The sequence below is a fragment of the Rhineura floridana genome, chromosome 1, assembly GCF_030035675.1.
Source record: "Rhineura floridana isolate rRhiFlo1 chromosome 1, rRhiFlo1.hap2, whole genome shotgun sequence".
NCBI lineage: Eukaryota > Metazoa > Chordata > Lepidosauria > Squamata > Rhineuridae > Rhineura > Rhineura floridana.
In genome coordinates, this window is record NC_084480.1 from 123,845,609 (window position 1) to 123,917,697 (window position 72,089).

Consider the following 72,089-nt stretch of genomic DNA (forward strand, 5'->3'; position numbering starts at 1 on the left):
TTTTTAAAAATGCACTACCAACTATGATGGGTAAGCGAACTTTTTCCTTGCCACGTTTAGTGTTTAATATTTTTTTTATTACTTCTTACTTGCAGGGAGAGAAACAGATTGTAATGAAGAGGCTGAAGATCTGCATGCAGATGATGAGTTGTGCACACAGCATGAGGGTAAGTAATCATTACTCCTATTTCTGCCCATAAACATTGAACAGCTGTTTCCCTAATTCTAACCAGAAATTAGTTTACCAGGTTTTTGGTGGGCTATGGATAGTAAGCGACCTTGCGTTTGTGCCATAATGTTACAGGCATGGATGCAGTGCTTTGCTGCAATGCTGACTCATGTGGTCGAGGCTTTTAGTGTTTTGAATGGTGCATTCTCTTCTCTGCATTCATAGGGCCACCCTTGTGCCCATAACAGAATAGTCCCCCCCCCTGACAATTTTTGGAAATAGTTAGCACTCGGGATTTCTGTCTATTCTGTATGGTTTATTTTTAAAAAACGTTATGAATAGTTGCAATGTTTATTCAATCTTCTCTCTCCATGTCTTAAGCAGGTTTGGAACATGATGGAACTGTACTTGACCATGAGGCTGAGGAAGATTGGTAAGTAGGGTTTTAGGGGAGTGGTGTTAACTGTAAATAATACTTGTCCATTCTTGCCCATGGAAATGTTATTATTCATGCAAGTTATGACTATTTATGCACAGTTTCAATTATGGTATGGATGAATGTGTAGCATCCTTTTGCAGTGTATCGTTAACATGTAATCTTGTAAGAACAAAATCAACAGAACCAGCAGTGCACAACCCAATAGCTACCCTGTCACCAGCAATTTGCGTGGCAGAACTCCGATGAAAGAAACCCAAAGGAGCACGTGCAGAGTCACTCCTCATGTCAATATTGGAACAGGTAAAAGAGTACTCTTGCAGGAAAGAGCATGCTGCAGCAACAGAAAATGAAGAATTCGTGTCACTATTGAGAGAAAATAATGAAATGTTCCATGAGGCCCTTGCCACTATCAACCAGTGTGCTGAACACAACACAAAGGAGAGAAACCAGTGCCTGCAGACAATGGATGGGATAGTCTCTGCTGTTAATGGCATTATGTCAAATCTTAGAACATTAACTCGGTTTTCAGGAACAAAACAATAATTCTGCAAGCATTGCATCTGAAATTGGGTTTTGGGGGAAGAAAATGAAAAGATATAACAGAAAGCCCCTACAGGAGTCTTGCAATAGCAATCTATTTCATAGAAACACTAATAAGCCTGCTTTCGGGCTAGGAAAGGAAATCAAGGGCCATCACAAAACAACTGATAGTGTTGATGTGTGCCCTTCTTCTCAGGTCCTCATCAGTGCAAGTAGTGACTCTGATGATGAGACAGTAATAAATGCAGAGAGGACCTCAGCACTTTCAGAAATTAGGCCCCCACCAAGTTCTATTGCTCAAATTGTAGAAGTACAGAAGTGTGTTCATCTAAATTATCAGTCCCCATATTGCAGCTGCTTACCTCAGCCCCAAACATTAGTCAGCCACCACGATGTGTTCGCAAGCCATATAGCCCATAGTTTTGTTTTGCAGTAAATAACATATTACCAGCAATATGTGGTTCCATTTCTTGCTGTGTGTTTCTTGGTGTACAGACACCCCTTTTATGACAAAAGGCATGGCTGCATGTGCTGAAAATGTGCAATGTGTTGTTTATGCATGTTTCTTTTAGTTTTAAATACTGTTAAAGGTTTAATTCATTTTTAAACCAACTTTTTGGGTTGATAGTGGAATTGTCACATGTTACTTTATTGAATGCCATTTTTCTATGTCTTTCAACCTTTTATAAGAAGTGCTGTGAAAGTTTCAGTTAATTGAAACAAAAATAAAGAAGAAAACATGTGTAATTGGTTTGGAGTAAGTAATAAAAATATTATTTGTTTGCAGTTATTTTGGGTTTTTTCCTTCATCAGACATGTGATTCAGTAGTTACAGCAGTATAAAGAAACTTAAAACCAAGACACCCCGATAGAAATTTTTCACATATTAAATAACTTCTAAACAGTGCAATTCACAATACAAATACTTTTTTCATAAAAAATAAATACACAAAAATACCTTCCCTTAAAACCAGGAGGGTAAGGGCAGGACACCATAAGTACTTTTAGAAGTTTCTGTATTGCAGCAAAACTTAACTGTGGCTGTAAAGAAAAAAGGGCAAAGGACACCTTTGCTTTAAGTTGGACAAGTAGAAATTAGATATCTATTGGTGTTGGAGGGAACATAGCAAAGTGGGAGAATGTTCCACCAACAAAAAGGAAAGTAATAACAACCTTTTCTTAAAATATTAAGGGTATTAGCAGCAGACTGTGCCCAACAAAAAAACTCAATGTATAATTATAAAACTTTGATATGCCTTGAAAAAAAACAACACCTGGCGAAGGCAAAATGTTCTGCAAAATAAAGAACTTTTTGTCAGAGCTATATATATGGGTTGGTGGGGGAAGCAAAATGAATTTGCATAGGACAAAACACAAACACAACAACAATCTTTGATACAAGAAAGGTTTGGCCAGCAGACCGTGCAAACCTGTATAATCTCCTTTATAAAGGCACAAGAAAAAATTGGCTTCCGTTAACATTAAAGTAGAATGACACCTCTTCTAAAAGATAAATATATATATTCTTGTATTTGGGGAAAACCGAAATGAAAAAACCTTTAACAAAACCTCAAATAAAACAATAATAACCATTCCTTGCAACAACTTAAATTTGGCCTACATTATAAAAGCAGCCTCTATTTATGCCTCTATTTATGGATGTGTGTGGGGGGTAAGGATGCTATCGATTCCCCCCCTCCAAAAAAAAGAAATGTTCTTAGCGGTCCACCAGTATTGCTAGCAATTTTCTGTGCAGAGAAAAAAGTGGCCTCCATCACTTTAAGGCTGTTGTTGATTGATTGAAGAGAAATGTCTTCAATTTTTTTCACGGCCTCCTCAACTGCTTTCAGATGCAACTCCAATCCCTGCGCTGTAAAAATAAATAAATGTATATATAAATTATATCCTCTCACCTACTATGAACAACCTGGTTTTATCTATACACACATCATATAGTTCAATTACTTATTCAGTTTTGGGAGTGCAGGAACAGCTGCCAATACAACACATGTGTGGAATAGTAATGAAGCTCACCATGAGTTGAACATGTGATTTCAAGCGCTTGCATTCTGCTTAGTACATTCTCTAGACTGGTTGTCTGTGTGACCCGGTGAGGTTCTCAGTTTGAGTACAGATGTTGATGTAATAGTGAATGTTCTTAGGTTTATGCATCAGATTCTGAGATGTGCATTCTCCTATAATGTAACAGATACACAGAGGTGCATTTTAAGGACCACCAATGTAGAAACTTTTGAATCCTATTCTTCCATTGTTTTAAGGTCCAACCATTAGAAAAATAAAAACACTTTTTTATTTGATGCAAGAAGGAAGCTGCTTATCCAGATTTTCTGTTTAGCCAGCATTTTCCCCTATGTCCTCACGCTGGTGGGGGAAAAAAAACATTTAGCATATCAGAATCACTATGGCTATTTCGTCCATCCTGGGTATCCACAACAAAAACTGCAGATTCATCAGAGTCATGAGTGGAATGCTGGGTTTTCTCCACCTCCTCTTCTGATGAGATTGATTCCAGAGGTGGATGTGCTGTGGATGGAGAATGCAATTGTACATACACAGTACAGCTGACAAAACCTAGAAATGAAACACAATGCATCGGTCCTGTTTTTCCATTACTATTTAGAAAGGAGCAAGTAATCAGAGGAGAGATGATGCTCTCTTCATTGTAATCACCAGGACATAGATGCAACCATGAAAAACCTGATTACATTAAATTTAACGGTGCCATGGCAGCATGTCACTATACATACCGAAAAGCACAGTTGACAACAATGAACTGTAAAAAAAAACCCAGAATTAAGTTTGGTGGTCTTATTAATGCTACTAAAACCACGTTAGTGAACCTGCAGATTTCACAGATCCCTGAAAAATGATGTCCCAAATAAAGGTGCAAGTGTTTCATTGATAATGAGTACTTACCTGCTGACTGGCGATTCTCCCATGAAGGGCACCTCCCCTTCTTCTACAAATTGTAAATTTGCTTGAAATAAGGTGGGCTTTCCCGTGTTGGAACTTTTTCTTGGAATATCTCCATTGCTGTGGAAAAAAACTGATTTTAATCTTTTGAATCAAGATTGCACCTGGGTGAGTATGCAAAAGTACCCTGCCTCACAAAGCCGCCGTGTCACTCTCTGAAAAATTGGTGCTGTTAATAGCAGGGTGCTTCCCATTAATCGTTCACCTGCCTCTTTAATAAAAGAAAGAAGTTGCAGTTGCTCCGAACACCAATATTTCCCCTTTCTCATACGAATGTAAGGCATTCCTTCATAGCCTTTTTCTCACACATTTATTCAAAACAAGCCCAAACACACCTTCCTTTTTTTTCTAAAATGGCTGAAGGGCTCAGCGTTCGATTTCAAAAGTGAGATTTGCATTCTAGACCATCTCCGGTGCTCATAACCATAGAGAACAGTGGTTTACCTTCCTACAGATGACCCCATACTACTTCCAGTTCTGGCTTCAACGTAATGGCGAAAGCAGTTGAAACATCAGATTTGTGTATATGAACACATTTTAATATCCAGATAAACAGATAAGCATTCATTCGAGTTAGCGAAATAGCGAACATACAAGCAAACAACAATACAGCAATGATTGGCATAGAAGTGCTTTAAATGTGTCGTCTGGTTGAGCTAGCAATGCAAAGCTACTACACAAGAAAAGATTTGGGTTCAAGCTATGTAATTCAGAAAACCCCTAAATGTACACATTGGTCAAAACAAAAAGAACATTTCATAATATGCGAAATATTTGCAAGCCATTCATTTACAAGTTATTGTCAACAATAAACTGGGTTATAGCAGCTCTAACCTCATTCCCTCTGCAAGCATTCCCATTGTCAGATAGTTCATGCAGAATATGTCCTCTGCTCTCGCAAATGTTGTGTAGGACAACTTAGGAAGTTACAACACTTACAAAATTCTCCCCAGCAACGGGAAGGCAAACAGTTAGATGTCTCCACCAAGATTTTAAATGACAAAAACTTCTTTCCACCACATTTCTGCAGCGGTTAAACACTTAATTAAAACTCATCTTGCAATTGTGCAGATGTCCACCATAGGGTTTAATCAGCCACCGGTGCATTCGGTAGGCAGCATCAGTAAAGATGAGTGGAGGCACCTGCACTCCCCTGATTGTTATTGTGGGGTTCCCGGGAATGAAGACTCCTGCATCCACTGCTTGAAAGATTGCTGAATTCTGAAAAATGAAGGCATCATGATTTCTACCACTCCACCCAGCTTCCGTGTTTCTGAAACATCCAGTATGGTCACAAGTCTCTTGCAATAAAATTGAATAAAATCCCTTGTGGTTTATATATTCCTCCCCCTGTCCCGTGGGATCCATTATGGGAATGTGACATCCATCTACAACCCCCACTGCTTGAGGGAATCCCATCCTCATACAGCCGTCCTTAACCTGAAAGATAAAAAGTGCACACTATTGCACTTCCGGGAAGGGTGACTTCGCTTGTGCCTGCTTTTTGAGATGAGCTCTTGTCTCAGAAGAAGCTTTTTCAGTTTTAAAATCAGTCAGAACGTTCTTTTTTATTATTATTAATTTTTATTCAAATTTTCAAAAACAAAAAAACAACACAAAACAAAAACAATTATACAAAAAAAATAAAATGTTGACTTCCGATTTGTCGCAGATCAACCATAGGTCTACAATATATAACAATCCTGTCTCTAAAATTATATTACAAAATCACTTTCCTCCAGTAGTTATCTTAATTAATCATCAAATCTCATAAACATTACTTTATTCTTTCCACAAAAAGTCCAAAAGAGATTTCAATTCCTTGAGAGATATATCTTTCAATTTTTCTCCAAATAAACATGTCGCTTAATCCATCTTGATTCGAATCTGTTAGGTCCAGTAATTTCAATAGCCATTCCTCCATTATCTATATTAATTCCATCTTCCATCTTCAATAATCCTGTTAAATCCAGTAATTTCAGTAGCCATTCTTCCATTATCAGTATCCCATAATAATCTTGTTGTCATAGCCATAATCCAAATAAACATATCGATTAATCCATCTCGTCGAATCTATTAGGTCCAATAATTTCCATAACCATTCTTCCATTATCAATATTAATTCCATCTTCCATCCTCAATAGTCCTGTTAAATCCAGTGGTTTCAGTATCCACTCATCCATTATCAGTATCTCATGATGATCTTGCTGTCATAGCCATAGTCATATAACAAGAGTCTGATGGGAATTTCCCCCTTCACAAATATGTCCTTGCCATCAATTCTAAATATGTTGCTGAAATATTGTTGTAAAGTCACTTCTCTGCTCTTCTTTTTTACAAAATGCACTGGCTCATCTCTTAAGAGTTTTTCCATTGTCACATATTTGTAATTAATTCCATAGATTTTTTCTATGTCAAGCTCCATCACATCATTCCAGTCCAGAAAATTATCCAAGACGTTGATAACTTTATCACTAATATCTTCATTAGTTTCTTCAGAGACAACGTTGAATTCCAAACAGTAAACTTTATTTCTAACATCCGTAAACTCCAGATCTTTTTCCAATTCCTCATTTGTTCCAGTCTCCATGGCTTGTATCTTCCCTTTAATTTTTCTTTTCTCATCTCTAATCCCATCAAAATCCTCTTTCACAGAATCCCCTATTTTTTTAAACTCCTGCATCATTTTGCTAAGTTCAATTTTCATCTCCTGTCTGCCCTGTCTCAGGGTTTGTTTCATTATCTCAATCTCACTCATTATTTTCTGAAACATAATTTCTTCCATGGTCTCAGTCACTTTCCTGGTTGTCATTCTTAAAACCACAAAAACAAAAATTATTTCAGCCACAATTGGGTTAATGTTTCAGGTTTGCAGACATCAATACAGCCTGTCTTATCTCTTATATATTCAGGAAAACAAAACAAGTTTAGTTCCCAGCTTCAAACAGTTAGTGGCATCGTAAGCAGATTCGTCAAAATGAAATAGACCAAAAAAAAAATAGTTCCAGACATGATACTCCAAAGTTCATAAATCAAATTTGTTTATTTTTTTCCCCTCCTCGAAATAAAAATCCCTCTTCCGTTAATATCTTTAGAATGCACTTCCAGGCCCGCTTTTTGCAATAAAAACAAAGATAAGCTTTTTTCGATTTCTTTCCTCCTTAGTTTCGTGAGTGAAAGAGAAATTTTTTAACTCACCCAGTTCTTTATAGCTGATTCATTGACAAATCTCTTTTTGGTGCAACAATTTAAACCAAGTAAAAAAAAAAATAGAAAGAAGGATGCTTGCCTGTTAGTTCGTTTTTCTTTGAAGAAAAGATAAACGTGTCGCTTAATCAGCAAGAGCTTTGATGGAAGTCCGTCCGGCATTCGGTGGCTGAACTTTCTCTCATAAATTAATGAAATCCAGTCCTCCCAACAAAAACAGGCTTTGTGGTTAATCTCACGTTTCTCCCTGGCTGGGAGAAAATCTTAACCAGTCAAAAAAAAAATATTCTGACTGATTAAAGCTGAAAAAACTTCATCTAAGACAAGAGCTTGTCTCAGAGGCAGCACAGGCGAATCACCCTTCCCGGAAGTCCAGTCAGAACGTTCTTTTTGACTGGTAAAGATTTTCTCCCGGGCAGGGAGAAACGTAGAGATTAACCACAAAAGCCTGTTTTTGTTGGGAGGACTGGATTTCATTAATTTATGAGAGAAGGTTCAGCCAGCAATACCGGACGGACTTCCAACAAGCTCTAACTGATTAAGCGACACGTTTATCTTTTCTTCAAAGAAAAACGGACTTTAACAGGCAAGCATCCTTCTTTCTATTTTTTTTTCACTTGGTTTAAATCGTTGCAGAAAAGTGAGATTTGTCAATGAATCAGCTATAAAGAATTTCTGGGTGAGTTATAACTCTTCTCTTTTATTCACGAAATTAAGGAGGAAAGAAATTGAAAAAGCTTATCCTTGTTGCAAAAAGCTGGCCTGGAAGTGCATTCTAAAGATACAAACGGAAGAGGGATTTCTATTTCGAGGAGGGGAAAAAAATAAATAAATTTGATTTATGAACTTTGGAGTATTATATGTCCGGGACTATTTTCTTTTTGGTCTATTTCATTTTGACGAATCTACTTGTTCACGACGCCACTAACTGTTTTGAAGCTGGGAACTAAATTTGTTTTGTATTCCTGAACAAATAAGAGATAAGACAGGCTGTACTGTCTACACTGTGATGTCATCAAGCCTGGAATATTAAGCCAATTGTGGCTGAAATAATTTTTGTTTTTGTGGTTTTAAGAATGGCAATCAGGAAAGTGGCTGAGACCATGGAAGAAATTATGTTTCAGAAAATAACGGATGAGATTGAGATAACGAAACAAACCCTGAGACAGGGTAGACAGGAGATGAAAATTGAATTTGGCAAAATGATGCAGGAGCTTAAAGAAATAGGGGATCTTGTGAGAGAGGAGACTGATGAGATTAGAGATGAGAAAATAAAAATTAAAGGGAAGATACAAGCCCTGGAGATTGGAACAAATGTGGAATTGGAAAAAGATCTGGAGTTTATGGATATTAGAAACAAAGTTTACTGTTTGGAATTCAACGTTGTCTCTGAAGAAATTAATGAAGATATTAGAGATAAAGTTATCAATGTCTTGGATAATTTTCTGGACTGGAATGATGTGATGGAGCTTGACATAGAAAAAATCTATGGAATTAACTACAGATATGTGACAATGGAAAAATTCTCAAGAGATGAGCCAGTGCATTTTGTAATAAAGAAGAACAGAGATATGACTTTACAACAATATTTCAGCAACATATTCAGAATTGATGGCAAGGACATATTTGTGAAGGGGGAAATTCCCATCAGACTCTTATTATATGACTATGGCTATGACAGCAAGATTAATATGGGATACTGATAATGGAAGAATGGATACTGAAATTACTGGACTGAACAGGACTATTGAAGATGGAAGATGGAATTAATATTGATAATGGAAGAATGGCTATTGAAATTATTGGATCTAACAGGTTTGATGAGATGGATTAATCTATATGTTTATTTGGACTATGGCTATGACAACAAGATTATTATGGGATACTGATAATGGAAGAATGGCTACTGAAATTACTGGACTTAACAGGATTATTGATAATGGAAGAATGGCTACTGAAATTACTGGACTTAACAGGATTATTGAAGATGGAAGATGGAATTAACATTGATAATGGAAGAATGGCTATTGAAATTATTGGACCTAACAGATTTGAACGAGATGGATTAATCGACATGTTTATTTGGAGAAAAATTGAAAGATATATCTCTCAAGGAATTGAAACCTCTCTTTGACTTTTTGTGGAAAGAATAAAGTAATGTTTATGAGATTTGATGATTAATTAAGATAACTACTGGAGGAAAGTGATTTTATAATATAATTTAAGAGACAGGATTGTTATATATTGTAGACCTATAACTGATCTGCGACAAATTGGAAGTCAACATTTTATTTTATTGTTTAATTATTTTTGTTTTGTTTTGTTTTTTGTCTTTGAAAATTTGAATAAAAATTAATGATAAAAAAGTGCACACTATTGCAATTGTGTTTTAACGTTTTTGTGCAAACACGCAAAATATGAATTTTATGTTGGTCAGTGAAGCAGGCTGTGAGACTCACAGACAAGGTTTTTAGCAAAGAGAGTGAAACCTAAAGCAGAAGGGTTAAGCTGTGAGAACAGAGCGCCAGGTTTGCCAAGGTCAGTAGCTGGCTGGGAAGCCTGATAAGGAGGGATGCTTGGAAAAGCTCAGTGTGGGGGAAAAGCTGTCTGTGAAGAGAACTGTGTCTAATGTCTTTGCCTAGTAAAGACTCTTACAAGAAACTTGCCTGGCCTGGCTTATTCCTGTTCTATGCGACTCTTGGATTCCATCCTTGTATGATCTATACACGCACACGCCAACAGGGGTTATGGGCCCAGCTTATCATACAAGGTAGCGGGTTCGAGAGCAGTTGACGTGACGTTGTTGCAGAGAGAAACAAAGTGCAAGTAAGAGGCAAGTAAGAGTGGGCAACATGGCTGTAAACCTGTTATCTGGGATGCCGATGGAGAGACTGAATGCTGTAAACTACTCCAGCTGGAAATGGAGAATGAGAGCAGTTCTGATTAAAGAAGATTTGAATGATGTTGTAGAAAAAACCCCTCCGGCAGCTCCTTCAGCAGCGTGGTTGAAGAAAGACGAGAAAGCGAAGGCTTTTATTACTCTGGGGCTGTCTGATTCTCAACTGTTGCTGGTGAGTAATGAGCCGACAGCTAATCAGATGTGGGAGAAGCTAAGAGCCGCTCATGTGCAGCAAACTGCTGGGAGCAGGCTGTGTTTAGCACGGAAACTTTATCAGATGCGTTTTACAGATGAAGTGACTATGACAGAGCATCTGGCTGAATTCCGTAGATTAAATGCTGAGCTGCAAGATAGAGGAGTGCATCATAGTGACATTCAGATGGTCTATATACTGTTATCTTCATTTGATCAAAAATGGGATGTCCTGGTCTCTAGTCTGGAAACTTTACCCGACGGACATCTGAATTTGGACTTTGTAGAACAGAAACTTCAACAAGAGTGGAATAGAAGACAAGAGAATAAGAAAACAGAGTTAAAAGAGACTGTGGCTGTACAACAACAACAAAATCAAAGAAGCAGGCAAGAGAATAAAATATGTTATTTTTGTGGGTCCCGTGGACATATACAGAGACATTGTTTAAAGAAGAGAAATAACAGGGACTTTGGAAGTCAGAGAACAAGCGTGAACTTTGTTACTAAGGAGGACAATAAACTCATTAACTCTAAGTGGCTTCTCGACAGTGGAGTGTCTAATTGCCTAATCACAGACTCTAGTTTATTTTACACTTCAAAGCCGGCGCAGGAGAAGATTTATCTGGCTGACGGATCGACTCAGGACGTGATTGCAAAAGGCACGCTCAGGTTGAGTAATTTGGGAACTATATTAACAGATGTGTTATTGGTTTCTGGTTTAAAATATAACATTCTATCAGTAAGAAAATTGGCTCAAATAGGTTGTAAAGTTACATTTGAACGGGATAGATGTTTTGTGAGAAAGGATGGTGAAATATGCATGCAAGGGAAATTACAGAACCAAATGTTTATGGTTGAGTGCAATCTTGATAAACCCACGTGTGCTTGGATAGGAGTTAATAAAGATAAACATGATAATTGTTTACATGAATGGCACAGAAAATTAGCACACGCACATTTCGAAAAGGTACAAAACACCCCAAAGCATAGTCAAGATTTGAAATTAACACATTGTGAGCATGTGGATGAGTGTGAAGTATGCTATAAAACAAAAATGACTGTGACTCCGGTAAATAAGAGCTGTGAAAGCACGACCACTGAACCCTATCAGCTCATACATGTGGATTTGGCTGGACCTTTCCAGTGCTCAAAAGGTGGAGCAAGGTTTTATTTAGTGATTGTGGATGACTTCTCCAGATTTACACATGTGTTCTTATTGAAAAAGAAAAGTGAAGCAGAAGAGAAATTAAAGGCATTTATACAGAGGACAGAGACACAATATGGGGTTGTTATCAAAAATATCAAATCAGATCAAGGTGGGGAATTTACCAGTAATTCATTTAAAACATATTTGGAAAAGAAGGGAATAATACAGAGTCTCCCTGCTCCCTTCAGCCCATCCTCCAACGGAACTGCAGAGAGGAGGAACCGGTCATTGCAGGATTCAATGAGAGCCATGCTAGCAGATGCAGATATGAATAACACTTATTGGGGTGAATGTATTCTGTACACTGTTTATATTCAGAACCGTCTTATGCACAGAACAATAGGCATGTCTCCCTACGAGAAACTGACTGGAAGAAAGCCCAGGGTGAAACACATAGAACGTTTTGGGGCAAAATGCTGGGTACATATTGCAAAACAGAAAAGGCATGGTAAATTAGGCACAAGAGCTCAGGCAGGACGCATTTTGGGATTTCAGAATTCATATTATAGAGTTTGGTTGCCTGAGAAACAACAAGTAGTGTTAAGCAGAAGCATAAAGGTGATAGATAAACCTTGGAGAGACAGTCAAACAGTTATACTTGATAGTGCAAGCAAGCAGGAAGCAGCAGATGTTCCTTTTGGGCAGCAAATTCCATTAAGAACTGCATTGACTGATCTAACACACGGTGGCAAACGTACTGTAAAAAGGCTGAGAAGTGAAGACATGGCAATGCAAGATACAGAAATGCCAAGTACCAGTGCAGGAACAGGTGCAGGTCCAAGTAAAATAGAGAGTGAGGAAGAAATGGAAATAGATAATGTTAGGAGATCAGAAAGAAAAACGAAAGGTCAACCACCTCAGAGATTCACATTTAATGTTACACAACAGAATAATGAAACAGATAAATATCCAGTAGAATGGGAAAAAGAAGGACCAATAGATAAAGAAACAATGGATCTCATGTGGAAGTTTTGTGTTGAGGAATGAAATATAAATGTATTATCAAATAAAAGTGAACAAAAATGACTCTGTAAAACCTGTGTGAATAAAGAAATAAAGAAACAAGAACTGAACTGAAAATGTAAATAGAAACTGTAAGAAAACAAACCATGTACTGATATGTATTGTAATGAAAAGTTAATATTGTAGAAATGTAATAATGAACAATGAAGTTTTGTAATCTGTGAGTCTCAGGTGGGGGCTGTTGGTCAGTGAAGCAGGCTGTGAGACTCACAGACAAGGTTTTTAGCAAAGAGAGTGAAACCTGAAGCAGAAGGGTTAAGCTGTGAGAACAGAGCGCCAGGTTTGCCAAGGTCAGTAGCTGGCTGAGAAGCCTGATAAGGAGGGATGCTTGGAAAAGCTCAGTGTGGGGGAAAAGCTGTCTGTGAAGAGAACTGTGTCTAATGTCTTTGCCTAGTAAAGACTCTTACAAGAAACTTGCCTGGCCTGGCTTATTCCTGTTCTATGCGACTCTTGGATTCCATCCTTGTATGATCTATACACGCACACGCCAACATTTTAAAGGGAAAAAAACCTCCTGATGCTTTCCAAGATTAACTGTTCTTGAGAGAAGGACATGTGTTATGGCCAGGCAGACCTCCACAACAATGTCTCCAACGGTAGACTTCCCCACTCCAAAGTTCACTGCTATCCTTGTGATAGCACTCCAGTGTTGCCAGCCACCCTACTGTTATGGCGAGCCTCTCCACCACTGGAATGGCATTACGCATAATGGTTTCCTGTCATTCTAGATGAGGACAAAGTAGATCCGCTATTTCATATAACGTTGCTCTGGTCATACGAAAGTTGGCGAGCCAGAGATCATCATCCCAATATTGCAGAACTTCAGTCTCCCACCAGGATCTTGTATGATCCCGAACCCAACCACCACAAGGGATATTTCTTTTGAAGAAACAACGTGCCATGCCAGCAAACACCTGCAGAGGTCTACAACTATATCTTTTGCGGTTCTGCAGTTGCTGACACCTCAGAAAAACCCTTTGATTTTGGTATTGTTTCAATGACACAACTAAGCGCTACCGATTCTCTTCCCCTTCTTGTACTGCCCGCATAAAGTTCAGGGAAACATCCTTCAGCTGCACAAGGCAGGCTGTTAACAGCTGTAAATGAAGTTGAACAAGAGACATAAAGTCTGTGAACTCCATTACAGCCATTGAAAACAACAGTCCACCACAACTGCAAAACCAACAGTCAATTCAAAATTTCACGCTCTTCCACCCAGTCTCCAAAAGCACCTGCAGATTGACATGCAGATTTAGTCTGCTTTAGCACAACATGGGAGGGCTAGGACATGTCATATTTTGTGGACCAATTGGCTCACATGTGCGGACTGACAGGCAGAGCATGGTGAAAAACCAAAATGAATCCAAATTCACATGTGGGTGTGAAAACTGCAGATTTGTTAATATTGAAAACCACGAACAAACAGCTAAGGTGGGGACTCTCTGATGACCAAGCAAATAGCGAAAATGTGGATTATCAAGGTAGGTGTGTACAGGCCCTCAAAGGCCTCCATACAAGGTGTCGGACCTCCTTCACTCACGTGTGCAAATATATATTGGAACCTTGCTTAATGCAACACTAAAGTTGGTCCCAACAGCTTTGAGGAGGGTGGGAGAACTTCCTAGAATGTCTGACAAGTTTAGAGTGCTTGTGTGAGTGAGAAGTGGCTGGATACTTGGAAACAAGGGTGAATTTTGTCTGCTTTATGGTGTTGCTGCCCCTATTGGGATGGGTGGGTTCTATGCAAAGAAGCACTTGGGTCACACATCCTGTTCCACAGCTGCCACCTCAGCCCAGTGGCAAGATCTATATAGCAAAAGCATCTGAGTGTGATGCTTGCCTCTCTATTTGCTAGAAGAAAAGACTGGCTACTTCCTGCTGGCAGTGCTGATGGGGAAAGAGAGAGAAAAAGCAAGAAGGATCCCCCCTCCATAAGAGAACAGAGAAGGGCCACTTTAAAGTTGGTTAGATAAAAGGGAGAGGAGATATGCCTATATTGAGTGGGGATTGGACTCGATGGCCTTATAGGCCCCTTCCAAAACTACTATTCCATGATATTGTTGCCTTAGAGGATGAGGGGAAATTGCTGATGTGACTGCTATACTTACCCACGACACTCTTTTGAGGAACAGTGGCTTATGGTGCTGCTGAGAGAGGAGAAGACGAGGGTTTGAGAAAAAAGGTTGTGGTTGGAGCTTTTCTCCCTCCAGTTTTCTGGATGGGCTGAAAGACAGTGCCAATATGTTTCTGTAAGGTCTTCATATATGCCGGTGTAGCACTGTTGAAGGTGGTGGATGAAGTGTCCAGTGCTCATCTAACACTAGCACTAACACACACACAAACACACACATGCTACACACAGGCAACATCCGCCTAATTGGGTTTTGTGCTCATATAGCAACAGGGTTATATAGCTCGGCAATAGAGCTACACGAGCAAAAGAAACATGGTTCCTTCTGAGCCCTCAGATTTAGGTCAGGAGTGGAAAACACTGGATGAGGACTCAGAAGGGGAGGAGGGGGGAAGAGACTATGCAACAGAGCTCACTTGATGAATTCCCCCCCCTGCCCCTGGACACATCAGGACCTGATGGGGTGGGAAACCCAGAGGCTGCCCCTTCCCAGCCTGTTGAGGATGAGGGGTGCTCAGGGGCACAGTGTGTCATGCCAGAGTGGGAGAATGCAGAGGAGGAGGCCTGGCCAGTGATGTCTACCAGGGAGAGGTGGCACCACAAGAGAGAAAGGAGGAGACTCAAAGTAGGACACTACTTTGCATGCAAAAGGGCCTAGATTCAAATCCTGGAGTCTCCAGGTAGGGCTGGGAAAGACTTCTGTCAGAAATGCTGGAGAGCCGCTGCCAGTCAGTGTAGGCAATGAGACAGATGAATCAAAGATCTGATTCACTTTGAGCAAGCTTCCTATGACTTCAGGATGAGCCTGGTGTGTTCAATAGACAGGATTGCTCTTTAATAGACAGGGAAGGGGAGAGACACTTTTGCACATGCCACAGACTTTCTGTACCAACACCTTTCAGATGAGGCGGTGGGTCATGCAGTGGTTAAGAGAATGAGCTGTGAGACAGGAAACCTGCCCCTTGGATTTCAGCTACTGTCTCTCACCCCTCAGCTCTCCCATTGGTAAAAGGGGGCAATGGCAATAATGGCTGGCCTTACAATGCTCTTGTGAGGATTTCTGAGAGGACAAATGTGAAACAGTTTTAGCTCTTAAGAAAGTGTTTTTTTTGTGCTCGACATTACACTCAAGATGAAGCCACAGCCAATCCTGCTTTCCTGGCAAGCATACCTATACACTACATGCACTTGCAAGCATCGCATCCACATGTTTATACACGTACATAATATGTTTTATAGATACACCTAAACATGTATTATGTGAAGCAGTTATGATATGCCCCAAGATGAGAATAATCCACACCATTTCTTCTTGCTAAACAACAAAGCAGCCAGCAGTAACTTGACTGGGTGGGATGAACAGCATTTACCTCTGGCTAACACCTGGATGGGATCTATATCCTCATTTTACCCATTACAAAGCCCTCCTGCCAATAAAGTTTTACTAATTTAAAACGGATGGGATGAGAGGTTGAGCCAGCACTCCTGCTGGGACTGAAATTACTTTTCTAGAAATCTAGCTGTTTCAGACCAAAGACAGCCTATGGCATTTACTGTATGTTCTCGGTGACAGTTATACATTTGGGAAACCAGCAGCAATGTACTGTTTGTGAAATCCGATAGCCTAGTTCTTACAGAGATGGTCAACTTTATCTGGATTGTACCACTTCAAAATGCAGGTGGAGGTTCACAAAACAGAAAGTTCTTCCAACAAAGTAACAACACCAAAGTCTGTCTGTCTGTCTGTCTGTCTGTCTGTCTGTCTTCCTTCCTTCCTTCCTTCCTTCCTTCCTTTGTTTGTTTGTTTGTTTGTTTCCTGTCCTTCCTTCCAGAAGGGTTGGCTAACAGCTTTATTATGGCATAAGCTTTCATGGTCTAAAGACCACTTGATCCAGTGCATGAGGGAAATGATGTCTCAGTGGAACAGCACATGTTTTGTATGAAAGTTCAATCCTTTGTATTGCTGTTTTTAAAGACAAAACAAAACAAACCACCACAGCCATGAAGCTCACTGGGTGACCTTGGGCCAGTCACTGCAATGGTAAACCACTTCTGAATACCGCTTACCATGAAAACCTTATTCATAGGGTCACCATAAGTCGGGATCGACTTGAAGGCAGCCCATTTCCATTTCCATGGGCAAAACAAATTATGTGTCAGTGAAAAGTTCTCACCAAACCGTCTGACATGCTGATTTTCTATTTGCAGGAAATGTTTTTGTTTTGTTTGGAGGAGCATTCAGTTGTGTGAGCCCCGGCTACAGTATGTTGGGTACAGCCAGACACCTCAGTGAAAATGTTAAAGCAAAATTTTGAAAGCTGTGCTCGCAATAGACTACTACAAACAAGTCCCCTTGTAATGCTTTTGGGCCAGGTGATGCACCTGTTTCCGGCTCTCCTCTGTATTCTACAAAGTCCCAAACCACTCTGATTCTACAAGTAGACTAATAGCTGCCAGAGATCAGCACCCTTTATTGTGGAGGATATTCAACGGCATATACTCAGTTAATGCAGTGTATGCTGGCCCAGCCTGCTGGGCCTTGCTGTTGCTATAGAACACTACCAACACTCCCCCACAGTTAACACACACAAGGAAAAATAAGTAGGGCAAGCTGTCTTTTTTTTTTAAAAAAAATGGAAATTTATTTTGAAATAAAGTTAAAAATACAGGCAATAAAAAATAGAAGATGTTATATCAATGCAATAAGATCACTAATTAAGAAGAAAAGGAATCTAAGAAGAAGTTCACTAACTGTTGAGAGAGTTCGAATGTCTATCTTATGCAACTGAATTATAGTCAGAAATATACATATCGTAGGCGAGTGCCAGCCGTAAGATTTGTACCTGTAGCTTTGGGAAACAGCCCTGTTTCAGAGCCACTCAGACAAATTAGATCTGTTAAAAATGAAGGTTTGCCCCCTCTCCATTCACTAAACTTGGGGGGGGATCTGAAAATTGCTATAACTCCCCCCCCCCGTTTCACAGAAGTGGATGACATTTTCAGGTATATTGGCCCTTCTAGAGTAGAGTAAACCTGCCACGATTTACACAGATACATTTAGGGATTTCTATGAAGGACACCTTTAAAATTGTATATTTTTTAAAAAAATCAAATTCTTCCAAAATTGGATGCAATTTGCAGGCATGGTCACTCCTTCTGAGGGGATGAAGCCAGCTGAATTCATGTAATAACTACAATGGTTCTGCCAAAAGGGAAGAATTTACCATTTAGGAGTGGATATAGTAGGAATCATGGGGAGCGGGCAGCAGGTATAAAGGAAAGGAAAGATCCTTAGGAAAGTCTGGGTGGGGAAAATATTGCAAACATTCAAACAAGGACCTCAGGGTGAAGGGTGGGTAAGAAATCTAATAAGAGCAGCACCAACAACAACAAGAACAACCCTGCCAGCACAGGGTCCATTGGTGGGTTCCCTGTCCCAGAATGTGTAAGATCTCTTCTCCCTGGGAAAGGGAATTTATCCCTTGAGTTGCATAGGGAAAGGGTAAGTATGGAAAAAAAGATCATGGAAAATGTCATCCTCCAGCAAATATACTGTTACCACAAGGGTTGTTAGTGGTAATGGGCTTCTTCCCACCATAAATATTTTGGGTGTACAATGGCTTGCATAGACCCAACCATAGACCCATGTGAAAAACAAACACATATTTTAAGCTTCACACCCAAATTACTGTGATGAAAAGCTGGACCTGTCAATCAAAACAGAAGATATTTTTTCCCCTTCCCACTTGAGCTCAGGGTATTTCCATAGTCTGCTTTGTGTTTTTGGGGCATCAAAACGACAGAGGAACTTGGAAGCATAGAAAGTTCCTGAAATGCCTCAAGCTATCTTGTAAAAGACATGCATCGACAACACACAGAGCTGATGCAATATGTATTTGTATACACACAGAGACACAGAGACACAGACACACACACACACCCCGCTGTATTTTATTGGAATGTGATCAGAAGTTTGAAGGGTTTCCACATAGGAGGTAAATGGAAACCATGGCACCATAATATATTTTTGAAACACTGGAATTCCTCAGTTACTGAGCAAGCTTGCGCACAATCATGGTCTCCCACATTTTAACAATCCACTGCCGCTTAGAAGGTTGCCTTGGAGACTTCCAGTTAGTGCTATACACAACTTTGTGTGATATACAATTGGATAAAAAAGTCTTTTATGCAGGAATTGAGGGTCATTAGACTGACTTTTCAGGTAAGCTTGTTGCTACTATTGATCTTAGCCTTCTTCAGGGACAAGCACAAATACAGAAGGCAAGAGAGCCTCCTTGATGAAGCTGAGAGCACTATGAACATTCCCTGGCTACCACATGATTGGCATTAGTCTGAAGGGGACTACCTTACTCTCACATAGGGTTTGAGCAAGGGAACAGGAACCTTGATAGACAAGGGTTCCTTTCCCATGTTGGAAAATCTACATTCAGGTAAAGCAACCTCTGCAGGCAAACTGCTTCTGATCATGATTTGGCCTGGAGGTTTGCCTTGCACATGTGGTATCATTGGAGTATTGGGGGCTCAACCTATGATTCCTACTTGCCCCTTCATGTGTTTAAATTGAATGCCTCAAGAGGACTCTGGTACTGAGGAATGTGAAAGTTCCTCAGAACTAGGAATGGGTAAAGAGTTCCATTCAGTTCACATTTCAAGCCAAATCCTATCAAATTCGCACTTTCTGGAACAGTATGAGAACCAAAGCACAGCCATCCTTTGGAATTTGCACTTATTTGAATTTTGCAATGCAGTTCGCCAACCAAACTGTTTACAAAAATGTATATGTTAGGGGAAAGATATGAGTGAAAATAACATACAACAATGCATTATATGATGGGAAATTGCTTTAAAATTGGTACATTAGTCAAAACTGCCTACAGTTTATTAGGAGACATTCACACTAAAATGCTGGAGAGTTGTCATGAGGATTTTGCTACAGAAATGTAGATAACTGTGTTTAAGATTGGAAAAATAAGAAACCGAGAGAATTGAAATGTACACATCTTTCCATCCCTGCTCAGAATACAGTTTTAAAAGCACTGGGTTATGCAACATTACATGTTAGATTCATGAAGATTCAGAATGTTGGAGAATTCTGACAGAAATGGAAATGGGACCAGAAATTGATGAAATTTGCTTATGTGTCCCATATCCAGAACAGAAATCAATCCGCAAATGCGATTGGTATTCACTGTTGTTCTTTTCAGTCTGCAGATGATATGTAATTTATGACCATTTTTTTCCACCATTTGCATAGCATTTCCTTTGCACTGAAATGAATGGACTTTGCATTGAAATTAATGGTGTGGAATGATATAATGGTAATGCAATTAATTATGTAAAGTTCTGCCAAAGAAAATGGTGTGATGAATAACATAATTTATGTCAGAAGCCAAACTGCAGCAGAACAGAAACAGTACGGCACACGATGAACACAGGTCAGAGTGGAATTTGATGCCTTCTTCTCTCCCTTATGAAGTTGTATGGGGGAAATTTCAGCTGTGCTCATTGGATGGGGTATAAATTCAGAAGTACAGAATTCATGGGGAGGAGATCAAATGGAAATTGTTCACCTGATTGTAGCAAAGCCACACCAGCAGGAGACCTTTATGTAATTCATATTGTAGTCCTTCTGTCCAAGGTGAACTTCCTGGGTTGCATAACACTGTAGCCTGTCCCAAGTCCTCGTGATATGATGATATATAAACTTTATTTTAAAGAGAGTAAGGACATACTTTTTTAGACAGAAAGCCAATGTGTAGGGCCTCTTGGTTTCAGCCAAACATCCTGTGCACCAAATATGTGCCTGCTTCCAAAAATAGTACCCATGCATCTACTCCCCTTCTGCAACATCCAACAGAACTTACCAGCGTGTCGACATTACACATCCATCTATGCATCAGCCAGCCAGCAGCAGCCAGTGACCTGGAATGCAGCCAGGGAAATGCAACATATTGTGATAACAGGTAACATAGGAAGCTGCCTTATACAGAGTCAGACCCAACTAGCTCAGTCCAAGGTTTCAGATGGGAGACATTTCCAGCTCTACCTGGAGATGCCGGTGATTAAACCAAGAACCTTCTGCGTGGAAAGCGGATGCTCTACTACTGAGCTACAAACCTTTCCTCTGACAGGGTCATGAGCATGTTTGATTAGATGTTCCAGAGGTAGAGCTGGATATATATCTGACACTTGGTTTGGCTTAATTTATCTAGGATGCATACAGCACATCACACCTTTTGATTGCACAGCCCCAGCTAACAAATAAGATAAAACACTTATTGAGCAAAATTAGGATAAGCATTCAATTATTGCAGTAAAAGCTAAATTAGAAGCAAAAAGTTCTAAAAACATCAGAAGTTCAGCTGAGCTTAAACTTTCTCAGTTAATTAGCTCCAAAATCTCTCTGATAAAGCAATGTCATTACAAGGTGTTTAACAGGGCGGTCCTATGTATATTTCCTCAGAGGTTCACAGAGTTCAATGGGGCTTATACATACACAGGACTGATCTAATTTGTAGCTTCGATTTGTAAATCCAGATCCATCCAAGCCAGTCTGGAATACCTGCAACCTCTCCTCCTACCCCCTACCCCCACGGTGTGTGAAATTTGCAGCCTCTAGCTGCTTTCTTTCTTAACCCTAAATTGCCCTGTGTTTGTAAGTGAAGCTCTGGGAATGGGCTCTCTGTCCTGTATGAAGAAGGGGCCAAAGCAGCTTGCCTTGTCCTGTTACAGATAACTGCCGAAGCACACCTTGGCTAGATATGGAGCACAGCCCTAATACACACTTACTTGTGAGTAAGTCTTACTTCTGACTAGACAAGCATAGGCTTGCACTACAAATCTCAGCAAAGCAGGAGGCATCCAAACCTCTTTAGGGAAGATCACCACAATCTTGGGAGCTGAATATTAAATATCATATCTAGTTTGGCTGTTAGCTGCTTTGTAAAAAACAAAAAAAAGTTTGCAAGTGTCCCACTTCTTTTAGCATGCATTAGTGAAAGAGCTGCCATCCTCCTGTGGCTGCCTCCTGTTACCTGAACACTAATTATTGCACATAGTTCTGTCCTGGCTGATTTTGTTCAAGACACTGATTCAGAGAGCGACATTCACACTATAAAGTGGGGAGTGGTTTTGCCTTCACCCTCTCCCTGGAAGTAAGACAAAGTTGGTTTGTCCCAAAGGGAGGGGCGAGTAGTGGGGACACATGATGTTTCTTCACCCAATGGGGGAGGGACACAGTAAGGCTTAAATGCCTGCTCCGCCTTGTCCAAACCTCCTTCTTGCATTTGTTTGCACTCTCCCTTCTTCCTTCCCTCCCTCCCTCCATGCAGTATGGGATATGCTGGTCACCTTTTTGGGGCCAAGTGGGAATTTTTAATGGGCCCCCCTTTGTTGGGGCCATTCAGGTTTTGCCTGCTTCATTCTGTTGGGTTTAATTCATTTGGCTTTTAGGGAGAGGTGTGGCTGATGGCCTGTTATGGCATTGAGTTTGGGCAGGAGAAGAAATTGGGGGTTGCAGTTAGGTATACTGAGGCATTATTGGGTAAGGGGCACCCTTCAGGGATCCAACAGGTCTGGGGTGAATTGGGGGGTGCCCACTTTGTGGACCATCATGCGCATCAGGATGAACGTGAGTACAGCGGGGCCAGGGTGCACATGGAGGATCCACACCCAAGGCTCACCAAGCAAGCAGGAAACGTTATTCGACATCCTTGGCTGGTGGGTCACAGCTAAGAGCTGGAGGACATTCCCAGGGGTCTGGGGGGAGATTTCCCTACCAGAAGTAGTTGAATTCCTTACCTGCCCGTATGTTCTAATTTGGTTAATTGAAGATGTTTGATTCTTATTCATATTGTTAAATTTTAATAAATATACAATTCAATCCAATGCCTTGTCTCTGTGTCTTCTTCTTGGGGCAAAAGACATCTTGTTACTTTTGTGCATTGTTAGTCACTCTTGAATGTTGCCTGTTACAAGTGTGTAGATTTTTGGAGCATACATGGGCAATTCTGTGAAATAGACTATGGAGGAAAAAAATCCTTTTTCCTTTCCATGCACAGAAAGACCATACTGGTGAAACACGCTGTGTTTTTTTTTTAAAGGAAAGTTCAGTATGAATATTACATCGAGTCTTTTTGCCTGTTGTTGAAATAATCGAAGAGAATTTGATGAAAAAACTAAAACAATGACACATGGCTTCCCGGAGAAAGAAACTAGACATGCACATTCTTTGAGAAGAAGCCGATTCCACCCAAAGTTTCAAGAGGCTAATTGCATGACTTCCCAACTAGATCTACCTTCTAATCCAATGTTCTCCAATGCCATTTGTGGAGCTTTTGGAGAGTTCTTTTGTTTCTTAGCAGAAGGCAAATGAGTTTAAGTAATCATATTGCTAATGACTTCTTCTTGACAAGAAGAAAATAGTTATTTGTTGCCACAGTGCTTTTGTCGGTAAAAAAAATGAGGTGTCAGTAATCTTATCTTGATAAAAGTGTTGTGGGTGTCAGAACAAAATGGCTGCCATGGGCATCAAAAAAGAGGTGATGGTACTCTGTACTGGTGAGTACCATTGCAAACAAGAAAGCACTAGTTGTTCCTATGCAAACCGGGATGGCCCCAATCATTTTGCTACCTGTGGTGCGGAACAAGGTAGTTAATTCCATGAACAGAAACTGTTTGGACTAACAGCTGAACCTTACTTCAACACAGGCAATGGAAAGGCACCTCCAGTGAACCTGAATCAAGCTTAGAGGCTCCAACTAGCTTAGTGAGTGCATGCAGTGGCGTCACTAGGGTTGGTGTCACCCTGTGAGGGAGGGAGGGAGGGGCATGGTTGCCAGGTGACAAGGAGCGCTCTTTCTCCCTCCCTCCCTTCCCCCCCACTCTTTTAATCTCTCTCACACAGACCTACCCGGGCAGGCCAGTGCGGGTATCCCTTCATCTTGGCGAAGACGAGGTCTCCGGCCTTGAAGCCATGCGGCATCTCGGCAGGCGGCAAGTGGCGAGCAGGCCCCAGCCAGGCCTCAGGCTTCACCAGGCAACCGGGAGGGGGTGTGGATGCCGGCCTCACAGGGGGAGGGAAGGGAGGCCGAAGGTAAAATGGGAGGGCGCAGCCGATCGGCCCCGCAGACTGCCTGTCCTCTGGGGGCGGGCCCTCGTGGCTTACTGGCTGGGGGCGGAGGGTCGCTTATCTCTCTCTCTCTCCCCCTCTCTGGTGCACCCTTCATCATTGCTGCTGCTGCTTCCCTGGGTCCCTGCAACTGCCCCGCTTCCCGGTGCCTAGGTGTGGGGCGGCTGTGGGTGTCAACCCCTTGGAATGGTGTCACCCGGTGCGGTCCGCACCTCCCGCACCTCCCTAGTGACGCTACTGAGTGCGTGACAGGCTGTGTGTCACACAGAGCTCTGATCTTCAATAGGAAAATGGTCAGGGGACTGTGAAGGAATGGCTGGTGAAGCCCACCCACTCCCAGTGTTTGCCAGTTGAGATGATTGCCTCACTTAGCCTAATGGTAGGGCTGGCCCTATCAGGAAATGATTCTCTGAATCCCTGATAATCCCATTTTGGTCCTCCTGGTGGCAATAGTTCCTTTTTGCCACCTTTAAATGGAGGGGCAGAAATGGGGAGGGGGGCTGAGATCTATTCTATACATATATAATTCTAAAAAGCATTACGTATTTACATTGATGATGCTATAATAATGTTGTTATTGTTAATCCATAATAGCCTCAGAATCCTTATTGATAGTCTTTTAGAAAATGTACGTATCCTTAAGTATGAGCAGATGCTGCAGAGATAATCAATGCTGATGTGTCAGGCAGAAAGGTGGTCCGTTCCCAGAAATGCTGACTTCAGTTATTAGATGCTGAATTTATTAGAGTGTGTATGCCCCCCACTACACTTCATTTTTCATTTGTTAACTTTGATTTGCCATATTTCATTCCCTTCTGAATGTGCCCTGTATCTACCTCTCAGCAGGATCTGCTTAATGTTTTATTATGTACATGAACTACAGCAAATTAAACCTTGATATACTATTGGCTCAGGAAGTGTATATTAAATATTTACATCTGCTTTATTTTTACACATAAAATGCAATCTATTTTAAGAGCAATGGGACATGGAATCCTTCTGGGGTACCTCCACTGACATAAAAAGAAATACACCAGGCAAAACTGTGAACAGTGATTTTTATGAATCACTTGCCACTATTCCTATACGCATCAGAGAAAGGAAAACTTGATGGAAGCTGCCAATGTAAAACTTGCCATGAAAATCCATCTCTGTCTCATCAAGTCAGACATCCGATATTGCAAGGGTCCCGGTATATCATGCAATGTTTCAAATTGCTGGTACTTAATATATTAGGATATTCAAATAGAAGTAGGACAGCTGAGGATAAAAAGGACGGTCTCACCTCCCAACATGCTTGCTTGCTTGACAATATAATTAGCACTCCTAATATTGTTTCACTATAACTTCTGTACTATGCTTTCTTTCTAGATTTAAGAAAAATCAAAGGCATTTATCTTCACCCCAGGAGACAGAGGGAGAGAGCGTGTGTGCGTATGTGCTCCAGAAGTGTGTGTGTGTGTGTGTGCATGTGCACTTGCACAAGCCCATGTATTTATTGGGCCCCCAGCTTAATTAATTCATTTATTTATTCAGATGAGTTTTAGCTGATCGATCTCTGAATTAATCTATAAATTTGCGTATGGGTAAAACTAGTATTTCCAAAGCAAGAAGAGTATTTTGTTTGTTTGCTTTGATATGTGTGGCATAGCAGGCATCATCTTAGAAGAGACATTCTGTCTGTGTATAAGGGAGAATGCCTAAGATGATCTGTGCAACCTGCAGTCTTTATTAATCTCTCTTTAAAAAAAAACAGAAAAAACTACTGCCTGCTTTCCCCAACCAAATTCTTAAATAGCATTCTGTCTTCTCCACCACACTAGTTCTCTAGAAGAGGGTATAGAGGTTCTCAGATTTTATCATACAGTGAATATTTGGATCACTGAACAGGAATTAGCTACCAGTATCCTTTAACCATCATTCTGCAGTCATATTGTGGGTTACTGCATTTTGTAATGATCCTTCCCACCCACTTCCTAATCCTTTCAAGGAGTGCTTTGGGCTGAAGTGGAAATTCTGGTCTGCATAGTGATCATTACTACAGAACTAGGAATGACACATTATTGATGTTCTTTTGTGTTTGGTAACAGCGGATGTTCCCATGTCTGAGAATGCCATTCTTGCTCTTAAGTGGAGGCAGGTTTGCTGTAATCCCCCACTTCCAAAAAGTACTTGGGAGGTTGTCTCCCAAAGGGAGGGGGCTGAGGGGAGGGGCACTTGGAGGCCTAATGGCCAAGGGATTGGAACATGGCTTAGAAGCCTGCTCCACCTGCAAGCCTTCCTCCTTGAGTTCTTGCTGCGTTCTCCCTCCCTCTCTCCCTCCCTCTATGGAGTGTGGGTTTTGCTAGTTGCCTGTTGAAGGGACTAAGTAGGAATTTTTTTGTAGGATTCCTTGATTGGCCTTTGGATCCTGCCTTTTTCACCTACGTCACACTGTTGGGATGAATTCAATTGGCCTTTGAGAGTGGCGTGGTCTGGCTGCCCATCTCGACATAGAGGAAATTGGGGAGAAAAACAGTAGATATACTCAGGCATGATTGGGTTATGGGCATCCTTTAGGGACCTGCCAGTGCTTTATCCCTGGGGGGCCTGGGGGAGGCTCTTTTGACCTGACATGCACATTTTGGGTGAATGCTGGTACAGCAGTGCTGGATGCACAGGCTGGGTTTATACCAAAGGCTTACCTAGCAACGAAGGAGGAATTTCTTCCCCATCCTTTGCTAGGGAGCCAAATCCTGTGGCTGTAGCACATGCCCAGGGATTTAGAGGGATACTTCCCTATCGGAATTAATTAAAATCCCCACCTTCCTATACTTTCTGACATTTGGTTAGTTTGTTTGCAGTTCTTCCCGATTGTCATATTAATATCCTTTATTCCATGTCGCATCTCATGAATCTTTGTGGGTTTGGGGGCAATGAAAATCTAAGAAAGCTTTATTTAAAGCTTCCACATGTTAGACAGAATGAGATGGGCAGCTTTGGAGGAGTGAGTTTTGTCAAAACAGCAAGGGAGGAAAGGGTTAAACTTCCCCTCCACTTCTGTTGAAATCCTCAGGATAATCATCACTCCCCCAGTGGCTGCATTCACATTTTTATTTTTCGAGAAATGTGTATGTTAAATGCAAAGCCACATCTGACATCACATCTAGTTTGTCCCTTTATTCATAATTTCAAACAACCCATCTCCCCAATAACGTCAGGACAAAGAAATTCAGGATGTTGTCTCATTGGGTTCAGCCTTTTACTGTCCAAAAGCTGAATGCAATGATGCTATATCACACCTCTCTTTTCAGGTTTAATCCTTTATCATCATCATCATCGTCATCGTCATTATTAGTATTAGTGTTAGTGTTAGTATTAGTATTATTGAAACATTAACAAACATTATGTCACAGCAGGCAACAAAATGCTCTGATTGAATTCAAGGTAATAGATATGAAAAGAGACCTTTTTAAAAAAGTAGTTTGTAAACTGGAACACAGATGATGATGAAGTACTGAAACAATTGTATTTTTTATCCAGGTTATACTGGTGCTTCCGAGATAGTATAACTGTTTGTATTTTTTCTGATGAAATCCTTTAATCGAATAATTCCAGGGAATTTTGCTGTTTCACAATTTTCTAGCTTTTCTGTCGTGGTTTTTTAAATGGTTGGGACTACTAAAGGGTACCATTTTGAGGCAATCTGACTGGAATGTTCAGCATGCTGCCCTCTGTTGCCTCTTCCCCTACCCCTCCATGTACTTCTTAGGTCTCACTTGAGAATCTTTTCCTGCTGGGCATAAGGCTAGTACTACCAGTCTCAGGATCCTATGGGTAGCTAGGGATGGGGGAGAAATTTGGTTCAGTTCACATAATGTAAATCTGCCTAATTTGCACTTCCTGAAACAAAACGTGAACTAAAATGCAGCTGCCCTTCAAAATCCACACCCCTCCGAATTTTGCAATGCCGTTCTTCAACACAACACATAGGAAGAAATGCATATATTTGGGGAAAGTGTGCATAACATGCATACATTGGTGAAATTTACACAAATGTATTATATTAGGGAAATTGCTTGCAAAAATGTGCATACTTGGAGAATGAGCACTAATATGCTGGCAGATTTTCAGAAGGATTTTTTAAAAATCACCAACTGTTGCGGAATGAACTTAAAATTGGAAAAAAAGGAGAAGCCAAAACTTACAAATTTGTCTGTCCTTGCGGATAACTGAAATGCTTCTCATTTCCACTCTGGAGCTCCCACTTCTGCTTTTTGCACCCATTTCTGGGCCCTTGTGGAGGAAGGGAATGGGGATGTAGGAACACCCACTGAGGCAACCAGCTCGCTACACATCTTGGTCCCACTGCTTTTAAGCATTTGGAAAGGATGCCTACTTCAACTGGAACTGTACTAGCTTTTCATTGTTCATTTTGCCTTAATTCAAACATCTCTATGAACCTTGTTATGCCATAGATAGCCCATATACAGAAGGGGGAGAAAAAAAATGCTGATGAAGTGCTGTGTAAAATACAACTGCATAGATGTCATAGACACCTATTGGATAGTGCCGGTAACATCATGAAAAATAAGTGATATGACTCCTTTCTTATCAGCAATACCACCCTTGTTGTTGTTGTTGTTATGTGCCTCCAAGTCGACTACTACTTATGGCGACCCTATGAATCAGTGACCTCCAAGAGCATGTGTCATGAACCACCCTGTTCAGATCTTGTAAGTTCAGGTCCGTGGCTTCCTTGATGGAATCAATCCATCGCTTGTTTGGCCTTCCTCTTTTTCTACTCCCTTCTGTTTTCCCCAGCATTATTCTCTTTTCTAGTGAATAATGTCTTCTCATTATGTGTCCAAAGTATGATAACCTCAGTTTCATCATTTTAGCTTCTAGTGATGGTTCTGGTTTAATTTGTTCTAACACCCAATTATTTGTCTTTTTCGTAGTCCATGGTATCCGCAAAGCCCTTCTCCAACACCACATTTCAAATGCGTTGATTTTTCTCTTATCAGCTTTTTTCACTGTCCAGATTTCACATCCGTACATACGATACCACCCTACAAGTCACTATTGTTTGCTCTTGCTTTATGTACCAGTAAGAAATAGCTTTCACAGAAGAGACAACATTCCATGTTACAATGCTTGGAATATGTAACCACCATCCCTTTCTGTATGGATTCTTCTACAATGTTGTGCATTTCATTTCCCATTGCAAAAGTCATTTAAAAGTGTTTTGCCACGTTTTCAGTGTTATGAATATCAGGGAAACATTCATTTTTAGTGTGGGAATCTCTCTTCTCCAATATATTTTTAAATCAGGCCATTTTTTTCCCTTCAAGTCTAAAGATATCTTGTTTACCAGTGAGAAATAGGTGAGTTTTAATTTGCATGTTTGTGGTTCAGTAAAAATACCAAAATATTTAACTGGTTCCATATACCAGTTTAGATTACAACACTTTACAGTGTCATTTTAAAAACATTTCTCAGTCCCAACATTTCAGTTTTGATTCACTTGCTCTTATATTTAGGGACTTTGCTATATTGTTTTATATATTTTAAGACTTCCAAGAGTGATTCATGGAGAGAGCAATCCAAACTATAGGCAGCCAGCATAATTACTCCCAGTGCAATTGACACTGGAGAAAGTTACCCCCATCCCCTGCCCATTCAGACACCTCTGAAAGGGACCAATGCTGACTGAGTTGGCCCTAGCCAACGGAGAGAAAATGAGCACCAGGAACACAGAGCCAGCTGCTCAGGGAGAGCAGCCAAGTGTTGACACAAATGGAATCCCTCCTCCTAAGGATTTTATTGTTTGTAGATGCACTCTGTGAGTGCTCACAAATTTCCCGAGGGAAGGGAGATGAAAACAGGGGGAAAGGTATGCCAACACACAAACACACACGGAAAATGCAGCCATGGAACCCTTAGCTACCAGAGCACCAGCAACCAATCACTGCAAGCTGTTCACCAGACATGTCCAGCAGATGCACACCCAGTCACACGGTCCGTGACAGAAAAGGCTTGGGTAGAACAGAAAGTTTTAAACAGGCACTGAAATGTATTTGTGTTTGCTGCCTGCTTTATGTATGTGGGGACAGAGTGGGGCTACCCAACTGAAGGCCCACTGCTATGTTACAGCCAAGGTATTGCTTACACTCCCTCCTATAGGGTGAGGCTGCTATGCCATGAAGAGGGTCAAGATAGGATCAGGAGACTGACATGCCAATGTGATGTGCATCTTCCTGTTGTCCATCGCCTTGCCTCCTTCATGTGCAGATGCAGTCCTCGTTTACCCAACTGGACTTAGGGCAGGGAAGGTGATACAATGGTAGTTTAGGATTTTAATTTTTTAGGAGTGCTTAGAAAATGAGGATTATGTCCCATTCATCAGGTTAACATCAAATTATCTTCACATTATTTTAGTTTTACCATTAAAACTAGATTGAAACTCAACATTTAACCACCTGTTTTGAAAGACTGGACTGATTCAACAAGATGGCCCAGGTGTTCTTTGTAGAAAATAGGGGTAAAATTAAAATCTAGGATCACATTTGGGCTTCTCACCTGGCTCATTTTTCTCACTGATGTGTTTTCAAGGTCTCTGGAACAGGGGCAAAGAGTATCATGAAATCACCCTTGAACTTGCTCTGAGTCCAGGTGTTAAATTATAGGGATTTATGATAAACATTGTTTCAGATCTGTTGGTACTACGGTACCTTAACACCAAAGATTACTCAGCCTATCCAGGGTCTTTCCTGCAGAGTTTTCCTAGTGAATGTTAATTAAGGTATTAAATACAAGGTTATTAACTGGGGCCATATAGCCAGGAACACCTGGCTTCATTCTGCAGTTTCTTCAAAGTACAGAAATCTGGCAAAATTCCCACTGCTTGATACAGAATTACTCTAAATTTTAATGGAAAATGGAGGTGTTTGTGTATGTGTTGAATGAATGTATGAGTGCTGCTGTGCATGACTGCATTTATGTGCATGAATGTATACGTGTGTGTGTGTGTTTATTTGACAGATGATGACTGAAATCCCACATTCTTCTGTAACCATGAGCCATTATTCATTTCTACTGCATCTGCTGGCAGATTATTGGGCTTTTTTTTGAATGACCTTTATGATTACTATGTTAAAGAGGCTTGTTTCAACAATGGTGTGACCCAACCAATTAACAAGCCTAAGGGGAATGTTAATTAAATGCTAGGCAAAATAAAGATTCCACAGCTGAACTAATGGTTAGCTGTTTGTGCAGGTGAAAAGCAAGCAATGAAGAGGGGGGGGAAGTAGTAATTTAGATGTGTACATCTCAAAGTGACACTTAAGGGAATGAAAATGCTTGTGGAGCTTGTAGAATCTTCATCACACACACAAAAAAGCTATTGCCTAAACTTGGGGCTCTGAGGAAACGTGCAAAGAACTAGAAATGTTGATGCAATTCTCCCATGCAGGCTCAGAAAAGAAATTAGGGGCTCATTAAGGAAAGTTGATTTCTATAAACCCCAAGCCCTTCTTCCCCTCAGATTAAAATCCAAGTGGGAGAAGAACTGCCAGCCTCACCAGCTTCTTGTTTTTGCCCAAATGAATATAATGAAGTAACACAGGGGGCTGGAGTTTCCTCTGAGGCAGATAGAAAGACATTGTGGCAGGGAGAGCAGAAACCTGAGGTTTCCAAAGAAACTCCACATCTCCACAGCCTGGTCATCCATAGAGGAATGTCTTTCCCCGCTCAGCCTCAGATTTTGCCCCCCACAGCTTCTTTCCACCAGTCCTCCTGCAAACTATTTATTGTTGTTGTTGTTGTTATTTACATTTATATACCGTCCCATAGCCGAAGCTCTCTGGGCGGTTTACAACAATTAAAAACATTAAAAACAAATATACAAATTTAAAAACACTTTTTTTAAAAAAAAATTGGGGGGAGATTCCTGCCTGGGCAGCTCTGCACCTTGAACACAAGCCCATCTATCCATTCAAGAACATGAAGGACAGTCTAGCAGCAAAAGTGGGTGGCTGTCTTCCCTCCACCCTCAAAGGCAAAGACTAATGGACGGCCTCTTCCTTTTTGCCTTGGGGACAGGGAAGGGGAGGTTGAGGCAGCAGCAAGTAGTCTATGGGGATTTTCAACTGTTTGAGTTGGGTACCTGCAAAGCCCCAAGCACTTTCAAATTGAATGAGGGTGATCATCCCTGCTCTAAGCTTCTCAGAGGAAGAGCAGGAGAAAGATATAATAAATCTGTGTCTATGTTTGAATTGCCTTTAATATGTTTTCTCTAATAATATGTTTTAACCCTTTTTAAAGAAAAGATGTTTTAAAGCTTTTTTTTAAAAAATGTTTTTAACGTTGTTTTGTTTTAATGTATTTTAAGGTCTTTTTATGATGTTTTAAAGTGTTTTTAGTGTTTCTGTTTGCTGCCCTGGGCTCCTGCTAGGAGGAAGGGCGGGATATAAATCAAATAAATAAATAAACTTAGATGTCTCGATCTATTCCAAAGATCCTTGCCAGCACCAAGTTTAAGATCTCTTTGGGTGAGATCTCAGAGTAGAAAGGATAAGGCAAACAGGAATTATTGCATCTAATCCTTGCTCTTCCCATTGCTCAGTCAACAGCAAGGAGAAGCAGCAGCAGGACCAGGAGACTGCAGGGATCAGCAGTGGGTCACTACTGATGCATGGGCCTTGACCCTATAATGCTCACCCTGGCACTGGCCCTGCTCAAGATTCCAAGAGTGGACAATGCAAGGTGAAATCCGAGAGGCTAGTAGGATGACTAAATATAATTTGTAGCCATCGGGGAGAGAGTTTTGGGTGTCCTGCATGATGCATCTCATCTCATCAGTAGGATAAATTATGCAAAATAAACAAAAATCTGCTTCATTTGCATAAATTATACAGGCAACAAGATCCAGCTTTTCTTGGTGGAAAATGTGTGTGTGTGGGGGGGGGGGGTGTTTTAGTTTTACAAGCCTGGAGAATGGATCGTAAAAAGACATACAAAGGAGACCATCTGGTGCAAAGAGAAACAAAAAGAGAGGCAAGGGTAAAGGGGGAAATAAGCAATTCAAAAAATATTTTCATTTAGCTATCGTTAAAGACACAATTGTGGTAATCTCAAAGGTTTTTGCCTACATTTTTTAAACATTGGAATTCAGGAGTGAACCTTTCTTTTTTTCATACGACAAACAAAATGATTAAATCTAATCAGTTTATCAGTACATATCTCCTATCTTTAACATGAGTGATAAGGGGAAGCCAGCTTGACATAACATTGTCTGGTTTTCTTTGTCCAATGTTATTTGCCTTTGGTTGTGTTAACTTCATCTAAACAAACAAATAAAAAATAGTCCAACACTTCAGTCCGTTTTTGGGGGGTTTCTTACATATCTAATTTTCCAAGTACGGTTTTTGCAGCAGTTCTCCAGAACTGCATCTCCTTACCACAGTACACAAAGCTAGGAAACGGGGTTAGCGCCTTGTTAACTGGCTTGGCTCCTGTGTCTTTTAGCAGCCTTCATCAAATTAAGCAGATGAATCATACCTGTTTTAAACCTCTTGTAAATGTTCACATTTACTACTGAGGAGGGCCTTTTCTCCCAGTATTAATAAATCAGAAGTCCGTCTAGGTATTTCCAACTAAGTCTCAGCCACATATGAGGAGGTTTTATATAGGGCTCCTCCACCAATACTCATCCCTAAATTTGGGGACTCTGGGATATAATCCTGTACTGTACAAGGTTTCCTGCTACGGTTTTATTCTTGCAGTGCCTGAGTGTTACCAGTCATAATGACAGTTTCCAAAAATCCTATCCCAACCAGACATTTCCTGAGTGCTGTGGGATTTAGTTACCCTCAAAGGAAATGGATTGCTGTTACCTCCTCCAGCCCTGCAACGGTTGCCCGCACTGACAAAGCTTGGGGGAGGAGCCTTACTCAAAATAGAAAACCACTTTACTAAATCCCTTAGTAAGGGATTAAGGGATTAAACTTGGGACTTTATGCATATGATGCATGTGAGCCACTGCCTTAAAATATGAACATAGGAACCTATGAATCAGACCATCACCATCTAGTTCCAAACTGCCAACCCTGAAAGGCAGAGGCCAATAGCGGATGGTGTGGTGGGGCGGAGGTGCTTAGCTGACCTCCAAGCAGGTGAGTCCCGCTGCTTACCAGGGAAGGAGGGGCAAGGCAGGGGGAGGCACTATGGTGTAAGCATACTGGTAGTAGCACCAGATCGGCTTGGCTGGTACACCACACCAACCTCACCACCGCCTTGCCCCTCCTGGCAAGCTGCCACAACTAATTTGCTGGTTGATAAGGTAAGCAGCTCCACCTCACCATGTTGTCTGCTACTGACTGTCCAGGGTTTTAGACAGGTGTCTTTGTCCAACCCTTCTGCATACAAAGCAGATCCTCTACTACTGAGATACAGCCCTTCCCAACATCTGTATACTATATATACTGCAGCAATTTTGACTTAAAAGAACTGAACTGCAAAGCCTAGTCTCCATTGGCAACAGACATGACTTGAATGGCAGTACAAGTGGCCACTAACAAGTGTGGAACAATGGATGCCATTTGGGACCTTCCTTGAGAACTGAACTGGCAATATTCTAAATCAGTGATTTTTAACCTTTTTTGGGTCACACACACCCCTTTGAGAATCTGATAAAAGCTATGCACCTCCATAAATAAATAAATAAATAAATAAAGTTAATTTTATTCCATTGGAAATTGAGGGGGGGAGTTTGCACCTGGTTCACAAAACCACTAAACCCCATCCATGGACTCCTTAGGGCTCCAAGGATCACAGGTTAAGAAACCCCTGTTCTAAATAGATGCCATGCCTGCCCATATAACCAGAGCTTGGCAAAGTTACTTTTTTGAACTACAACTCCCATCAGCCCAATCCAGTGGCCATGCTGGCTGGGGCTGATGGGAGTTGTAGTTTAAAAAAGTAATTTTTCCAAGCTCTGCGATATAACAATAATACCACCCTATCCAGGCAACCTGACTCAGGAGTTTACTCATTAGCATGTGAGTGCAGAGCATGTGAGTGCTCTCCTGACATCACATGCTCTGATTAACCCCACCTTTGGCATTCACGTGTACAGAGGCTGAATGTCTGCAGGGAAAGGGGATTTGTTTACACATACAGTTGTTTGTATGAAGACTTCCACAGAATTCCAGGTTGTGTGGCTCCAAGTCAGGTGGAAGTCTTTGCACATTCAGCAGTGAATTCAAAGGTCCTCTCCCAGCAGATAATCACACTGTATGCATGGACACCAGGGGGTGGGGCTTAATGGAGCTTGACACATTGGGGCTAGTCAGCACCGCCCTGCTTTCTGCTTATGTGTTGATTTAACTTGTTATTCAGGTTGTTTGAATAAGGCTACAGTGTGCTAGACCATTTGTTCTAATTTCATTTCTAACCAATAATAAATATCATAAAGATATAGGTAAGCTTGCAAGGCATAACTTTTTGCCAGGATTCTAATATTATATTGGGCTTATTTGTTTTCATGGTTTGAATTCTTCCCAGTAATAAACCGCAAAGCATATTTTAATGACATTTTTCTCCTCTGGAATTCCCTTCCACGTATTTAAGCAAATGAACTCTGCAGGGAATAAAATTATTGTTGAACTCTGCGGTGAAGAACCTCTGTGATGATAATTAAAATAATAACATTTCTCATCCCCCTTGCCTTCTTGTTCATGAAAGAAAATTAACACAAAATAGAAAAAGTAATATAAAGGTTAGAATGACTCTATTTTCTCCTGCGGAATTTCATATCAAATTAATGAATTGGCCAACATAAAGATTGTCATGGGTTTTCTATAATTTGTGTCATAATTGTGAATCTCAGTTGATATACTGCCATCACAAACTATATTAGTGATGGCTGCTAGCCACCCATACCATATGTGAGCCACTTTTCCTGAGGCCACTATTAGCCAAATTGCAGAACTGGGTTATAGAACTTCGTCTTGGTTTTAAGCAGCCATTTTATATAAATGAGGTGCTCAAGCTCAGAACATGCCCAAGATCTGGAATGTGCTTACAGCTAAAACCTCAAGTCAAAGACATATAAAAGATAACAGAAGGTCTATCTATTCCCGCTTATATTTCAAACCCACCTATGCATTTTCAAAACTAGTATGAAACCTTACTTTGGGGCACTGGGTGTTTGGAAGGATACCAGGGTACCACTTTAATTGATATGAATGTGATAGGGTACTGTGATATCACGGGCTATAGCAAGGGGTTGCCATGGGCACACATTCACCAGCAAAGGCCTTCCCTGGCTCCCAAATGGTCTCCTCTCCCCATCCTCCACCCCTCCTAAAATTAAGTTGGAAACCAGCATTTTATTGTAGCCAATGGAACAGGCTGCAATGTGTGCTGATTACAGTGTGTGTTTGGTCCCACAACAGTTTCTGTAATTTTTGAATGCGTCCATGGGCCAAAAAAAAAAAAAAGTTGGCGACTCTTGAGAGGGAAGGGAGGTGGGCAACCCACCTAACCAGACACAACTTCTTTGTTCCTCACTGCTGCCACTAAATGGGTATCTCTATTCCTCAGCTGACTTCACCCAGAACTCACTTACTGGCCAGCCAACTCTCTGTGCCAGGTACTGTAGTAAGGCAATTAGGCATGGGGTGAATGGCAACGCCTCAAATGAATATCGATCTAAATACGTTTAGTGATAGAGTTTTTGTGAAGATATTGGTGGGGATGAAGCTCTTAAGAGGGCTGCTTGCTCAAGTAGCCTAAGCAACAGTTAGCCAGTAGCTGAGTATAGGTGGGGCTGACAACAACTTACAAGCCTTCAAACTAGCGCAGGTCACTTAGAGGCCTCAGAGAGAGCCAGGGGAGGGGAAAGAGAGAGAAAAGTGGGGTAAGGCAGGGGCTCCCTTTAGAAGGAGGCTATTGCAACTAGTGTGGAAGGTTAGGTGGGTTTATTTGCACGCTCCCCCTCCCTTGATGAGCAGAGTGTCTCTGGTCTGACAAGAAAGGCTGTTCCTGCGAGGAGCAAGGAGAGCTGTCTAAGAGCTCTGAGGGGTCTGGGACTCGGAGACTGTGACAGTATTATAAAGGGGGGTGGATACTAATTTTAAAACCATAAGAGCAAATGAAAATACAATAGGAAAATGTGTCTAGCTAAGCCTAGACTGTTTTCTCACCAAAGCCAATAGTTAAGCCTGGGGTGGGGAACCCTTTTTTAAAGCTCATTTTTGCCTTTTGGGCAACCTTCTAGGGACCACTTGCCAGTGGTGGGCAGGCCCAGAGCCCAAGTGGGCAGAGCATCAAATATAAATTTTATCTTTCTACAATAGGCTAGTTTCTACACAGGCGCACACATCCCTCTGTCCTCCATCCTGAAAAGCAAGCGAGATCCTCAGAATGCAGGTGCACATTCCAGCTAGGCAAAAACACACAGGGAGGGAGTAAAGCAGGGCCAGATTTACTTTTGGGGAGACAATGTGTAGGACAGCACTGTTAGGCCTCTAACCTAGTCCTCTGCGAGGTACATACTTGATGGGGGGGGGAATGTGCTTAAGAGCTCGATGACACCATTAGGCAAAGGAGTGAATGGTGTAATGGACCTTTGAGGCACAACTGATAAATTCCTTGCTTCCTTGCTAACAATGTCTCATCTCGATTTCCATTAAGCATATGGAGGAGTTCTAACTTTAAAAGCAGCAGGAGAACAAAGCTGTGCAAAACAAAACAAAAATGGGACCATGTGAGCTTCTTATGGCCACATTGGCCCACGCTTGTTTGCTAAACAGCATGCTCATAGAGTGTAATAAAAGACACTGCTGTGGGCTTTTTATAGCTGTTGTTAAGGGATGTACCAAGCTGCTCTGAAAACAATTATAAATGACAAAAGTATTGTCCTGGCTGTTCTATGAATAGAACTGTCATCTTTCAGTAGAATATAAGATGAGAACAGACGTAAAATTAAAGAGGACGCATCGCGAGTTCTTCCGGCTTTGCAGTGAGACCGATAGGCCAAGCAGGCCAGCAAATCATTCACTGGTTCAAACCATCACTCTGTCTCTGTGCCCGCTCTCCCTGCCACGCTACCGTGGACCATCTTCTCCGTCGTCTGGAGAAAGTGCCCCACAGCCAGATGCCTGCCAAAGGAGAAAGCTGTGCTGGGGCTTTGCACCAGGAATTTGGACACAAGGCTTTTTGTTAAGGTTTTCCTGATGTTCAGCCAAAAGCATTTCCACTGGGAGTGCTGGTACCAGGAGGCATGGCCACAGCACGCCAGAGGTACGTACACATCTGTGTCATGCGTACCTCCCTAATGAAAGGAAAAATGAGAATATTACCCTTCTTTCACAAAACAAAGCAGTGAACTCTCTGTATCTGGATCCTTCCAAATCCAATTTTATTTTTATTGTCTCCTTCAAGGAGTTCTTTCCACATCAGTCAAGGGCTACTAGTGATGATGGCTATATATTACCTCCAGGATGAAAGGCAACCTGCCTCTGAGTACCAGGGCAGTGCTACTGCACTCATGCCCTGCTTGGGGGCGCCTCATAGGCATCGGATTGGCTACAGTAGGAAACAGGATGCTAGATGACATAAGCTTTTGGCCTGATCCTATAGGGCTGTTATGTTTTTATAACCTTTCTGCTTAATCCCTAATCATTAGCCGATGCCTGGCTGCAACACTGGACTGGATGAGAGCTAACAAACTGAGGCTTAATCCAGACAAGACTGAGATGCTGTTGGTGGGTGGTTCTCCTGACCGGATGGCGGATGTTCGACCGGTTCTGGATGGGGTTGCACTCCCCCTGAAAGAGCAGGTTCGTAGCTTGGGAGTCCTTTTAGAACCATCCCTATCACTTGAGGCTCAGGTAGCCTCTGTGGCACGGAATGCTTTTTACCAACTTTGGCTGGTGGCCCAGCTACTCCCCTATCTGGACAGAGAGAACCTCACTTCAGTAGTTCATGCCCTGGTAACCTCTAAACTAGATTACTGCAATGCACTCTACGTGGGGCTGCCTTTGAAGACGGTTCGGAAACTGCAGCTCGTACAGAATGCAGCGGCCAGACTGTTAACGGGGACCAGACGGTCCGAACATATCACACCGATTCTGGTCCGCTTGCATTGGCTGCCTATATGTTTCCGGGCCCGGTTCAAAGTGCTGGTTTTAACCTACAAAGCCTTACACGGCACAGGACCACAATACCTGATGGAACGCCTCCCCTGATATGAACCTACCCGTACACTACGCTCAACATTGAAGACCCTCCTCCGAGTGCCTACTCATAGGGAAGCTCGGAGGGTGGCAACAAGAAAAAGGGCCTTTTCAGTGGTGGCCCCTGACCTATGGAACAATCTCCCTGAGGAGATATGCCTGGCGCCAACACTTTTATCTTTCCGGCGCCAGGTTAAAACTTTCCTCTTCGCCCAGGCATTTTAATATGTTTTAGCATGTGTTGGAATTGTTTTATCTTTTAAAATATTTTAAATCTTTTAATATGTTTTAAATTGTTAATATGTGTTTATTGTATTTTGATGTTAGTCTTGTGCACCGCCCAGAGAGCTTCGGCTATGGGGCGGTATATAAGTTTAATAAATAAATAAATAAATTAGCCACTGGACTCTAGCCTCCTCAGAGGATTCTGGGGCATGTTCTTGGAGACACTGTCCATCCAAATGGGGCATAGGCCAGAATTGTTTGGCCACATTGTTGTCCCACTTCAACTGGCAGTGTGGCCTAGAAGAGATGTGGACTTTTTGGAATTTTTTTTAAAAGTCCACCAGTCAGAGCTAGGTGCTATTTGGTAGGTCATGAGAGTAGGAGCTAGATGTAGAATGGTAGCCCAGATAGTGAAGAATTGTCAGCTGTATCCCCATCCAAGAGATACTGTGAGAATTCCATGATGTACCAATACAATAGATATGGTGATCCATACACTAGGATGACCTGTATATAGATATCTGATTTTAAATGCAATTCAATATAAACAAGGGTAAAATTATGCATATTGGAGCAAAAAATCTGAATTTCACATATACGCTCATGGGGTCTGAACTGGCGGTGACCGACCAGGAGAGAGACCTCGGGGTTGTAGTGGACAGCACGATGAAAATGTCGACCCAGTGTGCGGCAGCTGTGAAAAAGGCAAATTCGATGCTAGCGATAATTAGGAAAGGTATTGAAAATAAAACAGCCGATATCATAATGCCGTTGTATAAATCTATGGTGCGGCCGCATTTGGAATACTGTGTACAGTACTGGTCGCCTCATCTCAAAAAGGATATTATAGAGTTGGAAAAGGTTCAGAAGAGGGCAACCAGAATGATCAAGGGGATGGAGCGACTCCCTTACGAGGAAAGGTTGCAGCATTTGGGGCTTTTTAGTTTAGAGAAAAGGCGGGTCAGAGGAGACATGATAGAAGTGTATAAAATTATGCATGGCATTGAGAAAGTGGATAGCGAAAAGTTCTTCTCCCTCTTTCATAATACTAGAACTCGTGGACATTCAAAGAAGCTGAATGTTGGAAGATTCAGAACAGACAAAAGGAAGTACTTCTTTACTCAGCGCATAGTTAAACTATGGAATTTGCTCCCACAAGATGCAGTAATGGCCACCAGCTTGGACGGCTTTAAAAGAAGATTAGACAAATTCATGGAGGACAGGGCTATCAATGGCTACTAGCCATGATGGCTGTGCTCTGCCACCCTAGTCAGAGGCAGCATGCTTCTGAAAACCAGTTGCCGGAAGCCTCAGGAGGGGAGAGTGTTCTTGCACTCGGGTCCTGCTTGCGGGCTTCCCCCAGGCACCTGGTTGGCCACTGTGAGAACAGGATGCTGGACTAGATGGGCCACTGGCCTGATCCAGCAGGCTCTTCTTATGTTCTTATGTTCTTAAATCTGAATTACTACAAATCATGTTTAGTAACAGCCTAGCTTAGAAAATAAAACAAAATTTTAATTTTTTTGGTTGTTTCTGTTGTTAAACCTTTGAGAGTCAGGAATCCTTATTGATCTACTGCAAATCAGCAACTCTTCATTTCCTACCTGCCATAGCCTAGAACCCAATAATCCTTCCATCTGCACAATACTGTGGAAGACCAATAGTGCTGGGCTCAGATAATATTAAGATGTCTCCCTTGAAAGGTTTCTGTAGTCACAGGATTGTCACCCAAAACAACCTCCCCATGGTGAGTAATTCCCATTCTGGATTTCCAAGCACTCATTACATGACTATACCAATCCAAATCACAATGGAAACGTCTCTGTTTCCACACCACTTTCTGGTGGCCAAAGGGCAAACAGACAGACACAGCATATGACGCTGCTTTTTACTACTCTGACTGGGAACCCCCCTCCAGGGTTTCAAACAGGAAGCTTTCTTAGCCCTATCTCAACTCAAATACTGGGGCTTGAGCCTGAGATCTTCAGCAGTCAACGCATCACTGCCACTGACCTACAACCCTTCCCCCTTGCATAAGGAGAATGAGTCACATGTTGGGAACTTGCAAATATTAAGACTGAGATAGGGATCACTCAACATGGGGAACCCATTTTCAGCAGCGTATTGATAAAAGTCTAACTGAAAACATCTGATCTGCTTAAGTTTACCTTTCTCTGTGTGCGTGCGTGCACATGCTTTTCTATGGTAACAATATCCTTCCTTCTTTCCTAGAGGCTTGGTGTGGATGATTTTATAACAGGGTGACCTGTGTACCGAAGGTGTAAGTCTTTTGAGTGTTAAGACATGCCTACTATCATGGTAATGTGATTGTGATATTTTGATTGAACATTAGGCTGGATAGATCCTTGGCAAGACTGTGTGTAAGCCACACCTTGCTGGAAATGCAGACAAAGCACAGAATATAGAATTTAGCATTCTATGAGATTTAAATGACAACTATAGCTCTTTGCCCCTCACCATGCCCAGCAGCAGCAAAACTAATTATACAAAATCATACAAATTGTATAATTACACACAATAAAAGGAGCCGTGCACATTTGCCTAATGTATACTGGTTTCAGAATTACACTTTTCTTGTCATGTAATTTGGCAAACCTTGCCACACAATTTTAATTTAAAAACAAGACAGGGTGCAAAGACTCATTATTAGACTGGCCCATTATTATTGCGTTTCTATTCTCATTTTACCATTATCAGACATAAATTGGACATAAACCACAGTACTGACAGGCCTACTGACTTCAGAGCGGATCCAGCTTGGTGCCGATTCCTGTTTCAAGCAACAGTTCCTTCTTTATGAATCCTCTTTATCTGTGAGATGCACCGTAACTGCCAAATGCAACTTAATTACCATACATTAAGGGGAGTGCATTCTAATAAAGCACTGCTGATGTTCTGAAACATATAATAATGCATCATTTTCTTACCTTCGTGCAATGTGTTCCATGAAATATCAGATCTTTTTCTTACATTCTTGCAATGTGTTCCTTATTTTGGAGTTCTTAAAGTGCAACCCTAACTGGGATAAATCCTAAATAAGTGTTTGTTGAACTACGGCTTGAGGGGTGGGGGAGGAAAGAGAGAAACTTGCACGTTAAAAAGTATTTCCCCCCCTTATTCTCTTTGGTTGTATTTCAAACTGGGTGACACCCCCACCTCCATTTCCTCACTTCACTGCCATTTTTTATCTATGGCACTTGATTTGCATAGTAATTACAAAGTTTAACCAATAGCTTTAATGTCTGTAAGGAACATATACTCCATTTAACTTACTGTCAGCTTTTTTATTACATTTTTTAAAAAATGCATCTGGGGGGAAAGAAAAAGCTATATTCCACTTTAACGTACCACGTAGAATCTTGAAACTTAGCAACAGTGGTTTTTCATAAAGGTAGGGAACACTTCTCTAGCTTCATTGTAAAAGTGGTTCTCTTTAGGGACCTCCTAAAACCCTATTCATAAATACTGATTAGCCACTATTTAACCACAGGGTGCAATGTTACCAACACGATTCCTGAACTGGGGCCAAATTGGAAATGTTAGTGTATTAAATCAAGCCAAATACTGCTATACATGAAAGATCATCCTTAATAAATGGATGCTAACTGGGGATTCAGCCTGTTTTATTTTTTCATTTATAAATGTCAAAAGAAAAGACTGATTTACCAAAAACAAAAACCCACAACATAATAAAAGGGAATGAAGAAATTCATCACAGCATTTTAAAAAAAGGATAAAACATTTGAAGAACAATTGAACTGCATGGGGATATGCAAGGAGATCCAAAAGAGAATAGACTTCTGTGTAAAAGCAACAGTGTACAGTTTGGGTTTTATGTTAGCTTTTTAAAATCAGTTTCAGCAGGATAGTATAGAGCAGGTATGGGGAACCTTTGGGCCTCCAATGGTCAGGGATGATGGGAGTTGCAGTTCAGCAACATCTGGAGATCCAGAGTTTATCCACCCCTGGTATAGAGTTTATAGTTCATAATTCAAAGTTTTCTATGTTCAGGGAACTCTTTACACAATGATTGGTCTCCCGAGGAAGCCGTAATTATCCATAAGAGAACTCCTGGATGTTGCAGGGCATCCTAGGCCATAATCTAAGAAGAGCTGTCAGTTCATATCTATGGACCCTAGCCATTGCTTCAGGCACATTAAGAGTGCATTATAGTATATAGGACTATGGGTATGGGTCTGAAGACACATTGGTGTGCCTCCCATCTGTGCTTCAGATGTGGGAGGGCAAGTTTGCCACCACCCCCTTTTTGGGATGAAGGCCAAGACAGTGGTGCACCACAGTGAGCCGGAAACACCAGCCAACCGAGAGAAGGGTACTGGCAACCTTACAAAGAGAGCCTGCTGTTTCTCTCCACTATTCTGCCCATAATTTTAGTTTACAGCATAGGATTAGCCAGCCACCATTTCCAGAGCTAAATAGAGCTTTTTTGAGGGGGGTGCTCTCAAAGACCGAGAGCACTTTTTTGTCTGCTTCAAGCTTTGGGTGGGGGAAATTGGCAATTTTGTGTGGCACGAATGCTGACATAGCTGGCAGGTACAAGTGTATAGGGAGGGAGTTAAATGACTACCTTGATGACGACCTTGAAGGATCTTTATGATGAAGGGGCACTTGTACAAGCAACCTGTTACAGCCAAACAGCAAGTGGAGCTACAGAAGGGGGGCTGCTCTTAGATCCAGTCTGTCTCATCACATCAATGGCTGAGCAGCCAAGATGGCATGAGAAAATCAGGTGCCTCCTCTGCACATCTTTCAGGTGAACCAGCAAACACAAGCACAGTGCAGTCAGCAGAATGGTTTGCTGCTCAGAACCAGGATGGAATCACACATGGAGAAGGACAGTAGGAGAGTTTATTTCCCCAGCTCTTACATGAAGAACCTGCACAATAGGGTCATTAGTTTGTTGCTAACATGCTTATACCTACCATAAAAACTTAAGAACATAATGATTGTTGTAGATAATTTATTTCTTTATTTATTAGATTTATATGCCACCCTTTCTCCCAGTAGGAGCACAGGGTGGCAAACAAGAGCACTAAAAACATGTTAACATGTCATAAAAACAGACTTTAAAATATATTAAAACAAAACATCTTTAAATACATTTTAAAAGGCTTTAAAAACATCTATTTTTTGAAAAAAGAAGATTTAAAAATATATTAAAAAGGAGTTCCAACACAGACACAGATAAGATCTCTACTTAAAGGACTTGTTGAAAGAGGAAGGTCTTCAGTAGGCACCAAAAAGATAACAGAGATGGCACCTGTCTAATATTTAAGGGGAGGGAATTCCAAAGGGTAGATGCTTCTACACTAAAGGTACATTTCCTATGTTGTGCAGAATGGACCTCCTGATAAGATGGTATCTGCAGGAGGCCCTCACCTGCAGAGTGCAGTGATCGACTGGGTATATAAGGGTAAGATGGTCTTTCAGGTGTCCTGGTCCCAAGCTGTATAAGGCTTTGTACACCAAAACTAGAACCTTGAACTTAGCCCGGCACCTAATAGGTAGCCAGTGTAATTCTTTCAGCAGCAGGGTGACATGCTGGGGATACCCTGCCCCAGTGAGCAGTCTTGTCACTGCATTTTGCACCAGGTGCAGCTTCCAGACCATATTGTCCTTAAAATGGTACAAAAAAGGAAAAAATGTTATGAACAAGATCCTAAATTGGACCTGATATTGGAAGCTCCTGGAAAAGCGGCTTATCAGCCCAAAATTACAAACTTCTTTATACCAACTAAAGCTGCAGGACAAAAAGAATAGAGTCAAGACCAGATGAGGATTCCTCTGGTCTCGTCTCGATTCTCCTCTCGAATTGAAATAGATCATTCCTGCCCATGCTTGAGTGAGGAGATCCTGGCATCGGATGATCCAGGAATCCTACAAAGTTCGCATTTTGGAACACTTTTGGATCTCCCTTCTGGCCAAACGTCTTTATCTAGTCTGAGCAACCCCTTGCAGCAGGCACTTGAATGCGAGGCGACGCCATTTTCATCTCAGTCCAAGGACAGTGACTTGCAATTTTCTCCTGCCGCTTCGTTTAACGTCAATGCTTCAGATTCTGTCTGCCAGACTCCCTCTTTTGCTCAACCCCAGCCATCTTCTGTCTGCTCTCTAGAAGTTATGGAAACTATGGAATTGTCACAAATTGGCCTAAAATTACTTTTAACTGGCCAAAAATGCTTGCAGCTAAAATTAGCTATTATGGCTAAAGAGTCTGAAAATACCAAAATCTTCTTGGAAGAAACAAATAGTTTATTAAAATCATTTATGAAAGAACTAACTGATTGTCGTAAATACTTAAATTCTACTTCATCAGCTCATAAGCTAGAAACAGCTACGAAGAGCGCCAACAAAAAGAAACCTCGCAGTTTACCGAAAGGGAAAAAAATCTAAAAATATTAAAAATTACAAATTACCACGGAGCAAGAAGATGAACTTCCAGAAACTTTTTAATCTACTTAAAGTTCAACAACATTCAGACCTGCTAACAAAGAAGCAATCAGATTCATCTTCAAAGAGAATATCCTCCAAAATCCACTGTGATGTTTTGCCAGACAGCAAGAAAATTTCGATTTTGCCAGATATATTTTCACCCCCCAACCCGAGGATTGAAAGTGAAAAAGGCTCTATAAACAGTATGATTTCACGGCAAGAAATCTCAAACAGTAACTGGCTTCTGAGATTAAACCCAAATAAACTTGCACTCCTGAACCTTCCTTTTTCTACATTTAAAAAAAAAGCTATCGTTAGGAAACAAAGAGTGTGTCATGCTCTTCAGTCTCTAGCTGCAATGGATTTATGGCTGGACGACATCCTGCATGTGGAATTCCTTTACAACCCCTCGATTAAAACGTCCGTTTTACTTACCCTGAAATCGTCTGTGATATCAACATGGTTAATTGCAAATAAATCCATTCTAGGCAGGCATGGAATAATTGTTCAAAGATACTTCACAAATGAGGCCGGACCCATTCCCTTGCTCACAAAGAGAATTCCACTAACTAACTTGACCTCACCACAAAGGAGTGGGAAGCCTTCCCTGATTAGAAGCAAACATAACTCATCAAACTCTGGAATCCGGAATTCACCTCTGGATCAGCTTTCTCTAAATAGCTTACCTCAGACAAATCGCTTTTCACTGAATACAGGACAAACTATGATGGGAAATAACCTATCTTCTCTGTCTCTTCCTTCTCAAGAAACTTCAAACTCTGAAATACCTAATTCTCTTAACTCTTATTTTCTTATTCTGGATGAGGTAAACTCTTCCCCGCTCTTAGCTCCCATTCGCACTTCTACGCTGTCATCTCATAACATGGAAAATACTAAGGTTAATCAACAAACATCGTTTGACTTTGCGTGCGAGGGAGAGGATGAACTTATAAATAGTTTCCATACATTCTCAGACAGTGAACAAACCGAGGTCATTAATAAAATGCAGAACCTATTAAATAATCTAAGGGCTAAAAGGACCTGTTCTAGATTTCTGGAGGAATACGAATTGAGCTCACCTCCTAATATACAAGTTGCCTCTTCGAGAGTCCCCCAAAAGGTTCTGCCACATTGCTACACAAATGTATGCAGACCCAGTATAACATGTGATGTTATAGTCCATGAGGCTTCTGAATTAATATGACAATCCCCATTAAATTCTGAAACCCCAATTCCAATCTGTGAAATTTATGAAAGAACGATAAATAATTATCCTGTGAATATAAACCATTCACACTGTAAATCCTCTTCCTTAAAGGAATTCTCTGTTCCACTGAGTCCTATTACTAATGCATGCCAGGTTTCTGTTCCCACACCTAACTCTACAGTCCTCTTTCTTTCCTGGAATATTGCAGGGTGGAATGCTAAACAAAAGAACCCAGATTTTGTTTCCTTCCTGAACAAATTTGATTTAATCTTTTTACAGGAGACTTGGTGCTCTCAGAAATTATTTGTGGATGGCTTCTCTTGCTTATGTTTACCGGCGTCCTTTTCCCTACCTAACTCAATAGGCAGACCCAAAGGAGGTCTAGCCATACTTATTTCCACCTCTCTAACAGCACGTCCTTTAAGTGTTCCTTCCTGTAAAAACATTGCCCAGGCTGTTTTATTAGTTTTTAGCACAATTTCTCTTCTGTTAGTTAATGTATACATCCCCCCCCCATTCTTCTAGGGCACAAATTGATCAGGACTGGGACGATCTTGCCAACTATTTGACATCACTTGAGGCTAAATTTCCCAGAGCGTCCTGTATTGTGATGGGTGATTTCAGTGCTAGGTCTGGTCCACACAATGATGCTCTATTTGCATCAAACCTCTGGGGGGGTGAGGATATTTCCCCCTACTTTCCATCCCATGACCGGTTTTCCAAGGATCTCAAGATAAACTATGGTGGCATATGTTTAAATCGATTCCTTGCTGGACATAACTTGATAACGCTGAACGGCCACAGTCAGTTAGACCCATGTGCGGAATTCACCTACATTTCTGGCCTTGGATGTAGTGTCATTGATTATGTGCTAATTTCCCATTTTTTGTTTGAGTTCATTTTAAATTTTTCTGTTGGCTTTAGACAGGACAGCGATCATCTTCCCCTTACTTTTTCTTTATTATTACCGGTAGACGGTCGTTTGCTCTTAACCCACAATACAATGGCCACTCTAAACCATTCTATTCACAAAAGGACCTTGTGGACTTCCACTGTATCTCTTAAAGTGACCTCTTTTCTCGCTTCTCCCTCTGCTTTGTCCTTGCAGAAGGAGATTATTTTTGCCACTGATCCAAATTTAGCGCTAATAGCATATAAGTCCCTAACTTTAAACCTTAAAGACTCTATTATGACATCATTTTCTTCCTCAAGGGCCCCTTCCTCCTTTGGTACTCCCAGATGGTTCGATAAGGATTGCCTAGGTGTCAAGAGACAGTTGAGACGGATATATCAACACTACCGACAGTTAAATCTAATTTCCCTTCCCCCAGAGTATTACTTGATTAAAAAGAATTACAAGCAATTGATAGCCACCAAAAAAAGGCAGGTGATGCATGAAGATTAGAAAGCCCTAATCCACGCTTCCAGAACAAAAGACTCGCAGTGTTTCTGGAGGATTGTTGCTGGCTCCATGAGACCATTAAATCCGGCCCCTTGTCACATCTCTCCTTATCTCTGGGAAAAATATTTTTCTGCTTGCAATGAATCTGCTAATGTGGATCTTTTAATTGATACTCCAACAAATCTACCCATATGGCAACCAGTAACTCAAAAAGAAATTGCCGGCCTGATTGCCTGTTTGAAACCTGGTAAAGCCCCTGGTCTCGATAATATTCCCTCTGAAATGCTGAAAGCTCATCAAGCTTGGTGGGTCCCCCTTCTTGCTAATCTTTTTACCTTAATTAATAACTCGGGATGTATTCCTGAGTCTTGGCTTGAATCCATTGTAATCCCTATATTTAAAAAAGGGAACAATGAAGACCCTGCAAATTATCGTCCAATCAGTCTCCTTTCCATTATCGGTAAACTTTATGCCTACTATTTAAAAGGGAGGCTCTCCTCATGGCTTGAGGAGGAAAATATTCTTGGGAGGGAGCAGGCAGCCTTCAGGAAAGGTAGGTCTGGGATCGAGCATTGCGTGATTTTAAATCATTTAGCCAAAAAATATAAGAATCACTGGGGCAACGGTCTTTTTGTTGCCTTTGTCGATTTGAAATCGGCTTTTGATTCCATCCCTAGGGCGATACTTTGGGCTAAATTCGCTAAATCTACAATCGATAAAAGACTCCTTTTTTTAATTAGTCGTCTTCACCAACACACATCTTTCCGGGTCAGGTGCAGTCGTGATGGTCACCTTACAAATCCTATTAATACTACAAAAGGAGTTAGACAGGGCTGTATCCTTGCCCCGCTATTATTCCATTTTTTCATGAATGACTTGTCTTCACACTGTCAATCCCCAGATTTTCATCCCCCCAAACTAGCGAATTTGCATTGCCCATTGCTACTGTATGCTGCTGCTGCTGCTCTTCTATCAGTATCTAGAGTAGGACTTAAACGTTTAATTAGAGTCTTTATGAGTTATTGTAACGAAAATAAATTGATTATAAATTTCTCCAAAACAAAGATTTTAGCCTTTGCTGAACATTCTTCTGTTCATGAATGGACGATCAATACTCATAAAATTGAACAGGTTCCCCATTTCAAATATCTTGGGTTATTATTTCATTCTTCTTTGTCTTGGACTCCTCACATTAGAGGTGCAATTGCTACCGCTAGAAATTCAGCCAATGGCATCCGAAGGTTTTTCTTTACTAAAGGAGGACAGTACATCCCGGCAGCCATCAAGGTTTTCAGATCCAAAACTATTTCCCAACTTCTTTATGGGGCTCCCTTATGGATTGGCGCCTTCAACCCCTCAATGGAGGCAGTTCTATCTTTATTTCTAAGACAAATTCTAGGTGTTCCCAGATGTGTACCTTTGGCTGCCTCAGGTTGGAAACTGGTCTGGTCTCACTAAAGTCCCAAGCATGGATGACTGCCCTAAATTTTGGGGTTAAAATGTCTTATGAATACTCTTCTGGCTATCTCCCATTACTCTGGGAAGATATTTTTATTTCAAAATGGGCCCAAACATTTATAAACTATCTTGCAAATATTGGCCTTTCAAATGAACATCTGATAACTCAGGATCCAAAGTCAGTTAAGCTTTCAATCCTGACTCGTATCAGTGATATGGACCTTCAAAGTTCCATCACTGCAGCCACTTCGACTTGTTCCCCCACTCATTTTGGTTTGAGTTTTGCGCCATCATCTAACGCCTCTTATCTGGAATACCTTACGATCCCCAAATACCGTCTAGCCTTCATGAAGGCTAGATTTAATTGTCTCTATTCCACCTTATTAGAAGGGAGATTTCAGCACATTCCTTACGCAAATCGTTTATGCCCATGTGGTGTCAGTGCCATAGAAACCCTATTCCACGTCGTCTTTGAGTGTTCCTTATATGCTGCATTTTGCTCTAAATTTATAATTCCTATTATAAATAAATTCCCTAATAAACCGCTTGACCGCTTACTCTGCTACCTTCTGTCTGCGGCTAACAGGGATACTACCTTGCTTGTAGCCAAATATATTTCTGCGGCTCAATCAGTCTGGAGGGCACTTACCCCTTCAGATGTTTTCCTTTCCATATAACTGTTTTATTGTTTTTATACTTCTCTATGTTTTTGATATGATTGTATAGATGTATTTTTGTTATAAATGTACATAGCTTTATTTATATAAATGTTTTGGTCTATGACTGTAACAATAAAGAATTTGAATTCCAGACCAACCTCAAGGGTAGCCTCACATAGAGTGCATTCCAGTAATCTAGCCTGGAGGTTACCAGTGCATGCACAACAGTGGTCAGTCTATCCCTGTCCAGATATGTCTGCAGCTGTCTTACCAGCTGAAGCTGGTAAAAGGTACTCCTAGACATTGAGGTCACCTGGGCCTCTATCGAGAAAGATGGATCCAGGAGCACCCCCAGACTACAGACCTACTCTTTCAAAGGGAGTATGACCCCATCCAAAGCAGGCAACTGACCAATTATCCGAACTTGGGAACCACCAATCCACAGCTTGCTAGAATTCAGACTCAGTATACTGGCCCTCATCCAGCCCACCATCAAGTCCAGGCAATGGTCAAGGGCTTGCACTGCCTCTCCCTATTTAAATATTAATAGAGTTGGGTATTGTCAGTGTACTGCTGACACCTTGCCCCAAATCTCCTGATGACTGCTCCCAAGGGGTTCATATAGATGTTAAACAGCATGGGGAACAAGATGATACCCTGTGGCACCCCACAGCACAGCTGCTACGGGGGCAAAAGACAATCACACAATGCTATTCTCTGAAAATGACCCTGAAGATAGGATCAGAACCACTGTAAAACAGTGCCTCCAATACCCATCTCACCAAGTCAGCCCAGAAGGATACCATAGTCAATGGTATCAAAACCCACCAAGAGATCAAGTAAAAATAACCGGGTCACACTCCCTTTGTCCTCCTGATAAAGGTCATACATCAGTGCAACCAAGGCCAATTCAGTCCCACAACCAGCCTGAACTCAGACTGGAATTGGTCAAGATAATCTTGTAGATCTTATTAAGTTAAAAAAAGTGTTGCCCATTTACCTCAATCTGTGTTTCATGTCTTCATTCCAAGCTAGGAGGGGTAGATAGAGGCCTCTACCTTGTTGAAGCTAAGTCTGGGTCTACTCTGTGCCTGAATGGGAGACCACATGGATGCAGTCTTAGGTTCCATGATGGAGGAAAGGTGGGATATAAATGTAAGATAATATATTAAATAAATAAATAAAAGTTCCAACAACCTGTAGCTGTGCATTACAGGCATGGCCAACACCAGGCATGAATGGGCCAGGTAGACATGTCATGTTCCCCAACAACCCCCTACTGATGCAGATGGCACAGGTATCTACCTCTCACATTGCTGCATCAGCGTGCTAATGCACTGTGTGTGCATGCCTGCCATCACCCCACCACCACTATCTTGGGTGATGGTATGCATGCACGCACAGTTCACTAGTGTGCTGACACAGCGACAAGGGAGGGAGGTGGGGCTGGCCGGGCTATTTAACTCCACACCACCTACATGGTAGTGGGGTGTCCTGGGAGGATGGATCCACAGTCCTTGGCAGTGTCGGGCTGCTGGCCGCCATGACCTGATGCTGGTGCAGATCATGGAGAGTGAGCTCCACTCTCTCAGCCTAAGGAAGGGCCCCTCAGGGGCCTTTCTGGGCCACAGGAGCCCTCAGCCAGTGCCTGACCTGGTCACCTGCTGGCTCTGAGCCTGATTGCAGGGGAAGATCTTCCATGGTGAACAAGTACTATTCAGTTTGGCTGCCATTACTGACCTTCTCATTGAAGAACTCTAATAAGCGCCCAAAGAAGGTTCTTAGGAACTCAGTTTAAAAATTCTACGAACACAATGGACTTAAAAAACACATTCTGATTAACTGGGCAGGGGGAAATCTACTTATGAATACATCTTCACTGACCACTGTTTTGGTCTCTGATCCAACAGTGACAAATTCAGATAGGTAGGTTAAAAAAAAATCAGACTAGCTGTCTGCTGCCTGTCAGAATCTGCTATCTGGACAATTGCATGGCCAGAGTGAATCACTATTATTGTTCCCATGCACAGTGATTTGCATGCAGTCATAGCCAGCTCATGGATGGGACTGCGTTTTCAGTTATCATTAGGCTTGCCACCAAAATTCACAGAAATTCTCTAGAATTCTAGCACTTCTGAAAACTCTTCAAAAAACTTTGGGACCAATACCAAAATCTGCCATTAGGACACTGAATTTGGAGCAGATTCATTTATGGACCAGGACGTTTTCATTATTTTCATGTTTAGACTAAATAGCACCATTTGCTTATAGAAAATCTGTCCCACCCTTTTGGTGCCCATGCACGACCCAGAGGGGTTATAACAATTTTAAATCATAATACAATATACAAACTACACTCAACAAAATATAAAGACAAGATAAAATGTGAACGCAGAGATCACCAGTAAAACATAGTTTTAAATCTGAGATTGGGGATCTGTGGTGGACTCCAAGATGGCCGCAGTACAGTGAAGACAAAGAAAGTAGAGCTCCATGAAGCTTATCTACTTATTATTGCAATATTCAGGCTGGAAATAGAGTAAGTTTGCTCTACTTATCAATATCTTATGATTGCTTGCAGACCTTTACAACTGGCTATCAAGACGACCCTATTACCTTTTACTTCAGTTATTTTGCTGTTCTCCGTATGAGACTCGATATCTTTTGTTTAGCTTCCAAGCCAAAACAGACTCTAATCTCCGACCTTGAATATCCAGCCAACAGACATCTAATTATCCAGCTGAAACAAAGTTTTTTACTTAATATTTTATTTAAAGTTTGTCATGTTAGTCTTTGAACTTACTGTTTTTAATCACCAACATTTTAAACAACTAAAAGGAGCTGATTGAGCACGCCTCGTTTTCCTTTTTGAAATTTAAAGACATACTTACTGAAGTAACATCAAAAATAACAAAAATTCCTAGAAAATGGTCCTTACCAGGAAAAATTATAAGGATTTAGGCCTTCAACCAAATGACTTCACCCAGCCTCATACCAATGTGAAGCAAGCAAAAATAACTAATTATTACCACCCAAATGATAGACCTAATCATCTTGAGGACACCTTGAATAATGTGGAGGTATTAAACCAAGACATGCCTATAACCATATAAATGACTGGACAATAGATTTATTTATTTATTTATTTATTTATTTTATTTGGTTGCATTTATATACCGCCCTTAGCAAATAGCTCTCAGGGCGGGAAACAGCATAGGGTAAAATACATATATGGCAATAATAAAATCACAAAAACATATATGACATAAAAACAAATACAGTTAAACAGAAAATAAAAATAAAGACTTAGTATACAAGATTAAAAAGCTAAAAAGATTAGAGTGATTAAAATGCCTGGGAGCATAAAAAGGTCTTTACCTGGCGCCGAAAAGATAATAGTGTAGGCGCCAGGCGTACCTCTTCGGGGAGGCTATTCCACAACTCGGGGGCCACCACAGAAAAGGCCCTAGATCTAGTAACCACCCTCCGGGCTTCACAATGAGTTGGTACCCGGAGGAGGGCCTTTGATGACGAACGAAGCGAACGGGTAGGTTCATAGTGGGAGAGGCGTTCCACCAGGTATTGCGGTCCCACGCCATGTAAGGCTTTATAGGTCATAACCAACACCTTGAATCTCGCCTGGAAGCAAATAGGTAGCCAGTGCAGGCGAGCCAGAACAGGAGTTATATGCGAAGACCGACTGGTCCTCGTCAATAATCTAGCTGTCGCATTCTGCACTAGCTGAAGCTTCCGAACTGTCTTCAAGGGCAGCCCAATGTAGAGTGCATTACAGTAATCCAATCTCGAAGTTACCAGAGCATGGACAACTGAGGCGAGGTCGTCGCCGTCCAGATAGGGACGTAGTTGGGCTACCAAACGGAGATGGCAAAATGCATTCCGTGCCACCGAGGCCACTTGAGCCTCAAGAGACAAGGAAGGGTCAAAAAGAACCCCCAGACTACAGACCTGTTCTTTCAGGGGGAGTGTAACCCCATCCTGAACAGGATGCACATCCACCATCTGAGCGGGGAAGGTGTTCACCAACAGTGTCTCAGTCTTGTCTGGATTGAGTCTCAGTTTATTAACTCTCATCCAGTCCATTATCGCGGTCAGGCAACGGTTCAGCACATCAACATCAACCTGAAGAAGATGAAAAGGAGAAATAGAGTTGCGTGTCATCAGCATACTGATGACAATGCACTCCAAAACTCCTGATGACCGCACCCAGAGGCTGCATGTAAATGTTAAAAAGCATGGGGGACAAAACCGACCCCTGAGGGACTCCACAATGGAGAGTCCAGGGTGTCGAGTAATGTTCCCCAAGCACTACCTTCTGGCGACGATCCACAAAGTAGGAGCGGAACCACTGCCAAGCAGTACCCCCAACTCCCAACTCCGCGAGTCTCCCCAGAAGAATACCATGGTCAATGGTATCAAACGCCGCTGAGAGATCAAGGAGAATCAACAAAGTCACACTCCCCCTGTCCCTCTCCCGACAAAGGTCATCATACAGGGCGACCAAGGCTGTTTCAGTGCCAAAACCGGGCCTAAAACCGGATTGAAATGGATCCAGATAATCAGTTTCATCCAAGAGCACCTGGAGTTGGCTAGCAACCACCCGCTCCAAAACCTTGCCCAAAAAGGGGACATTCGCCACTGGTCTGTAGTTGTTCAAATTATCCGGGTCCAGGGAAGGTTTCTTTAATAGAGATCTCACTACTGCCTCCTTGAGGCTACCAGGGACTACTCCCTCCCTCAAGGAGGCATTAACCACTTCCCTGGCCCAGCCGGTGGTTCCAGCCCTGCTAGCTTTCACTAGCCAAGATGGGCAAGGGTCCAGAACAGACGTGGTTGCCCGGACCATTCCAAGCACCTTGTCCACTTCCTCGAGCTGCACCAACTGAAACTCATCCAATAATAAAGAACAAAACCGTGTTCCGGACAATTCACTGGATTCATCTGTCACAACATCAGAGTCTAAGTCCCTACGAATGCAAGCAATCTTGCTTTGAAAGTGCCCAGCAATTTCGTTGCAGCAACTTCCCTGGACTCTTCCTTCTAAAGAAGGGTCTTCATCTAATTTAGCCCATTTTGGTAGACATAATAGGAGAAGACGACCTCATAGACTTACTATATCCAAAATATGATCTAGAGCTACCATCCCTTAGTGATCATAGCTCAATGCCTCCCTTGGAATCCTCAATGTGTTCTGAGGCTGGCATCATATGTGAACAAAGTAACGTAATCTATGACCAGGAATTAAAAGTCCTGATGACTCCAACTCTGCGACCATCTATGGAGAGTGAGAACTGGTGTCAAGCGATGACACAGTCTGTAAGCCAACTATTTAAAGTTGTGGAAGAATCCAACTCTCTTTTAACAACATTAACTAATCTTGTTGTTAGCATGGACTGCCACCTTAGATATGGGCTAAATAACAAGATATTGTCTCCTACCAAGACATTATCTCAAGCTAGTCAGACTTCATCTCTGCAAGTTCAGCCCCCTGTGCCAAACAAAAAAAATAATTAAAAAAGGGATATTGTGTCTAATTTACAAAAAAAAGAGTAAAAACATCAAAACATCAAAGACTCACCCAAAAAACCACATGAACTTTAAGAAACTTTTTAGCCTTATAGAACCATCTGCATCTACATTGTCTAAGAAGAAGTCGAAAAATAAAAAGAATAGGAAAAAAAAAAGCAAGGTAAAAGATACTTCTAACGTTAATTTAAATCAATCTTTGTCATCCAGGAACAATCATGTACAAGTTCAATCGACCACGAAACACACTCCAGAAGATACAATCAATACCTACCAACTTACTGATACTATTCCAACTCGATTAATATCAAATTCAACAGATATTGCAAAGCATGCTTTTAAAAAGAAATTCAACTCATGGAAACTGATTTTAAATTCAAAAAAACTAGTTATTGTAAACTATCCCAAACCAAAAGGGATGCTCTCCCAAAAGGAAAGAAGTCTCCATCTAACTAAACATTTATCAAAAATAGTTCCTGGTCTTATATATAGTGCGGATATTAATAACATTGAATATCTATTTTACAATTACTCGAACGCTAGAGCAATAATAACTTTCTATGAAGAAGCTAAAGTTAAATCACTCTTCGTTGTAAGAGAACGCTTCTTAGCCTTGAATCTCACTCTTACGAGGTAGCGGACCCGATGAAATTAGATACTTACCCACTAAATACTTGGACTTCCTCACCTTCTACAGTGGATACTCCCGATACGCACTCTAATCAGATTGACCATCAAGAAGATGCTACTAATAAGCAAATTTGTGATGATATCCAATTTTTACCTGAGGAACATATGCTCCTTGATACGTTTCTCACGCTATCAGTGGAGGTCAAAGATGAAATTATAAATAAATTAGACAAATTGCGATCTACTTTAAAAGAGATGAAAAACACAAGAGAAAATTCAACTACGAATGTGACTAGTCCTATTATTGTCTTGGATCCGGTGACCTTTACAACTTCCAATTTACCATTAAATACAAACATGGAAAGAGACAAAGTACAGGATGAAAGTCGGAAGTCAATGTCAGCAATTCCTCTGCCACCAAGACAAACAAACTCTCCCGCTACAAAATTAAACCTTCATATACGAAAAGATAACTGACAACGACCTAAGCCAGCTACTTACATCTTAAAGTTCCTCTCCTGGAATATCACGGGTTGGGGAAATAGATTCGCGGACCTGGAGTATGTCTCTTTTTTAAAATGCTACCATATTTTATTTTTTCAGGAAACTTGGATGACAAATGAGCTTGGGTTGGATGGGTATACGGCTTATCAAATCAAGGCGATGCGTAGTAATAAGGGTTGTCGACCAAAGGGAGGTATTTGCATATTGATTTCCACTATGATACATGCCACAATTACCACTCTCAAGCCCTTATCAGATCTGGCTGTAGCTGTAAATTTAAAACTAAAACACCACTCCCTTTTACTGGTCAATGTATATCTACCCCCAAAGAAAGATAAACAATCGGATGTTAAAAAGATAAGTAACCTCGAAAACTATTTGCAAAATTTAACATCACTATACCCTGAAGCAAAGCTCATTTTATTAGGCGATTTCAACGTTAGAATGGGCCCAACTGACGAGGCCCTATTCGCCAAATTCCATCAAATGGTTCCTCTTCCAGATGGCTCTAATATTATACCTACCAGGCAATCGAAAGATCATGGCATCAATCTCTCCCAGCTGTGCCCACCTGAGTACTCGGTTCAGCATCTGGGTAGATCCGAGGGTCGGGGAGGGGGAATCGCTGTGGTCCATAGAAGTTCCATCCCTCTTGTTAGGCACCCTATCCAGGTAGCTAATGGTCTGGAGTGTCTTCATATTACGTTGGGCCAGCGAGACAGACTGGGAATACTGTTGGTGTACCGTCCACCCTGCTGCCCAACAGCCTCCCTAACTGAGCTGACGGAAGTGGTCTCGAGTCTGGTGTTGCGATCCCCCAAATTTTTGGTATTGGGGAATCTCAACATTCATGCTGAGACCACTTTGTCTGGGGCGGCTCAGGACTTCATGGCCTCCATGACAGCCGTGGGGCTGTCTCAATTTGTTACTGGCCCTACGCATATTTCGGGACACACTCTAGACTTAATTTTTGCTACTGGAACAGGGGATGGTGATCTGGGAGTAAGGGATTTTACATCTATTCCTCTGTCATGGTCAGATCATCGCCTATTGAGGTGTAGGCTCACAATGTTTTCTCCCCTCTGCAAGGGTGGAGGACCAATTAAGATGGTCCGTCCCCGGAGACTAATGAATCCTGAAGGCTTTCAGAAGGCTCTGGGGAGTTTTCCGGCTGATAAAACTGATGCTCCTGTCGAAACCCTGGTCAATTTGTGGAATACGGAAATGACCCGGGCAGTTGACACGATCGCCCCGGTGCGCCCTCTCCTCTGCAGAGCTCAAGTGGCTCCGTGGTTCACCCCGGAGCTAAGAGTGATGAAGCAAGAAAGGAGAAGGCTTGAGTGCAAATGGAGACGAACTCCCGATGGCTGTGGTCTTGCACTTGTGAAGGTCTCTACCAAGCTCTATGTGAAGGCGGTGAGGGCAGCGAAGAAGCAGTACTTTGCTGCCTCCATTCAGTCATCTTCTAACCGCCCAGCGGAACTTTATAAAGTTGTTCGGGGACTTTTACACTCTGGGCCTCAGAACGCAATAATACCATCAATAGCCCGCTGTAATGAGTTTGCGAGACACTTCCAAGATAAGATCACGAACATCCGCCGGGACCTTGACTCCAATATTGTAGCACTTGAGCCTAATGAGGTGTCCAGAGCACAGTCTTGTCCTGTTTTATTGGATGAGTTTCAGTTGGTATAGCTCGAGGATGTGGACAAGGTGCTTGGACAGGTGCGGGCGACCACTTCTGCTCTGGATCCTTGCCCCTTGTGGCTAATAAAAGCTAGCAGGAACGGAACAGCCGGATGGGCCAAGGAGGTGATCAATGCCTCCCTACGAGAGGGAGTGGTACCACCCTGCCTGAAACAGGCAGTGGTGAGACCGCTCCTAAAGAAACCCTCCTTGGACCCTGAAAATTTTGACAACTATAGACCGGTAGCAAATGTTCCGTTCCTGGGCAAGGTCTTAGAGCGTGTGGTCGCTCACCAGCTCCAGGCTCTCTTGGATGAAACTGATTATCTGGATCCATGTCAATCGGGCTTTCGGCCGGGGTTTGGTACAGAAACAGCCTTGGTCGCCCTGTATGATGACCTCTGTCGGGAGAAAGACAGAGGGAGTGTAACTCTGTTGGTTCTCCTTGATCTCTCAGCGGCTTTTGATACCATCGACCATGGTATCCTTCTGGGACGTCTTGCGGACTTAGGAGTTGGAGGCACTGCTTGGCAGTGGCTGTGCTCCTACCTCGAGAATCGTCTCCAGAAGTTGATGCTTGGGGAGCATTACTCGAACCCCTGGATACTCCAATATGGGGCCCCACAGGGTTCAGTTCTGTCCCCCATGCTCTTTAATATCTATATGAAGCCGCTGGGTGAGGTCATTAGGAGATTTGGAGTGCGTTTCCAGCAATATGCTGATGATATGCAGCTCTACTTCTCCTTTTCATCTTCCTCAGGTGAGGCTGTTAATGTACTAAACCGCTGCCTGGCCGCGATAATGGACTGGATGAGAGCTAACAAACTGAGACTCAATCCTGACAAGACTGAGATGCTGTTGGTGGGGGGGCTCTCTGCCCAGATGGATGATGTCCGACCTGCCCTAGATGGGGTTACACTCCCCCTAAAGGAGCAGGTCCATAGTTTGGGGGTCTCATTAGATCCGCTCCTGTCACTGGAGGCTCAAGTAGCCTCGGTGGCACGGAATGCGTTCTACCAGCTTCGGCTGGTAGCCCAACTACGACCCTATCTGGAGAGGGAGAACCTCGCCACAGTTATCCATGCTCTGGTAACCTCTAGATTGGACTACTGTAATGCACTCTATGTAGGGTTACCTCTGAAGACGGTTCAGAAACTTCAGCTGGTGCAGAATGCTGCGGCCAGAGTCCTTACTGGGACTAAAAAATTTGATCATATAACACCTGTTCTGGCCCAGCTGCACTGGCTACCTATATGTTTCCAGGCCAGATTCAAAGTGTTGGTTCTTACCTATAAAGCCCTTAACAGCATCGGACCGCAATACCTGGCGGAACGCCTCTCCCACTATGTAACTACCCGGTCACTGCGCTCGACGTCGAAGGCCTTTCTCCATGTCCCAACGCATAAGGCGGCACGGAGAACGACAACTAGAGCTAGGGCCTTCTTGGTGGTGGCCCCCGAACTATGGAACGCCCTCCCTGACGAGATACGCCTGGCGCCTTCTCTGTTATCTTTTCGGCGCCAGGTAAAGACCTACCTCTTTGCCCAGGCATTTTAAAAATTTTAAAATTGAATTTAAATTTGGAATTTTAATTATGTTTTATTGTGTACTGTATTGTATTTACATCCGCTTGTATTTTAATCTGTTTTATTATGCTGTTCACCGCCCTGGGAGCTTATTGCTATAGGGCGGTCTAGAAATGTAATAAAATAAATAAATAAATAAATTACATATGCTGGTCTTTGTCTAGTACAAATGACGGTTGAATTAAATCTAATTATATTGAATGGTCGCACTATTGAGGATAGAGAAGGGGAATATACGTTCTTATTGAGCAGAGGTGCCTCAGTAATTGATTTAGGGATTGTTTCCCAAGAACTATATTATTTGATCTCCTCTTTCAAATGTGTTGACAGACCAGAAAGCGATCATTCCCCCATCACGATGACTTTAAATTGTGGAGACTTCCCAGTTCAAATTGATCCCCAGACCTATCCTAGGACAGTATATGAAGTCTATCCGGGAAAGGTCAAGTGGATCCCTAAGCTTGCGAATGAAATAAATGAAACGCTGGATTCTTTAGACTTCCTTGCTTTAAAGGATGCAATACAGGTATCCTCCCAGCCTTCTGTTGCCTTTCATTCTTTCCAACAATTAATGACCCTAGTGCAAAGACTAATGATATCAAATGTTAAATCTAAATCAAATAAAGTAATATCTAAATCAAAATCATGGTTTGATAAGGAATGTGTTCAGGGAAAAAAAATATTAATATCAAAATCCAAGGCGTTTAAATTGAATCAAGAACCACGTGCTTTGCAAGCATATTGTGAAGAAAGAAACCATTTTAGATGTCTAATAAAAAATAAAAAGATACTAGGACTCCATGAAACTTGGCAACGGCTTTTACATGCCTCCCATCTGAAAAATTCCAATTTGTTTTGGAAAATCATTGCATGTAATTGGCCAACCTCTTTGCCAAATATGGGCTGCCATGTTCCCCCCTAACAATGGGAGATTTGTTTCACTAAAATATATGAACATGACAGCAGTCAGGTAGATCTTGCAGACCCTACACATGATATCCCTAAATGGGATCCTGTCTCGATAAATGAAATCTCAGATCTCATAAATAAGCTAAAAACTAACAAAGCCCCAGGTTCGGATAACATCCCTGCAGAACTATTCAAATCTAATATCGATTGGTGGGCACCCTTGCTTGCAGCCTTATTCACCCATATAGATCTCTCAATGCATATACCCAGTGATTGGGGCATGGCAATTATTGTGCCAATCCATAAAAAAGGCTTGTTGCACGATCCGGCCAATTTCAGACCAATAAGTCTTCTAAATATTGTTTGTAAATTATATTCGGCTCATTTATATAATAAATTAACTTTATGGATAGAACAAAACGAAATATTGGCTCCAGAGCAAGTGGGATTTCGGACAGGATGCTCAACTATCGACCATGCATTAGTCCTGCAACATTTTATTAATAAATATAAGAGCGAATCGAGAAGCGTGCTATATACAGCATTCATCGACTTAAAAACAACTTTCAATTCTGTCCTAAGAGAATGACTATGGAATAAGCTAATCGAATGTAATATTGACATCCGACTATTGACCCTTATTCGAGCACTATATAATAACACATTTCTTCGAGTCAGATGCAACAATAAAGGTCAAATAACAGACCCCATACCCACCTTCAAAGCGGTCAAGCAAAGATGTATTCTTGCTCCGTTATTATTTAATTTATATATAAATCCAATTGTAGATAGACATCAATTACATCACATCCTCCATCATTAATGACATATCCTAGACCAATATTGTTGTATGCTGACGATATTGTGCTAATATCACGAACTTCTATTGGTCTCCGACGACTGTTATCTGCCCTCACTTCATTCTGTCAGGAAGAATCTCTGTTGATAAATTATGAAAAAACTAAGATAATGATTTTTTCTAATAAAAGACCAAAACATACTTGGAGGATAAATGATCACTTAATCGAACAAGTTAGAGTATTTAAATATTTAGGTTTGTCTTTCCAAGCTTCTGGTTCATGGTCTTCACATATGAAACAAGCAGTTACTAACGCAAAAAGAACTATGAAGGCCTTATTGTCCTTTTATTATAATAAAGGAGGTCAAATTCCCACTGCTGCTATAAAAGTTTTTAAAGCGAAAATAATCCCCCAATTGTTATATGGCTCTCAAGTTACAACTGGTGAGAAATTTACTCCGTTGGAAGCGGTTCAAAATACCTTTCTCAGAGCCATATTTGCAATTCCCACCTGTATCCCTAGTTTCATTCTAAGAATGGAAGCGGGACTTCCCTCTATAGAATCCCGAGTATGGTTACTCAGAATTAACACCTGGCTCAAGTTACTGTTTAACCCAATAGGTTTGGCCCCTCACATATTACAAGACAAATTTTATTCTCCATGGGAAAGGATGATTATGGATAAATTATCCAATCTTGGTTTTTCACTTTCCATAATTCTAACAATGGGTTATACGAAAGCCAAACAGCACATTTCTTTACGAATTAAAGACATCGATCTTCAACAACATCTGGTCCTCGTCAAAAAACATATATATAATGCTAACCCTCAATATCCTATGCCATATATATCCAACTTACCTTTACCCAAACATCGTAAGGCTTTTATGAGGGCAAGATTAAACTGTTTACCCTCTGCAATTTTGGTTGGCAGATATAACAAAACACCTTATTGCAACCCAGGGGTGAAATAAGACGCAGACACAATATGATGGGTTAAACAACGGGCCACTTTATTAAACCAATTTCATATTATGATAATGAACCTGCAAAGGGGAACATAAGTGCGGGATTCAACTGGTGAGTCAGGCAAAGCCTGCTTGCAGCTATTCGGGCGACCCAAACCCCTGTCGGGCAAAGGGGTGCAATCTGTCAACCCCTTGCCCTGACCACACTCCAATTGTGCGTAGGGAGGCCAACCTGCGTCACCGCCCCCCGGTGCCCTGAAACTCCGGGTGGATGAGACCTGTTGGCCCCAAAGGCGACCCGTATCCTGCCCTCGGGCCGTAAAACCCGGAGCTGCAGGCCTCCGGAACCACCTATCACCTCCAAAGGTGCCTAAAGGTGTCACCTAGCTGCCCTTCACCTTCAACCTTTCCCGCACTTCCTCAATAAAGCGACCATTAAATATTAAATTCAAACAGCCAAATCAACCTAATAACCACAGGAAAAAACACCCGTACTAACTCTGAATGCCCTTCCTGCTAACCACAGTATGGAGTAGGCAAAAGAAACTTGCCGGCTAAAACGCAGGCAAGCCAAAAATTCCTATTCGGCCCCAGAGGCGACCAAATGAATCACACTGCAGCAGAGGGAGGGTAGGGCGGGTGCCACAATTATGAAGAGGGAGAGGGGGCGGATAGCACGAGCTTAAATAAGCTCATATGCCCCGCCCCCTCTAGAAGTGTGCCATCACTGCATCACCCCAGTCTGGCGTGCTTGCCCTCTCCAGACATGGAGGCTCAGGATTCACCCGGGCTGCAAACACGCCCCGCAACCTGGTAAGTCCCGGGTGCAAAGCGGGGTTGCGACCCAGGGGTGAAATAAGATGCAGACACAATATGATGGGTTAAACAACGGGCCACTTTATTAAACCAATTTCATATTATGATAATGAACCTGCAAAGGGGAACATAAGTGCGGGATTCAACTGGTGAGTCAGGCAAAGCCTGCTTGCAGCTATTCGGGCGACCCAAACCCCTGTCGGGCAAAGGGGTGCAATCTGTCAATCCCTTGCCCTGACCACACTCCAATTGTGCGTAGGGAGGCCAACCTGCATCACTGCCCCCCGGTGCCCTGAAACTCTGGGTGGATGAGACCTGTTGGCCCCAAAGGCGACCCGTATCCTGCCCTCGGGCCATAAAACCCGGAGCTGCAGGCCTCCAGAACCGCCTATCACCTCCAAAGGTGCCTAAAGGTGTCACCTAGCTGCCCTTCACCTTCAACCTTTCCCGCACTTCCTCGCCACAGAAAGGGGACAAACCTCTATTTAGTCACCCTTTACCCCACATTCAAACAAGATGTCCTTCAAGCCCCTCTGCAGGTCTTCTAAGAGGATATCATTACCTACATCGGTCATATGAACGCCATCTGACCGATATAGCTCAACCTTACTGCACCTTATCTCTGGATGGTGAATGACAAAACCACCAGAGTCCGACAGAGTGAGACGGAGCTGCCTATTTACATTTTTGCGGGTCCTATTTATCCCCCTAGGGTCACCCATACAATTCCATTGTCTACGGGGTAAAATATCGGACCAAATCAAGTGTACCCCCGGCCAACGCTGCATAATGGCCCAGAAGTCAGCAGTCGCCTGTTCAATAAGGGCTCTACCCTTCAACATGCCAAGGTCATTCCCACCCAGGTGAATGACCAAAAACTGTGGCGCATTCCGAACTACTGCCGTCTGGAAGAGCACTGGAAGGAGCCCGTCCCAGCACATCCCACAGCGGCCCAGCCATTGCACAGTAGCCCACCGGCTAAGCCCAAGCTGCGTGCCCAAACGCGACTTTGCCGCCCTGCGGCCTGCCCAAAAGACCATACTATGGCCACAGAGGAGGATGTGCACTCTTTCATCTCCCTTCCAGTGGCCTGTCAAAACAAACAATGGAAACTCATAACAGTGACAGAAACAAGTCACAAACTGGTTTTTGGAACCCCTCGAAAAGGCCGAATATAAGACCTATAGGCTGTAGAACGCCATCTGCCCAGGGACTGTAACTGGCCTTGGGAAAAACCCAAGCAGGCAGCCGTAGACGCTGCGCCAATATGAAAAGAATGTGTCCCAAACGATCGAGTCCCATATGCCCAAGGGCTAACCTAGTAACCGCCCAAAACTGAAATCTAGAAAGGGGGAGGCCATCCTTATGTACAAATAAGTATCCAGGCTGTTGTCCACGGACTGTTAAGAACTTGGTTAATGCGGCTACAGGGCAAATTTCGTGCAGCTGTGAGGGGGAAAGCGCCACCATACGTCCCCTCCTGCGCTGATCAGTCTTTGACCAGCGCAGCTGGAGGGTAGCCTGTCCGTCCCTCCAACTAAAGTCAGACAGCAAAAGGGGCACGGGAGGATAGGTCAGTCCTGGACCCCGCCAGCACCTCACTGATCCTAAAAGCTCCGAAGAACAGTGTAAGTGCGGCCGCATGAAAAAGCAGGGCCTCAAAAGACGATGAACATATACGTTCAAATTGGGACAAGAGCCCTAGCAAAAGTTCTGGGTGAATAGGGGAGCGAGGATCAGAAGTGGCGGGGTGTTCCCTTGCCCAGCCTTCCAACATCTTACGAAGTCAGAAGTCATCAGAAAAGTCCCGCAAACCTCGGGACTTGGCCAAAAAGGATAGGCCAGAGAGCTTACCTCAAATAGTCTTAACGGCAAGGCCCTTCCTCCTGCCTTCCACACAAAACTCTATGAGGTGTTCCACTGGGATGGGCCACTACTGTACGTAACCCCTTTCTACCCTGAAAGCCAATAGCTCCCTACCTGCTCTCTGGTAGCTGGCCATAGTACTGGGCGCAATGGACAGGCTTATCGCTCTCTCTGACTCAAGTTGCCAATCTCCCACAGATCTGGCGGGACCACGTCCGGCTAAGCCTTGGCCCACGGCGCCAGGTGGCGAAATCTCTCCATCTGGTTCCGTGACAGAGCACTGGCAAAGAGCCAATCTTGATACCCAGAAAGGTGAACAATGGGACAGGATCCTCCATATTCCCAGTTTTCAAGGGAACACCCCAGTTACATATCCATACTATAAGCTGTGACCTCAGGTGCTAACATGCACCCCAAAATCTGCCCTACCGATGAACAGCCCATCATACAGATAGTGCCCCACTGTTTCTGATTCCACTTGTCTCCTGACTGCCCCCTACCAGAAGGATCTGAAGCACTCCATGCGAGAAATATAGCAGTCCATAGGCAATGCTCTGACAACTGTGCGCACCATGTTAAATGAAGCATAGAGCACCGTTCCTAGACTATCAGGTATGAACCCGTTACTGCCTGACCCCTTAAATAAGACTGGTTGTGAATCAGGCGTAATTTGCCCACTGCCTTTTAAGGCCCTACCCAACTGGGGTGGCCAGGAAGGGGCCAAGAACTCTGCCCAACTGTACATCTTTACACTCTGTCCCTGGCAATTACCGCCATAACTAAAACAGACTGAAGATTGTAGGCCATGAAGGCCAGTTGGGAGTTGGAGGCCATGACTGCCCCTCCCAGAAGGAGCTGAAGCACTCCATGTGAGAAATATAGCAGTCCATAGATAATGCTCTGCCACATAAAAATGCATAAGGCATCTCTATCATAGGCATGCATGTGATGTTCCTATATTAATGTATATATGGTAAGTGTTGTTGTTTAGAAGATACATGGTAAGTGGAGTGAAAGAGGAGGGGGAGTGAATGGGCAGTAGAATGCTAGATGATTGGCTGAATGTTTAAAATGTCTGACAGTATAAAAGGAAGAGTGAGAGTGGGGGTGGGGGAGGTGAATTGAGTGGGTTGCTTGGTGGGGTTTAGAGAGTTGTTTGCCAGGAGAGAGTGGAGAAGGAGGGGGGTGGAGTTCGGATTAGTATTGAGTAAAACCATATGCTTATGTGCCTTAAGAAGAAATCTTGTTAATCTTGTTAGCTTTGTTATCTTTAATAAATACTTAATTTGGTTTACCAAAGGCCTGATCCTTGGCTGGGTTTCACAGACCAGAAGGGAGGGTAAGGTAATGACCAAGGCTGAAGGGGAACTGTAACAAATGGTGGCAGCGGTGAAGAGAATTACAATACCAGTATTCAGAGTCTCTGGGAATACTAGTATTAGGACGTGACTGGTGGTTGCCTAGCAGGGGGATCTGTTGAGATCTGTGCTAGAGCAGGGAGAGAAACAATAAAAAAGGACAGTCCGGACTGGTGGAGTCCCTGGTGGTGCCTAGTGACAGGCAGTAGCCACGCGCAGGTAGGAACCTGACAGGGAGAGCCAGGGAAGGACGCCTCACATGTGGTGGCAGTAGCGGTGGGATACGAACAACAGAGAATCCAGATACGAATACTAGAGAATCCAGAACAGTGGTGTGGCAAACAGAAACAACAAAACAAGATTTCTTGTGAGAGTGACTGGCAAAGAGTGTGTGGCAAAGAGTGAGTGAACTCAAACACCATGGCTAAATACATAAAAATGAAAAGAGAGGAGCTGGTGGAGAAGTGCATAACATTCAATTTACCTCACGAGGGTAAAGGGGTAGATGAATTGAGGGTAGCACTTATAGGATTTGCAACTGCCCAGCAAAAACAACCTGTCAGGGAAGAGACCCCAGAAGGATATTTAAGCAATCCCGCTTATATAGAGTATTTGAGAGAGAAGTTGAGGATGGAAACTGAGAGAATGAGGATGGAAGCTGATGGGAAAGACAAGCAGAGGGAGTTGGAAGCTGAGAGATTGAGGAGGGAGGCTGTTGAGAAAGAAAAGCAGCGGGTCTTTGAGGCTGAGGAAAAAGATAAACAGCGAGAGTTAGAAGCTGAGAGATTGAGGATGGAAGGTGCAGAGAAGGAAAAACAGAGGGAGTTGGAAATTGAGAGAATGAGATTGGGGTTTGAGGAGAGGGAGAAGCAACGAGCATTGGATGCTGAATTACAAGTAGAAAAGTTAAAATTTGATAGAGAGAAATTTCACTCTGAGGAGACAAGGAAAGACAGAGATGGAGCAGAAATAAAAATTACTCCAAAGGACTTTGCTGTCTATGACCCTGGTCAAGATCCTCAAATTTACCTCAGCACCTTTGAAAAAGCAGCTCAGTTGTGGGGGCTACCTGAAGATAAATACATGCAGTATTTATCAAACCTGATTAAAGGGGAATTGGCTGAGGTATACCAATATTTCCCCTCAGACAGGCCCGTCACCTATGCTGAATTCAAAGAAGCAGTGTTTAAAAGATTCAGACTGGGGCCTGATCATTTTAGAAAGCTTTTCAGAAACTGCCAGATACAGACAGGGAGGTCTTTCGTGGAGCTGGGGGCAAAACTGATGGACATAATTGGGAAATGGCTGACAAGTGCAAAAGCTCAGTCTGTGGAGGAGGTGAAAAACCTCATGATACTGGATCAATTATACCATCAGTTACCACCAGAAATAAGGCTCCTGGTCAAAGACCGTTCCCCTACATCGGTGCAGGAGGCCGCAGAGATGGTGGATCACTTCGCCTCCAACAGAACTGGCTGGGTGGGGAAAACATCAAAAGATTTTAAACCCAGACCATATAACGCTGGCAGAAGGGATGTGGTACCACAGCGAGTGAGTCCCCCAGTAAAATCTGAAGGGCACAGGACACCCCAGAGTGGATCTGTGTACCCTAAAAGTGAGGAGAAATTATGCTACAAATGTGGTAGACCGGGGCACCTACGTTTTCAATGTGAGGTTGCCAACCCCATTAGTAATCCTGCTCAGACAAGGGCAGTGAAAACAGAGCCCAAGGCTTTAGAAACAGCAAAAAAGGTTCAGTTCTGCCAGATAAACTGGACAGAAGTAACAGACCTTGATTCAAGTCTGAGAGAGGAAGTGAGTGTACAAGGGGCAAATTATTGGGCATTGCTTGATACTGGTGCCGCTCAGACATTAATGAGGTCAGATTTAATAAAATCTGAGGTAATATTACCTCAGGAAACTGTGACTATCCAAGGAGTGAGGGGTTAACCAGAAAGTTTGCCTGTGGCCCTGGTGGAAATGACTTGGAGAGGCCGAGAGGGCAAATATAAAGTAGGCATTAATGCCCAGCAACAAGAACCAGTAATACTGGGAAGAGATGTAATGGGAGCTCAAGGAAAGATATATGTAGTGACCAGACAGCAAATTGGCAGAGAAAAAGAAGCCATATTAAGGGCGGCTGAAACAAACAGGGTGGAATCTGTTAACCAGCCTCAGGTCACCATAGCAACCACTAGCAGGCCTGCTGAAGGAGACAAACTGTATCAAGTGGTCTCTGGGGAAGAAGCAGATCAATTCAGGGAAGAGCTGCATAAAGATATAAGTTTGAAGCAGATAAAGGAACAAGCTCTGACCCAACAGATTCCTTTCACTGACAAACTGAGGAATCAAGTTGTGTGTGAGAATGGGATTTTATATAGACTGTGGATGCCCGCTGAGAGAAAGGATGAATGTGAACCAGTGAAGCAATTGATAGTACCTAGCAAATACAGAACCAGATTGCTAGAGGTAGCCCACGATGTCCCATGTGCAGGACATCTGGGAATAAAAAAGACCAAGAGGAGATTGGCGGCACACTATTATTGGCCAAACATCTCCAAAGATGTAAAACAACATTGTCTATCTTGTGGAATATGCCAAAAGGTGGGAAAAAGTGGAGTAAAGACTAAGGCACCCTTAAAGCCCCTTCCTATAATTGGACAACCCTTTTATAGAGTGGGAATAGATTTGGTGGGCCCTTTTTCCAAACCCACAAGGCATGGCAAGAAATATCTAGTGGTGGTGGTGGATTTTGCCACCAGGTACCCAGACGCAGAAGCACTAAGATCTGTAGAAGCCCCTGTAGTGGCAGAGGCTTTATTAAAAATCTTTATGAGGCTGGGTTTCCCTCATGAAGTGCTGACGGATCAAGGCAGTGTATTCGTGGGAGAAGTGATGCAATGTATGTGGAAATGTTGTGGTCTAAAACATCTAAAGACCACTACTTACCATCCCGCCACTAATGGGTTAACAGAGAGATTCAATGGCGTTTTGAAGGGCATGATCAGAAGCTATGTTCAAGATCACCCACAAGACTGGGATGAACGGTTGGGATGCTTCTTATTTGCATACAGAGAAGTCCCTCAAGAGTCAACAGGCTTCCCACACTTTGAACTCATGTTCACTAGAAAAGTGAGGGGACCTTTGGAACTATTAAAAAAATCATGGGAAGGAACCCTGCGAGAGTACAAAACATCTGTAGTAGATTTTGTATTGGAATTCCGCAATAAATTAACATCAATGATGGAGGTGGTGGAAAAGAATTTGAGTCAAGCACAGGAGAAGCAACGTTACTGGTTGTCGGAAGGATGAGCTGGGCTCCTGGGGGGTTGTCAGAAGAGGATTCAAATGGCTGGCAGAGGGAGGAGGGAGGAACTTACCCTCTGTGGAGCGAAGCCGAAACAGAGGACATGCCAGAGATAGGGTCGCCTAGCAACGGGGAGCCTGAGAGCCTTGAAGTTTTAGAATCCCCCCCAGACATTCCCAGGCCCTCCCTTCTCCGCAGCTCAGAGCAAGAGGGAGGGCTGATCACAGCAGAAAGGCGGAGAGATGGTTTACCCTCAGCTCCTCCTTTATCACCCATAGGGGAATCGGACACTTCAGAAGAGGAGGAGGTGATGCCTCCCCCCTCACCACTCACACGCAGACGGTTGAAAAGACAGGAGAGAAGGGGGGGAAGGCGGGCAGTACCTGAGGGGGAGTTAAGGAGGAGCGAAAGGTTGCGCGCCCGTTTAGCCCCTTCTTAAAGAACAGGTGGGAAGCAGCCCCTTGCTCTGTCAACTTTCTCCCAATGTCGCAGGACCTGTATCCCTGTATTGCTTCATGAGAAAGCGCAGTCTTTGTTGGACATTACTCTAATAAAACACGAATTAACTACAACCTCTGGTCTGGTTCCTGAGTCGCATCCTGGGCCTGACACTGGTATGACAGAACAGCCAGGGAACGTGTGTATGATGTGGGAGATATGGTTATGGCGTTCATACCCAGGAAACATGACAAATTACAGGCTAACTGGGAAGGACCATATACCATCAGAGAAAGGCTTGACACAGTGACGTATGTAATCACCACAGACCAATTAAACAAAAGCAAAGTGGTTCATGTAAATATGTTGAAGCCTTACCATACCAGGGATGTACAGGTGTTGCAAGTTACCTTATTCCCTGAGGGAAGTGGGCCTAAACTTCCAGTTTTGGTACAGGAAAGCAAAGACAAAGGAGGGGTAGATCAAGTGGAATGGTCAGAGGAGGTGAAGGAGGAAGTAAAAGAAGAGATTCTGAGAGTTTTGAAAACCTATAGGAATCTCTTTAGCAACAAACCTGGCCGAACCAGTATAGTTATACATTCCATTGATACTGGAGATCATGCCCCAATCAGATCTGTTCCGTACCGTGTGAATGGGAAAGTTTTGAATGAGATCAAAAAGGAGGTGGAAGATATGCTGGAATTAGGAGTGATCAGGGAATCCATCAGTCCCTGGGCCTCAAGTATTGTCCTGGTTCCGAAAAAAGATGGAACGACAAGGTTTTGCATTGATTATCGGCTAATCAATAAAATTACTGTCCCAGATGCGTATCCTATGCCTAGGGTAGACGCAATGTTAGAGTTATTGGGGGCAGCAACCATTATCTCTACACTAGATCTCTGTAAAGGATTTTGGCAAATGGAACTAGATGAGCAATCCAGAGCCAAAACTGCCTTCAGTACACCAGATGGGTTATATGAGTTTGTGACCTTACCCATGGGACTAAGGAACTCACCAAGTTCATTTCAGAGACTAATCAATACTGTGTTGCGAGGCATGTCAGATTTTGCAGTGGCCTAT

The 72,089-nt window shown here is 42.3% G+C and overlaps 1 long non-coding RNA gene across 1 annotated transcript; it reads right to left on the minus strand.

The window, feature by feature from the left end:
* Positions 1–2,575: 2,575 nt before the first annotated feature.
* On the minus strand, positions 2,576–53,469 carry LOC133379863 (uncharacterized). Its single transcript, XR_009761293.1, has 4 exons — positions 53,402–53,469; positions 4,086–4,202; positions 3,183–3,343; positions 2,576–3,018 (listed from the first exon to the last, which is right to left on the minus strand). It is a non-coding gene; the product is annotated as an uncharacterized LOC133379863 (long non-coding RNA).
* Positions 53,470–72,089: the final 18,620 nt, after the last annotated feature.